Source organism: Microtus oregoni, unplaced genomic scaffold, assembly GCF_018167655.1.
Source record: "Microtus oregoni isolate MIOR12 unplaced genomic scaffold, Mior012 000029F_ref0000214, whole genome shotgun sequence".
Lineage (NCBI taxonomy): Eukaryota > Metazoa > Chordata > Mammalia > Rodentia > Cricetidae > Microtus > Microtus oregoni.
In genome coordinates, this window is record NW_024543088.1 from 24,032,863 (window position 1) to 24,097,821 (window position 64,959).

Here is a 64,959-nt window from a genome sequence, read left to right on the forward strand (position 1 = left end):
TGGTAGATAGTTTTGCAGGGTATGTTAGTCTAGGTTGGTCCTCATGGTTTTTTAGGACTTGGAATGTGTTATTTCAGGCTCCAGTGGCTTGCAAAGTTCCCATTGAGAAATCAGTTGCTACTCTGGTGGGTTTTTCTCTTGAGGCTTTTTTTGTCCTGTATACTTAGTGTTTTATCTGTGCCATGGTAATTTTCTTTTCTGGTCTTGTCTATTTGTGTGTTTCTTGTATCTGTATGGGTGTGTCTTTGTTTAGTGTGTGAAAGTTTTCTTCTGTGTTATTGTTAAAGATCTGCTCTATGCCATTGACTTGGGATTCTTCTCCCTCACCTATGCCTATAATTCAAAGGTTTGGCCTTTTCCTGGAGTCCCACATTTCCTGTGTGTTATTCAACTTTTCATATTTCTTGGTTTTTTTATATCCTCTGCTTTATCTTAGAGTCCTGATATTTTATCTTTTGCTTACTTCATTCTACTTCTAAGACTTTCCTTCAAGTTTTGTAGTTGGGCTGTTGGACGTTTCAATTCCGTCTTCACTGCAGCCCCAGTCTTCTTCAGCATGTCTGTGTCCTTGCTGAACTCAGTTTCCAGTCCGGGCTTATCCTTGTCATTCCCATCAGCCCTATGGTGTGTGTTCTTGAGCACCTCTCGGGCATTTATTTTCTTTGAGTTCTTTTTAAGTTCATGAATCAGTTTTATTGTGTCATCGTTCATCTTCTTGAGGCCTTTGGTGAACTTCATGACTTGTCTTTTGCGTAATTCATTTACGTAATCCTCACTGACAACCATGTCTACAGGATCGGGGTATTGACTTTCTGGATGGTTCATAATGTTTGTACTTTTTTAAGTAAGTTCTGGGCATACGGAGTACTTTTGTTCATCTAAGACGGACAGAAAAGGTTGAGGCAGAAGAGAGGATGTGCGGGCAGGTTGGGTCTAAAGGTTAGCAATGGCTTGGGTGAAGTCAGAGGGGACTACCCTGATGTGCAGCACGTGAGTTCTAGTCCAAGCCTGGAGTGTGGGGGTAGCTGGAGATGTTGAATTTGGTGTGGGAGGGGCCTGTGTGTCAAGGGTGGGTCCTAGTGGAAGACTAGAGGTTGATTGTATTTTGAAGGCAGGAGTGTGGACAAAGCTGGGGCACTGTATGTGGGACCTGGGCTGGATCTGGGAGTTTCAGAGGCGTGGCATGGAGGGTCAGGCAGACTTACTGGGCTAGACCCTGGAGAACAGTGTGCAGGGTCTGGCTGGGTGGAGAGGTTCTTAGATGGCTATTTGAAACCAGATGACTAACTGCAGAAGTATTCTTAGTCCCTGGAGTGCTGAAGCTGCAAATGCTGAAACTTTTGCTAGTGGAGGAGTTAGGATAAGATTCGGTTAGAAAATAATGAGGCATTTGAGGTCAGAGAAAGCTGTAGTTAAATGGAGGTGGCTGGCTATTGCTGGGGGCAACGACTGTACTAGAGCGATATAACACAAGGCGTGTGGGAGATTAATCACTAAGACATGTTGTGAATACCAGAGGATTTACCTAGCGTTATGTAAAGAACCTCCTATAGTCACAGGGCAGAAAAAACAGAGGAATCGAATCTAGGATTTAATTTTAAGAGTCATGGCGTTCTGTAAAATATGAATTCTCACAACAAGTCCATTATATAAAAGATGGGGCTCTGACTGGGAAGACCAAGGATGCGGAAGTACAATTCTGATTTTGGGTGTTGATTTGATTACTTCTGGAATAAGCTAAAACAAAAGGTCAAGGCACATTCGTGAGTGATTTTCTTAATTAAATTGTTTGACATGGGATGACCCACCCTAAATCTGAGCCACACCTTCTGGATCATGCAGAAGAACATAGAAGAAGGAAGCTTTTGCCTGCTTGCTCTTACTTTTGCTACCAAGTTCATCTGTGCTACTGCTGAGGCGTTCTTTCACTAATATTAGAACATGCTTCTTCAGGATCCCAACATAGACTGAATATGAGCAGCTCTCTAGGACTTCCCTGGGACACAGTGCAGACAGGAACTGCTGAGACACTCAGTCTCATGGATGCTTGGTCTTGCCTTCAGGAGACAGCCATTGTTGGACTGCCCAGACCACAGCCAGTAATGCACTTTCATTAATAAAGCCTCATATAACTATGCACATATATAATATATGTATATAAACATATGTATATACATACATGATAGAATGAATACATATTCAGTCTATCTGTTTTGTTCCTCTAGGGCAGTGGTTCTCAGCCCTCCTAATACTTTGATCCTTTAAAGCAGTTCCTCATGTTGTGACAACCTCAAACCATGAAGTTATTTTGTTGCTACTTCCTAACTGTAATTTTGTTACTGCTATGAATGTAATGTATATAATGTAAATATCTGATAGGCAGGATGGCTGATATGCAATATCCAAAGGGTTGTGACCCACTGGTTGAGAACCACTGCTCTAGGGATCCCTGACTAATACAGCTAGGCCACTGCGTTTCTGTAGTCAGATAGTGAGGTGAATAGGCCCCTGAGCCCTACGTGTAGCCCCTGATCTTCGGGTTTCTGAGATACACCTGATAAGGCTGCCTGTGTCTACTGACTCCCAGATTGTCCTGGAACTAGCTCTTGTAGACCAGGCTGGCCTTGAACTCACAGAGATTCACCTACCTCTGCCTCCCGAGTGCTGGGATTAAAGGCGTGCGCCACCACCGCCCGGCTGACTGTTTCTTTAACTAGGCAAGAATGTGTTATATTTGTTTACACTGCATTTGTTTAATGATGTAAAAATGTGTTGCTTTGCCTGCCTAAAGCACTGATTGGGCTAATAAAACTAAATGGCCAGCCGGGCGATGGTGGCGCACGCCTTTAATCCCAGCACGCGGGAGGCAGAGGCAGGTGGATCTCTGTGAGTTCGAGACCAGCCTGTTCTACAGAGCTAGTTCCAGGACAGGCTCCAAAGCCACAGAGAAACCCTGTCTCGAAAAACCAAAAAACAAACAAAAAAGCAAAAAAACGAAATGGCCAATAGCTAGCCAGTAGAAGGATTGGAGGGGCTGGTGGGCAGAGAGAATAAGTAGGAGGAGAAATCTAGGCTCAAGATGAGAGGGAGAGAAGAAAGAGAGAACAAAGGACAAAGAGAAGATGCTCAATGCCAGCCAATCAGGCAACTACCAGACAGACAGACACAGTGCAGGACACACAGAAAGGAAAAAAGACCTGAGACAAACATAGATGAAGGGAAACAGGTTAAATTATAAGAGGTAGTGGGACAAGCATAAACTAAGGCCGAGCATTCATAACTAATAATAAGTCTCCGTGTCATGATTTGGGAGCTGAGTGATGGCCCAAAAGAAAGCCTGCTAGCCAGCAGTAGTTGTAATAGTTACTGCCTGAACTGCTGTGGGTCCTTATTCAGATTCCTCTGGATTGGGCACCGTTTCACAGATCTCCAGTCTAGAAAGAAGGTTGTTAAACCCATTTTTGGCCCTTTAGTGTGTCATGAGAAATGCTGCTTTTCAAGTTATTCCTCTTCTTCATGCTGGCCACCTCCCTGGTGGTGTGCCCTTCCTTGTGCTTTTATATTTAATGACAGAGCAGGAAATTTGAGGTTTGCTTTGGTGTCCACAATGGGTCTCTCTGTCACCTTCTGACAGCAGTTGTATGTACAGTGTTGTTGCAGGGGGCTACTTGTTGGTTCCTGGCCACTTAGCCCCGAAGTAACCACACAGAAACTAAATTAATTAAAACACTGCTTGGCCCATTACTTCTAACTTTTTATTGGCTAACTCTTACATCTTAATTTAACCCATTTCTACTGATCTATGTATTGCCACATGGCAGTGGTTTACTGGCAAAGTTTGGGATGTCTGACTTTGGTGGCTCCATTGCTTCTCTCTTAACCAGCCTTCCTTCTCCCAGATTCAGTCCCATCTTCCCTGCCTACCTAAGTTTTGCCCTGCTATAGGCTCAAAGCAGTTCTTTATTCATTAACCAATAAAAGCAACACATAGACAGAAGGACCTCCCACACCACAGTGTGGCTGAGCAATTTAATATTAAGTTGAAAAGCACATCAGATCTAGCAAAGAAAAAATTGAAAGCAATATATATATGCAATATACATATACATATATATGTATATATACATACACACATATACACTCACACACACTTGAAGCTCCCTGTGCACCAAGAATAGAATGAATGACCCTCCCCCAATTCCTGGAGCCTACATGTATTTGTCTAAATCCAGGTCAGCTGTGACTGAAGACCAGCAGCCATACTAGCTTGCCGGTGGCATCTCAAACATGAATGACTGTAGGAAGGTCATTTGAAGTGACAACCATGCTCTTTGCGATCCCCAGGGACCCAGGCTCCTTGCTAGGCTTCCTTTTTAGGTGATGTCCCTATCTTTCCAGTTCAGTGGGTAGAACTCTAGCCATTACATCTGTGTCCACTGCAGCAAGATGAAGGAAGGGAGAAAAGAAACGGGCAAAGGATGCACATGAGTGGACTGAGAAGGTAGCTTCCTGGGGCCGCCCCGGGTACCCTCATTGACAGCCCACTGCTTAGAATGTCAGTATGCCTGCAGTTCACTATACTGGAAACTAACCAAGATTTTTATATTATGGCAGCTGCATACACAACTAAAAATGGAGTCAATTACTGTCAGAAATTCCAGCTAACTGCCAACAGTCTCTTCCAAATTCTAAAAGCAACCCCAAGACCTCTGCACGCTCTGAAATCCAAGTGTGATTGTAATTTGGAGGCAGTTTTGCCCTAACCTCACCCTAAGGACATCACATTCTGCCCAGAAATAGCAACGGTTTCTGTGTCCTTTGGGAGAGGGTAGAATAGTTGTAGGTACAACGAAAATGTGCACACAGCACAGCTCGTTAGCTGTCTCCTAGAGGAGAATTCAGGTCCTCCTAGAAGAGGCTCTCTCCAGGCACTCGGTCTGCCAAGCTCCTCTAAGTCGGATAAAGGAGAACAAAAGAGCCCCATGGTTGAAATACCTGAAATTCACAGGATAAGAATACAGAGTCCTGTTCAACACTCTTCCCCCCATTTCCTCTCTCTTAGTCTCCACAGGCAAATTCTAAATAAAACAAACAAAATATAATCCCTTCCTTCCTAAATATTTGACTCCACTGAAGAACCAATCAAGAGGTGGACATTGTCCCAACAACAGAAGAAAGAATTTAGGGAATAAACCCGTCAAAGAGCCCAGGTGGGAAAGGCAACTCTTTAGTGTCATAGCTATCTGTTTGACAACCCCCTGGGGTCCAGCATGACATCACCGGGAATGGGGCAATGCTGTTGTTCTGCCTGGAAGTGACATCATGTGAATGTTAAACTCAAAAATCAGCAAAGGCTATCAAGATAAGCAGGTGAGCGATATAGGATGTCCTTCTCTATATGTGCTGTTCCTATTGGTTAATGAGTAAATCTGCTTTGGCCCATGGCAGGGCAGAATGTAGCCAGACTAGAAGTGATATGGAGAGAGAGAAGACAGAGTCACGGAGATGCCATAGGAGAGGATGCTGGAACCTTATCATTAGGCCACAGTCTTCTGGTGAGACACAGATGAATAGAAATGGGTTAGTGTAAGATGTAAGGGCTAGCTAGGAATATGCCTAAGCTATTGGCCAAACAGTGTTGGAATTAATATAGTTTCTGTGTGATTATTCGGGTCTGGGCAGCCGGGAAACAAATGAGCTGTCTCCGTTAACACCGTTTACAGGTGAGGTTGAGCCGACCAAACAGATGATGTAACAGGCTGTTCAATCTTCTTTGAGAAATCAGTCCTCAATTTCAGTTTCCTGAGACAGACCAAGCAATTTCTGAAAGAGCCATGAACAAAGGGCCATTAATCGCTGGTGCCCCTGGCAACAGGGACAAGGTAGATAGGATGCACCAAGCCCAGCCCACTGAGTTAACCCCCACAGTCAGCACATACGAGGCCAGCCAGCCTCCACAAAAGCTCAGGGACAGGGCCTGGGACTTGTCCAGTTCTGCCCCAAAATGGAAAACTGTAGCCCTAACCAATTCCTCACTAACTCTGGAAAATCAGAATGCAATAAAACGGTTGCCACTTGTTTAAGCCAATCATATCTAAGATGACTTAAGTGCCCTAGGAACTCCCTTTCATTGGGGAGCCCCTCTCAGGGCTGTTGCCATCTTGCCTTTGTGTAGGATGGTCAGCCCTAGCATTCTGGAATAATAAATGTTCTTGCTGATGGTATATGTGGATGGTGGTCTTTTGTGGAACTTCTCCAGGACCCTAACAGAGGGCAGTACAAAGGATGCTTGGAAACCATTCTGGTTTTGCAGGAAAGTGTTTCTAAACATAGTCTAGAATGCTTGACTTGGATAAATTATACCAATGGCTACCAAAAGGCTACCAAAAGTGCACACAGCATTCTGGTAGGTTTTAAAATTGAGTCTTTTTCTTCTTCTTCTTTTTTTTTTGAAACAGGATTATTTCTTCTTCTTCTTCTTCTTCTTCTTCTTCTTCTTCTTCTTCTTCTTCTTCATTTTTAAAGTGATGGTAATAGTGTCCTTTTTTTTTTTTTTGCTTTGCTTTGCTTTTCGAGACAGGGTTTCTCTGTGGTTTTGGAGCCTGTCCTGGAACTAACTCTAACTAACTAACTAACTCTAACTAACTAACTAACTAACTAACTAACTCTAACTCTAACTAACTAACTCTAACTAACTAACTAACTAACTCTAACTAGACCAGGCTGATCTCGAACTCACAGAGATCCACCTGTCTCTGCCTCCCAAGTGCTGGGATTAAAGGCGTGTGCCACCACCGCCCGGCGTGTGCTTTTTTTTTTTAATCTTTACACTTTTTTAAAAAAAATTATTGAGCTATACATTTTTCTCTGCTCCCCTCCCTTCCTCTTCTCCTCCCATGGTCCCCATGTTCCCAATTTACTCAGGAGATCTTGTCTTTTGCTACTTCCCATGTAGATTAGATCTAAGTATGTCTCTCTTAGAGTCTTCAGTGTTGTCTAGGTTCTCTGGGATTGTGATTTGTAGGCTGTTTTTTCTTTGCTTTATGTTTAAAAAACACTTCAGAGTGAGTACATGTGATAATTGTCTTTCTAGGTCTGTGTTTCCTCACTCAGTATGATGTCATCTAGATCCATTCATTTGCCTGCAAATTTCAAGATGTCATTATTTTTTATTCTGCTTTGTAGTACTCCATTGTGTAAATGTACCACATTTTTCTTATCCATTCTCCAGTCAAGGGGCATTAAGGTTGTTTCCAGGTTCTGGCTATGACAAACAATGCTGCTATGATCATAGTTGAGCATATGTCCTTGTGGCAGGATTGAGCATCCTTTGGATATATGCCCAAAAGTGATATTTCTGGGTCTTGAGGAAGGTTGTCGAAACAGGATTTCTTTGTGTAGCTCTGACTGTCTAGGGTCTCACTCTCTAGACCAGGCTGGCCTCCAACTCAGAGATCAGAGATCTTCCTGCCTCTGCCTCCAAGTGCTGGGATTAAAGGTGTGTGCCACCACCATCTGGCTTAAAGTTGGGTCTGTTTCCTAGAAATTTTAGTGATGACTAGAAATCAGAGATGGCAGCAGGGGAGCTCCTCCCAGCCCTGTGATGCTAGCAGACAGGGGGTGCTGGGAGTGTGGACGTACTGTGGCTTTGCTGCTAGGGTGGCTTCATCTTCAAAGTTGCAGTCACGGGATAAGCTTCGCAGTTCTTGTCAGTGTGAATGACCATTTCTTTAAAATGTCATTCAAATTTTTTCTCTTTACACAAGAACAGTTTAAAACTTAGCAACAAAATCCACCCCTCAGAATGTGATGTTTGCCAGACACTGGAGGCACACACCTTTAAACCCAGCACTCAGGAGGCAGAGGTGGGTAGATCTCTGAGTCTGAGGCCAACCTGATCTACAGAATGAGACTTTAACTTGACAATCTGAGACTGGGGAAACAACAAAGGTGTTATTTATGACTGACTCCCCAAATGATGATGTTGTGTTTAATAACTATATTGCATGTTTATGCAGAATCCAAATACTTTTTGTCAGGGCAGGGGGCTAAAAATCACACCTGTGATAGGAGACAGTATGATATTGTTTTACCATGCTGAGGATTTTTATAGAAGTTTATGCAGAAGAGGCTGTATTATTACACCCATTTCTCAGTAAATCTTTGCAACCAATCAATGGAATTAAGGGAGCTCTCCCCAAAACTTGTGATGATTAGTAAAAACTACAATCACTACAGCAAACATATTAGCAGAAATTAATCTAGAGATGGGTGAATTGAGAATCACAGTTTTAGACTAGTCGTGGAGGCAATGCATTCTGCCACGGCCTCTATTACGGTCACTATTTCTTATTTTAGAAGCTAGAAGGGAAGAGATGTTGGGAGCACAAAGGTTTTTTTTTTTTTGTCCAAAGATCACTAGAGAAATGAAGAATTTTAGACATGCAGGGCCTCTTCTCAATGGAGGAGATCAAATACTTGTTTTCCTACTCAGAAAACATAGGATATTGTTAATGACCTAGTGACCATTTGCTATTTGTAGATGACAACCTCACTCACCTTGTGCTATAGAGGCAGACTTCACCCTGTTTATCCCAGATTCTTCCCTCCCTAGACTTTTATCCTTAGCTCCCAGTTAATAGAACCCACTGTGGTGATTTGAATAGGAATGGCCCCATAGACTCCTGTGTTTGAATGCTTGACCTACAGGGAGTGGATGTGTGGATACAGCAGGGTGGAGCCCTATTGGAGGAAGTCAGTCACTGTGAGGTTGGTCTTATATACTCAAGCTACACCCAGTGTAGTTCACAGTCTCCTTGGATCAAACTGTAGAACTCTCTGCTCCTTCTCTAACGCCCTTTCTGCTGACATACTGCCATGTTTCCCACCATTGATAATGGACTAAACCTCTGAACTGTAAGACAACCCCAGTTAAATGGTTTCCTTCCTAAGAGTTACCCTGGCCATGGTGTCTCTTCACAGCAATAAGACCCTGACCAGCACAGCATCCTTAGGGGAAGTGTCACATATGTTCTATAGCCTGCTTACCTCTATGCTATCTTGGTTAGAGACCGCATTGGATTCTAGGTCTCATAGATACTGTCTTCATGGTCACATGTACTTTGAAAAGGAGTTTCTATATAGTCACATCCTAAACTTTATTGGACACCTGGACTTGGAATGACTGTTGCCTAGAAACCTTTTCCCAGATTGTACTGTGTTTAAATGTGCTGGCAATGAATCACTTGGCATTGGACTCCCTGAGGTTTTATCCAGGTTTATAAAGTCAGTCTTAGCTGAGTTTTCATTCTCATCTGTAAGGTCCATTTTCCTGCCTGACACCTGCAGGGTCCCCTTTCCTTCTTCTTCTTCTTCTTCTTCTTCTTCTTCTTCTTCTTCTTCTTCTTCCTCTTCCTCTTCCTCTTCCTCTTCCTCTTCTTCTTCTGTTACCTGTGTTCTACTATCCCTATGTTTATTGCTGCTTGGTGGGCTGAGACAAAGTCTCTCTATATAGACCAGTCTGGCCTTGAATTCACAAAGATCTGTCTGTCTTTGACTCCTGCGTGCTTGAATTAAAGGTGCTCACCACTGTACCTGGCCCTTCTTAGTGTTTTTAAGTTGGGTTGTAAGACAGCTTCCACGTGACTTGTCATACCCCTTTCCCTCATACTGGTTCTTCTCTTTGTCATCTAGTTTCCTCTATTCCCATGGTCTTCCCTGCTGAAGTCTGTCTGTCCCCAGTAATCTACCTGGGGACTTTCATTTCACCTGTATCTCCTATCACCCTCCTTTATGTGCCCCCAGGCTCCTTTTGAGTTGCCTAGCTTATACTTATGCTCCAAGTTAAGCACACAAAACAAAAGATTTGAAGCTGGGATCTGCATATAAGAGAAACATGGTGTTTATATTTTAGTGAGGGACTTTACTCTGTGTAATTTTTTATTCTATCCATTTACCTGAAATTTTCCTTCTTTATAGCTGAGCAATATTCCATTGTGTATATATAACATGTTTTTCTTATACAACCATTTATTGATGGACATCTAGGTTTATTCCACTTCATAGGTATGAACAAAGCAGCAAGTATTGTTTGAAGTCAGATATGGTGATTTTGCCCCTAGCATTTTGTTTGTTCAGATTGTTTTGGCTAGTCTTGTCTTTTTGTGCTGCTACATAAAGTGTGAGATTGTTTTATCTTATGTCTATGAAGGACGGTTAGTGTAGGATGAAAATAAGGTTTATTTATTTTTTTATTTTTATGGGGGGGGCATATCCACAGCATCATACATGTGCCAAGGTCAGAGGACAACTTTGCAGAGTTGGTTCTCTCCTTCCACCTTTACTTGGGTTCCAGAAATTGAACTCATGCTGTCAGACTCCTGTGTCTGCTGAGGCATCCACTGAGCTATCTCACAGGTTCCTTCAGTGGTGTACTAATTTGAAAATGTTTTTAGAACTCAACAAAAAATTCACCCATGTGATATGGGATTCCCCTCTGTATGTTGTTAAGATGTTTTATTACTATTCTTTAATAAAACAAACTGCTTCAGCCTATAGCAGGGCAGCATATAGTCAGGCTGGAAAAGATAGATAGAGAGAGTAGGCAGAGTCAGGGAGATGCCATGTAGCTGCTGCAGGAGACAGACGCCAGGCAGAACCTTACCGGTAGGCAAGAACAGCCACGTGGCAATACACAGATTAATAGAAATGGGTTAATTTAAGGTATAAGAGTTAGCTAGAAATACGTCTAAGCTATTGGCCAAGCAGTGTTGCAATTAATATAGTTTCTGTGTCATTGTTTTGGATCTGGGCAGCTGGGAAATGAACAAGTAGCCTCCGACTACACCCATGGCTTGAAGAAAAGCTGATGTGATCCTCTTAAAAAGTTGTTCAAAGTTACAACTCCAAGTAATATTTTAGAATGTCCTGAATTCAAATAAAATTACCCACATGCTAATAATCTATATTAAAAACCCCAAACTGAATTACAGTGCAAGGCCCACTCTTGGTTTCTTGCTTGTGTGAACTAGTCTTGTTTGAAAGGGGGTTCCAGGCTGGAGAGATGACTCAGTGGTTAAGAACATTGCCTGCTCTTCCAAAGGTCCTGAGTTCAATTCCCGGCAACCACGTGGTGGCTCAAACCATCTGTCTGGTGCCCTCTTTTGGCTAGCTGTATACATAATAAATAAATATATATATATAAAAAGAAAGGGGGTTCCATGCTGCCCCTTCCAGCCCTTGAACTCTGACCTCCAGCAGCACCACGCCCTACCATGCAGCTTTACAATGGAAAATTCAGACTTTGTCCGCTTGAGATCTCGCCACCAGAAATTGCAATGTCTTTGCTTACATTAATAGGCGAAAATATTGTGAAAACATTTTTTACACAAAGAAAAGCTTTATTCCCATTAATTTTATTAACTTTATTGAGATATAGAATATATGTACAGCATAGTTCATTTGAACTGTTCAACTCAGTGTGCTTTGGTATATTTGTGGCACTAAAGCTCCACCATTAGAGTAATGCAGAAAAATTGATCATCCCCCAAAGAGATTCCATATCCATCAGCAGTCATCTCCACTTCTGACAAGTAGTCTTGGGCCACTCATCTACTGTTTGTCCACAGGTCTGTACATTCTGGAATTTCATTCATATCCAATGACGTGTGGCCTTTTCTACCTGGCTCCTCTCGCAAGTGCCCTAACTCGGCTTCACGCTACAACATATATCTGTTACTTCACATGCCTGAAAATTGTCAGATGTGTGTATATGCCACTTTTGTTGATTTGTTAAGGCACATCTGGACTGTCAATTGGGGGTTATGATGAATAATTCTACTGTCAACATTTTATACAAGTTTTTGCTATACAAGGCAACAAGTCAAAAGAGAAGCACTCTTTTAGTAGTAAGTACATAGTCAATGGATTTTTCTGATAGAAGGCAATTAGAGGTATAGAAAACATTCCTAAAATCTGACCAATAGAATCATGAGGTAGAAAGCCATAGAAAGGAGCTTTTGCTGGGCAGTTATCATCATTATTATCATCACTTGTACCTCGGAGTAATCCTTTTGGATTTTAGGAACAAATCACACCGAAATTAGATGCCAACATAGGTGGCAAAAATGCATAAGGCTACGTCACAGTTTACTGAGGCGGGGTCCTGCCAAGCTTTGCCATTCTTTCAGAGGAGGGTTTCCCTGGGCAGCCAGCTTCCGCAGGTAGTCGCTGGGCTCCAGCTGGGGGATATCGGGGTTCTGTTTGTAATATTTTTGCAATTTCTCTAGAACTGTGGGCAACCCAACCGAGGCAGCATAGAACATGGGCCCACCCAAGTGCCTTGGCCACCCATACCCATGCAGGTAGATGACATCGATGTGCTCCGGGCTAGCAGCCATCCCCTCCCCCAAGATGCGGAATCCCTCGTTGATAAGGGCGTACAGGCAACGCTCCAGGATCTCCTCCTTGCCAATGGAGCGCTGTTCAATATGGTGGGTGGCTCTGTACTGCGACAGGAGCTTGGAAACCCAGGGATCGGGTTTGTGAATTCGACCCAATGGCTTGTCATACTGATACCAACCCTTCCCCGTCTTCTGACCAAATCGCCCAGCTTCGCAGAGCATATCAGAAAGCGGGGAGTATCTGTTACTGCCCCGCATCCGGGCAGGAGTTCCTGGTGGCAATGAAGGTCCAGTTAGGCCTTGCCCCTTGCGAACTTTCCAGCCCACATCTAGCCCTGCCAGGTCCGAAACTCTAAAGGGTCCCATTTTAAAACCAAACTCTTCCAAGACCCCATCTACATCCTCTGGCTTGCTGCCTTCCTCTAACAGGAAGTATGACTGGTTGTAATAGGGAAGCAGCATTCTATTCCCAACAAATCCATGGCAGTTGCCTACAACGACTCCAATCTTTCCGATCTTTTTTGATAAGTTCATAACAGTGGCGATGGTATTAGGGGAAGAGTATCGGCCCGGAATAACCTCTAACAACTTCATGATATGAGCTGGTGAGAAGAAGTGGGTGCCGATCACCAGCTGAGGGCGGTCCGTGGCAGACGCGATCTCATCCACATCCAGGGCTGAAGTATTGGTGCACAGAAAGGCCCCCGGCTTGCACAGGGCCGACAGTTCTGCAAACACTTGCTTCTTCAGGCTCATATCTTCAAACACGGCTTCAACCACTAAATCCACCCCTGAAAGCTCCTTTGTGGCTGAGGAGAACCGGAGTTTGTGTTCTGCTGAAGCTTGGCCGCTCTGCCGCATTTTGGATGCTTCCTTTTCCAAGATGGCAGTTATCACCTTCTTTGCAACATCTAGCTGCTTCGGGTCAGACTCTACAGCAACCACGGGAATCCCAGCCCTTAAGAAAGAAATGGCAATGCCTCGGCCCATTGTTCCCAAGCCTGTGGATTAAGAGCAAAGGAAAGAAAACATAGTTGGCTGAGCAGGTGGACATCTGCGGCAAAGTGGCATTTTAGAAGATCGACCCGCGTATAGTGCTGCTACTCACTGGCACCCCACGCTGATCATGCATGAGGCCCTGGCTTCTGTCCCTAGCACCAGAGATGACTAAGAACAAAAATGTATTGAGCAGTAGTTCATGTACTGCTAAGTGCTCCAGAGGAAATAAAAATCAGTAGGGGCCATATTCCTAAATACACACAAGCTATTAAAACTAACAAACAAGCCCAGTAAAGCTCCAGGATATATAAATCTGTACATAAAAGCCACCGTGTTCTCTTTAATACTTACTTCTCTGTGTGTAAATGTCACAAATGTCAGAAGAAGGAAACGGGTGCCCTCTCTGTCACCATCTGCCTATTCCTTTTGAAACAGGGTCCTCTGTCTTAAGAGAGTGGGGACTTGTGTCTCTTCAGCTAGTCTAGAAACCAGCAAGACCCAGGGACCCTCCTGTCTTTGTCCGCCTCGAAGCAGAGGTTACACAGATGCTGGGATCTGTGTAATTCTGATGTTCACAGTTTCCAAGAAGGTACTCTTAACTGCTGAGTCACCTCTCCAGCCCCGAATACATTCCCACATATTAGCAATAAACAATCTGCATGAAAATAAGAAAATAATTCTACCTACAATAACATCAAAAAAGAGTCATACACTTAAAGGAAGATATTTAACAAAGGAGGATATCTGCACTAAAATTAATGAAATACTATTGAAAAAAATTAAAGAACAGCTAGGGTGTTTAGTGGTCAGTGTTAAAGGGTTTGCCTAGCATGCACAAGAACCTGAGTTTATACCTAACATTGAAAACAAGAAAAGAAAAAAATAAAGGAAGAAAAAGGGGAGAGAGAATGAAAGGGGAAAAAAGTGTCAAAGAAGACCCAAATAAATCAAAAAGAATTCTGTTGTTCACAGACCAGGAAAAATTTAATATTGTTAAGATGAAATAGCAAATTGATCTGTAGAACCAACGCAAGCTCTCTGCCTTCCCATAAATTAACAGTGGATTCTAAAATTCATATAGAAATGCAAGATGCCTAGAAGAGTCAAACCAGTACTTAAAAAAAAATGGAGAAGTCACTCTTCCCAATTTCAATAATTATGACAAAACTACAGTATTCCAGGCAGATGGAGCAGACTGGGAGTCAGAAATAACCTCCACTCTGGCCTGTGTGTGGACAGGACTGCCATTGTTGAGCGGTCCCCAGGGCTGACCAGCAGGATGGAGAGAGTTCATATACTCAGGAGAGAATTAACAAGCGCTAAGAGGAACAAGGATGAATTTAGCATCCAATAGCCCCAAGCCAGTGGCGTCTGGAATGGGCTGTGCTTTTTGCGCACCTCAGTGCAGCTGCACCCAGAAATTGACAACAGCTGAGAGCACACGCGGGGACCTGCACAAAATCAAGCAGACAGAAACCCCAGCATCAAAGCGGAGGGGAGCAGGAAGTCCAAACCCCAGCTGAGGGGCCACAGGCCATTGATGGTGGAGGGAGAGTCAGTTCTCTTAAAGGATGAGCCTACCCTCCCAGAAACTACGCATGCGCCATGAGATGGGCCCCCACACTCACGCGTGTATTAGCAGCACTGAGAAGCCTCTGCGATTTTAAAAGAGAAACATGAGACTGGGAGAAAATAGTGGGGGGAGGAGGCTAAGGGAGGAATTAAAAGAAGGGATGGGGGAGGGGACTCGAGCTAAACACAATTTACACATGTATGAAATTACCAGTTACTTAACTTACCAAGAACACCAACTGAGGAGACTGGCTGAGCGGACGCTGTTTTCCAAGATGCTCCCGAGGGAGTTGACCACTTATTTGTAGACTTTTCAGCAAAAAAGGCATACTGCAGGGCTTGCGCCTGTCCTGATGCCCGCAGGTACATAAACAGCTTTTCTTCTTCCTTAATGCCTACTTCATAGGGGTGCTTCACGGAGGCCTGGACTGAACGGACACAGGTCTCTGGAGCCAGGCGGCCAGGGAACTGCTTTCGTACCTTGGTGATGGCGTCGGCGAAAATGCCGTCCATATTGGGCAAGCTTGGAACTGGCTTGTTCAAGATTCTGCGAGGTTCTATAGGTTTATCTGAAAGGAATTGCAGAAGTTCAGAGCACTGCAAGTGTAATACAAAGGGAACAGGACCCCGCACCAGCTGAACAAAAGTGCATGGTCCCAATGACCCAACTAGACACTATGCTTTATTATTTAATAAAATACTAATTCCCAAATTTGCTATCTTAGTAACTTCAGACCATAAAGTAAAATTTAGAAGATCTAAATATTAAGCTACTAATTCAGGCCAAAATATTTCAAGGTCAAGACAACTTTATAGTAGATTAAATATTGATCTGTCAGTCCAAATAGGTCAGTTCTTAGTTAATGTCATATATTCAAAAATTATTCACATTCCTTTCCAAATAATGTCAAAGCCTTTAAAATAACATAATAGACAGAAATGATGCACTGATTAGCAGTGGAAGAGAATTGAAAGTTCATTGATTAGTTCTTCCAATACAGTGAAATGGTTTTCAATACAAGAGGGAAGATAATCTGAAAGAGGGGAAGAAAGGTTTTTTTTCCCCCAAAATGGAGATGGGATAACTGGACACACAGGTGGGATAACTGGATGCGCAGGTGGGATAACTGGACACACAGGTGGGATAACTGGATGCGCAGGTGGGATTACTGGACACGCAGGTGGGATAACTGGACACGTAGGTGGGATAACTGGACACGCAGGTGGGATAACTGGACACGCAGGTGGGATAACTGGACACGCAGGTGGGATAACTGGACATGCAGGTGGGATAACTGGACACGCAGGTGGGATAACTGGACACGTAGGTGGGATAACTGGACACGCAGGTGGGATAACTTGATACACAGGTGGGATTACTGGATATGTAGGTGGGATAACTGGACACGCAGGTGGGATAACTGGACACACAGGTGGGATAACTGGACACGCAGGTGGGATAACTGGACACACAGGTGGGATAACTGGACACGCAGGTGGGATTACTGGACACGCAGGTGGGATAACTGGACACACAGGTGGGATAACTGGACACGCAGGTGGGATAACTGGACACGCAGGTGGGATAACTGGACACGCAGGTGGGATAACTGGACACGCAGGTGGGATAACTGGACACGTAGGTGGGATAACTTGATACACAGGTGGGATTACTGGATACGTAGGTGGGATAACTGGACATGCAGGTGGGATAACTGGACACGCAGGTGGGATTAATGGCCTGGATAGCATTATGTGTACTTAGATTTCTGCAGTCTCATCCTGGTTTTAAGTTAAATGCAAGACTATGACTCAAATATGCAAATATTAATTACTCATAGCGGTGAGAAGGGTTTTAAGTGACATCCTATAGGCTGTCAGCATAGGAGTGCAGACAGGGGCTAGCAGTGAGGTTCCCCCTCACCCTGCTCCTTTGAAGAGCCAGGAACTATAGCCACCACTTAGCTATTCAATACTTTGACCCTCTGCGCAAGGGAGGCTGAGGAAGACGATGAGAACTGTGTAGTCTATAACTGGTGTTATTCGTGGGTGGCCAGTGAAGATAGTGTGGATAGAAGAGAGGACGGGGAGAGAACACGTGGAGGGGAGGGAGGAAAGTGGGAGAGAAAGGAGGATGGATGTCAGGGCTGTGGCCTCACCACACAGGACACTGCAGACCGGGAGTGCTATCCTTGGGGTTGCTATCGCTCCCTGCATGACTAGAACTGCCTCCTAACAGCACAGCACACCGATATCTTTGAAAAGTTCAAGACGTTCAAATCGCTGTTCCCTATCACAAAGGCAGTTAAACTGGTTTCCGGACAGAGACCGAATGTGACAATCTGAAAAATAATAGCGTTTGACTTTGATATACAGTCTGGTCCAGGAGCGGATCTTAACCCTAGGTGTTACTCTCTGGAGGACAGCTGCAGTTTCTGGAAAGTCCTTCCAGACACAAGGAGAAAAGGCAGGGATGGGCATCACTTGCTCCAAAATACTGACTACAGTGTGAAGGGCTCTCCTCACTCGTGGGGGAGGGGGAACGAAACCTTGAAACCTTTACATGGCTTCATTCTGACTTGTCAGGCCGACATTTGAGGGGTGGTTGTGGCGATAGACCGCAGGCTGTGTGACAGAAAATCCCGACGTAGTAAAGCCGCGGAACTGTCGCTGTGCACCAAAACCGGCTTCACAGAAGTAAATTCCCACACATGTACAAACACACATGGAATGGCGTGTCGGTGGTTTATGAACGTGACCATCAAGGCAATACACCCGTCTTGTTTTGTCAAATGATTACATATTAACAGCTACATTTAAAAGCAAATGAGAGAGGGAGCAGGGAAGCATAAAAAGAAGTATAAGACCTCAAATAAAATGGAAAGCAGGCATCACTCACTGATGAGTTTAGTAAGATAACAAGTCACAAGCAGCAAGATGCTCTCAGTCAGGCCTGTGCTGCGCCCAGCTGTTCCGCGGTTCCCTATGGCATCTGTCTCCAACAAGGAGGAGACTGGGTCTCATGTAGCCAAGAACGGCCTTCCGTCCTCCTGCCTCTACCCCAGAGAGCTGGGATGACAGGCGTGTCCTAACAGCCACAGTTTTATGACTGCTGAGATTGGACCCAGGGACCCCTACTCTCACCCCCAACTTGAAATAGTAAAAGATTTCAAATAGGTGTGTGCAGGTAAAACAAACAAACAAACAGAAATCCAACAGCAATTTAAAAGGTCTAGCATTTCCCATAGGATCCTATTTGTCGAAGCCCAAAACAGATACAGTGGATGTTCTTGGTTGTAGGAAGGACCAAACCCGGAGGTCCCAGCCTGCGTGGCCTTTATCTTCTCAGAATATGGCCAAAAGTCAGCTAACGTTGTGGAGCCCTTTCTTGCTAAGACAAGAAAATCAAAAGAAGAGGAGCTATCATGGCCTACGTGGCTGAGTGGAGAATAAACCCATGTCCCCTGTTGTCCTGGCAGAGGCCATTTCTGTATCAGACTGCACCCACCAACACACTGGGCAGGCCTCTCTTTTTCCTCTGGGTAAATTCAATGTCTTGGATGGTAGAAAAAGAACAATTTTTAAAATTATTTTAGTATTATTGTGTGTGCACATATAGACATGTGTGTGTGTGTGTGTGTGAGTGTGTGAGTGTATGCGGAATGTGTGTTCTTGAAGATCAGTAAAGATCCAGAGTGCTAACAACCAAATTGTCCATCAGCTGCTAAAGAAACTATGGTTCAGTCATACTGTGGAACACATTTCAGTAACGGAAAATAGTCAATTATTAATACATCGGACAACACAGAAGACTCAAAAACACACTAAGTGAAAGAAACCATGCACAGAGTCCACGCTACAGCGATTTGAAAGTCTAAAAACAGAAAACTACGGTGTCTTGCGGTTGGCCGAACAGAATGGAAGGCATCTGCCAGGAGGAGCCGATACTTTCTGAGGGGAAAAGTGTATTTGCCACTACACTGTGGAGGCAATCACACAACTCTTACCTACACTCACCAAACTCTATGCTTAAATGAGTGAGTTTCACTGTGCAAAAACGAACATCAGGGAAGCTCAGGGTCGTTCTAACTGTTCTTCAACTGGATTACTACTTATATGGAGAATTGTAAAAAAAAAGTCAATTATGATCTATACAATGAAGAAATACATAAAACTGAACAAAAAGCAAACACAGCCAAAAAATTAGAAATAACTGGGAAAACTAGGATACCCCAAGCTAGAAAAACATAAACAAAACGAGGGCTGGTGACATCTCTCTGTCACATGCATGTAAAGCCCAAAGTCCAATTCCCAATGATCACAAAACAACACACACACAAACAAGCAGACAAACAGAAAACCACGCCACAATAAAAACAAAACCTGGACAGTAACTTTTGTGGAAAGCTCTTTTCCATCTGTCATCATCCCCTTACAATTTTTGTAATTCATAGAATTCATATGAATTCTAACTGGCTAGAAGTACAAAATATATGTAAATTTTTATGGATTTTTCTTCTTGGAATTGGAATCAATCCCATGGTTTCACTATGCAGCGCGGTTTCACTGTGCTAGCGCCTACCCCAGGCAGAGCCTCACTGCTGAAACATTTGTACATCAAAGGCACGGTTTGTCATTTCCACCCTCTCTTCAGGACGAAAACGTGAAACAGTCACGTGTAACTGCCTAAAGCCAGAACCATAGGTGACTTAAGTTTTAAAGCAGACAATGCCTCAATGCTGGGATGCCACCAAGTGGACAAACTCCATCATGTTGCTCAGACTGGCCATCATTTTGTTTTACAAACTTTCGAATTTAATGTGTAGAATTAACTTTAAATGCCGAAGGGAATAAACACCCCCAGACCATAGTGTTAGTGCAATAGACCTTGCCCCTTATCCTCAGCTCGCAGTAACTCAACTCTCACAATGGAATCCAGGGAGACCAGGTAAAGACAGACTTCTCACAGAAACCAAGGCCAGTGCAAACTGAAATCAATAGTACGAATTTGATTCCAAGAATGACTTAGGATGCTCTCTGAAAGCTGATTGTGTGTGTGAGTGCTCACAAGCCAAGCAGTCCTCCCTGGAGCAGAGGGATCCAGAGCTGTGGTGGCAGCCCGGGAGGCAGAGCCTAGCAGGGAAGTGCTCCCACTTGGACAGGACTTGCTGAGGCCCACTAGGAGTCAGCTATATTTCCCCATAGCACCTCACCTTTGCAGCGGGAGTGTGGAAACCCCAACTAGCTAGACCATAGAAAAGATTTTAGGGTGGCGGGGAGTTCGCAACCAGGGGCAGCTAAGGAGCTTTCACAGTGATGTCTTGGAATGACCCCCGAGCTTTCTCTTTCACCAAGCAGAGACTAGCACACACTCCATTCTGCCTGAAGTCCAGCAATCCTCCTAAGTATTTTCTTAAGCAATGTTTAGCTTCTCCCTGCTTGGTTAGAGCATGCAGCCTTCCTAAACTTTCCACAGAAGGTATTACATGGTTTTTGCTTCCGTTGTGACATCTTGCAGGAAGGCTACTGAGAACTGAACTCTGACTTTGCATTTATCTCCCAGGGTTACGTCACCAGTCCCACTGTTATTGTTCCCTAGCTTAAAGGCACAGTTCTAAGTCAAAAAACCAAACCAAACCAAATAAATAAAAATAATTTAAAAAGCCAAAACAATGCTATAGGCAAGCACTAAAGGGTCAGAAGGAACACCTCTGGTCTGCAATCCCAGCAGGGAGAGAACTCACTTGTCCAAGACAGAAACTCCAACAGCCATGACCTCTCTGAATGCCTTGCAGGTCCTGTCCTCTGAGGGGCCAGCTAACGTGTGTTCTCCTGTTTGTACTTAATTCTATTTTTCACACGGAAAAACACTCAGGGTATGACATCCCCAAGGTAAAGCAGATCAAACTGTAAAACCATCTCCTTAAACTTCAGCAAGTGTCGGGTTCCGATCTCAGCCGCAATCACTTCGGTCCTGCGGACGCTTCCAGAAGAGCCCAAGCATAGCTCCGCTCTGTCTAGCAGTTACGCCTGCCCTCTCTCTGCGTTTCTACCTTCTCTCCACCACACCCTCCATTTCTGTTATGCTGTTATCAAAACACCACTAAAAAGAATGCTCTTTTCACTCCCTAATTCGACATACCGTGGAGTTTATGCCAGATCGATACAACACTTACAGCTTGGCTACATTCTACCACATGGATCCCGTTAGATATTTAGCGAGTTCCTCATTAGAAAGCACATTTAGCTTATTCCCAATCTTGTGCTATTTTTTTAAAAGATAATTCTTTACCCATAATCTTCTGAGCAAACTTGACGGCTTCTTCAACTGGGTCTGACTTCACAACTGCATCCAGAATGCCGAGCTTGAGTGCTTCGCCTGCTAAAACATGTCTTCCTGAAACCAAAAAATAAATAAATAAATCAACCAATGAACAACGTGAGGATGTCCCGGGGCGTGGCTCTCTCCAGTGGGGAAGGTGGCCATTCCTGGATACAGCAGTTAGTAAGTAAAAATGCCTAAGGCCATCCTGTCTGCTGTAGGTGATGTTTTGTTGTTGGAGACAGGGTCTCACCTATGTAGCTCGGGCTGGCCAGGAATTCGATACATAGACCAGGCTGGTCTCAAACTCAGAGATCCACCCGCCTCTGCCTCCCAGATGCTCCACCATGCCTGGGACTGGCCTGTTGTGGTTCAACATCACTGCCGATGCAGCCAGGAAACTTGAATTCAAACTGTAGCACTAATTCTTACTACTTGGGGAACCATAGGGACCTGGAGTGGGACTCAGATGCCACCCCTTGTAAATGGAAGTATTTATGTTTACCATAGTAGCTCTGTATTGGGTAAAAGAAAAGTGGTCTCTTTAGATTCTTGCGGGGGTATAGAACCCTGCCAACCTCTATAGAGGTATGTGAACTGAGGTTTAGATTCTGATAGAAGTGGTAGCAACAGACAGACAGGGCTCTCGACCTTGTACCTGCCACTTACCAGGAACTAACTGTATTGATCAAGAGACGGTCCCCAAAGAGGCGGTCCCCCAACACAGAACTAGCCGGCCAAACAGAGAAATGTGTCCACTAAGTTGGCACACCACAAAGTACGGTGAAAGTTACACAGGAGAAATTGGACAGAGCTTTGTCTCTTTTTGGCTATCTAGCACCTTGACCCTGTCTTGTATTGTGGACTCTCTACTGAGCAAGCTCTGCAGCCCTGCTTCCTACGGAGGCAGAGGAGCAAGCAGACACCACTGGACAACTGCTATGCCCTGGCAGGGAAGTGGGACCCCTAACCTCAAGCTCGGGGATCCATGCTCTGCTGAGCACTCCTCTGTATCCGCTTCATCAACAGCCTTCCAGACTCCTCATCCTGTGAGGAGTGGGGGGCAGGTGAACGGTGGCCAGTGTTCTCTGTACCAAGGACACTTGGGTGAGAATAAGTGATCCTGCTTTGGCAGGGCAAAGAGGTCAAGGCACAGAAAATGAAATCTGGGAACTACCGAGATCTCTGGGGCAACGTGGTAGAGGAGTGTGAGCTGCCTAAGGGAGGCACTGGCTGTCACCAAGTTCTTGAGTCTCAGAAAAAGTACCAAGGCTGCCTAGTAGGCCGTAACCACAAAGCACGGAAGATGAACTCCAAGGAGACCCCAAAGTGACTGGAGCGGAGAGCGCCTCTCACACGTTCAGCGCTGGCATGTGTCTTTCCAAATTTCTCCCAGATTTTTTCTCCAACCTAACATTTCAATGTCTTCATGAAACTTTTCTGAGATGTCATTTGAAAGCCATCCAGGGCCACCAAATCCCACTATCCACTCAAGAAGGCAGGTGTGTGATTCCCAGGCCAGCTTGCCTGCTGACTCACAGGGGCCTTTGCTATACAAATCAAAATTTGTCAACCCCAGAGTTTCTGCTTCTTTCTCCTGAAGCTAGAACAGCAGAATCTTGTGAATCAGTGCTGAAGACAAAAACCCAAGCGAGCTCCCTTTGCTTCTCTTTCTTAGAGGAGTCGGGTTTTTATTCCTGCTTTTATTCAAGGTACTCTTGTCTTCCTGACGAATTTCTTCAATTTCCTTACAGGCTTAATCCTGCAAACCCTACGGCTTGCAGACTCAGCCCCCACCATGGCTGCGCCCTCCTGTATTTTGTGCTTCTGCTTCTGTTTTTGTCTTTTGCTGGATGCCCTGTGCTTTGCATCTCTGCAGAGTGCCGGGTTCCAGGCGTTCTCTGAAGAAACTGAAATCAGTCTAAAATATACCTGTCAGGAGCAATGTGTAACTTGATTGTTTGAGTGGATTTCAATTCAATACATTTAGTTTTTCTAATTTTCCTTTTACACACCTCCTTTAGAAGAGCAAAGTTATATCTAATTCATATAGGCTTGGTTTCATGTCAGTTTTTTTTTTAAATCAGAGCATATAGATCTCTATTATTGATTCTAAAAGATCTTTATCTCTTTGCATTCTTAGAATTATGAAGGACTACACAAAGCTAGGGACCTAAATGCCACATCATCCTGCCTTGGTCTCCTGCGAGCTAGGATTATCGTCACCAATCACCACACCTGTGTTTACAGTGCCAAGGAACTAACTCAGGTTCACACGTGCGGAACAAACATTCTACCCACCGAGCTACACCCACCGCTCCAGACACTCAAGCTTCTACACCAGCTCTGACTGTTATGGTTCCTATGTGAATATGTAGTCTACAAATAACACAGACTACAATACGACCCTCAAACAGAGGGGTCCTTTGCACGCACTTTTCCTTTAGAAGGCTCTCAAGTGGGCTCTTCATGGAAACAAATTGGGAAGTACTTGGACAAATTATTGTTTCTACTTGACAGATGACAAAATTTGGAGTCAAAGAAATTAAACTAGCCTCGTTGGAACGTGTGTGGGTAGTCAGTGGCCAAGATCAGACTTTCTAGATGCTGGCCTCATTCTCCAAACCACAGCCGAGATTTCCACTGACCTGAGGTGATTAAGTCAAGAGCAACAGGAACTCCGACGAGTCTGGGGAAGAGCTGGGTTCCTCTGGCACCAGGAAGAATTCCCAGTGTGACTTCTGGAAAGCCAACGTGAGCCTACAAGACAGTAAGGGCAGAAAGGCCATCGTCATGAGAGAGTGTAATGAGATCTTAGTCTGCCCAGGACTTCCCACACCATAAGACATAGCTTCACCGAAGTCGGCAACAGTCTGTAGAGGACACACAGGTCTGCTGTCTCCTTATGCACATTCTGAGCAGAGCTGAGCTATTTTCACACATCCTTGCTTGGGCACATTTCCTTCTTTGAATCTATAAGGACCCCTCTCAGATAACGAAATAGTCTTTGTGGTTTTCAGGGTCCCTGTAAGCATCAGACTGTGGACCAAACCCCAAGGATGGAAGGGAACAATACAGAACTTCCCGTATCTCCACTCTACAAAGAACGTCCACAACTGAACAATAAAAGGGCAACCAACTAATAATGGACTGATTGTCTGGATAAACAGTGCCCCAGAGAAAGGATCCAAGCGGTACATGATGCTCATGTCATTTGCCATGGGGAATGTAAACCCAAACGAAATACGTGTGATGCCTGCCCAAGCGAATACAATAAAGAAGGCAGGTGCTCATTTTGGCAGCACAGACGCTCAAACTGGAACAATGCAGAGATTATTGGCATGGGAGCTGCCAAGGGCGGCACACATGTCTGTGCAGCGCTCCATAGTTTTCAATACAGAGGGGAACATTAGGGTACAAGTGATTTGAAGGGGGAGATAGGGAAAACGGGGAGTTTTACTCAGGAAGGGGGAAGAACACAACAAACAGAACAAAGAAGGGGGATAAATGAACAGCAGAGATGTCTGAAAAGGGGGGTCTCAGCAGTTAAGAGCACTGACTGCTCTTCCAAAGGACCTGAGTTCAATTCCCAGCACCCACATGGCAGCTCAGAACTGTCGGTAACTCCAGTTCCTGTGGATCTGACTCCTTCACGTAGTCAGACAAGCAGGCCAAATGCCAACACACACACACGCACACACACACACACACACACACATACACATGCACACACACAATGTCTGAAAATCATAATATAGCAATACTATTATCTCTCTACTGAAAATTACACATAACACATATGAATCTGTATCTATATGTAAATAAATATAGTTTAAATTGTATTTCTCCATCTGGTCTGACAACACCACCTACAATTTAGCAGAAACCCCAACACCAAACATAAGAAGTCTTTGTTCGAGTGGGTCAGGATTGTCCAAGAGACTCCCAAAACACTACAGGATATTGTTATTACCATTGGTTGCCTCCCAGAGGTGGAAGGTAAGTCCCCATTATTGAAAACACTATGCACTTCAGAAACGGGACCCAGAGGCTGTGGAGCTGGAACTGACCCAAAAACCTCCTCCCTGAGGACCAGCTTTCATGGTCCCACAAGCTTCTAAGGGAGGGAAGCAACCAACAATCCAGCTATGATGCCCATGAATCATAGCAAACATCATGGGTGCAGTGGTGGCACCCACATCTTCATATAAACCCACAGCTCTCTGGGTGCAGCGGTGGCACCCACGTCTTCATGTTAACCCATGGCTCTCTGGGTGCAGCAGTGACACCCACGTCTTCATGTTAACCCACAGCTCTCTGGGTGCAGCGGTGGCACCCACGTCTTCATGTTAACCCATGGTTCTCTGGGTGCAGCGGTGGCACCCACGTCTTCATGTGAACCCATGGCTCTCTAGGTGCAATGGTGACACCCCCATCTTTATGTAAACCAACAGCTCTTGAGTTGGACTTAAGACCTGCTCAACAAAAGGGAATCCATATCTGGTACTGGAAACCTAGTCAACTACCCAGGGCTAGTGAAGTCACAGACCTTGGAGGTGAACCTCCAGCTACCACTTAACTAAAGAGCACAATCCCTAACTACATTGTAAATATTTGCCCTTGTGCCCACAGAAGTGTAGTACTCACCCCTCACGGCAAAAACTTCTCTCTGTAATAGATGAAGACCATTATAGAGGATCACAACCAATCAAAATGCGGAGTTGGGGAGCCCACTCCCAGTGGAACATCTACAAAAGAACGCTAGAGCCTAAAGTAATGATCTGTCCTGTCCCTTTAAGAGACAAGCCTCGCCCTAATGTGGGAGGTTCTTCTATGTGTTGCTTCTATTAGTTAATGAATAAAGAACTGCTTTGAGCCAATGGCAGGGAAGAACAGAACTAGGCAGGGAAAGCTAGGCTGTATGCTGGGAGGAAGAGGGGTGGAGTCAGGGAGATGCTATGGAACCTCTGCCGGAGTCAGATGTGCTGGAACTTTACTGGTAAGCCATGACCTCATGGTGATACACAGATTAATAGAAATAGGTTAAATTAAGATGTAAGAGTTAACCAATAAGAAGCTAGAGCTAATGGGCCAAGTAGTGATTTAATTAATACAGTTTCTGTGTGATTATTTCGGGTGTAAGCTAGTGGGGTGGCTGGGAAGAACAAGCAGCTCACCTTCCCTCCTACATGGCCCACTCCCTACCCCATCCGCTGAGGCAGGCAGATCTTCCTTCCTGCTTGCAGCCTGAGTCTCTTCCTTTTCTGTCTCTCCCCCAAAGAGGCAGCTTCTGCCTTGCTCCATTCTCCCCACTTCTCCCCTTCCCCCTGTCTTTCTCTCTGCCTCTCTGCTCTTCTCCCCTTCTTCCCCTTCCCTTCCATAACCCACTAAATAAATATCCAACCTCACTCTGCATGGCCTGCCTATCCCTGTCTCTGTCTCTTGCCTGCTGCATGGCTTGCTGACAGGGACCAGCCACCTTCAGAGACCTGGGGAGTGGTCTCGTGGTACGCCTATCTGTCTGTCTCTCCTCATGACCTGCTGCAGCCACTTGGGGAACTGCACCATCCCTGCCTAGGACTGGCTGCTCTCAGACCTGCTGCCCACTGCCACCACTTGGGGACCTGCAGCGTCTCTGCCGTATTTTATTTAATCCGTTACACCTAAGGCTCAGGCAACTGTGGAAGAAGGGGGCAGGAATCAGTTGAGCACAGGAAAGCCAGCAGCCTAGCCCAGGTCCACCTGGAGAGTTTGCACTGAAGCCCCACCCTAACCCCACCTCTGGGAGCCTCTTACCCGAGCATTGGCGACCCGATAGTGGCAGCCCAAGGCCAGCTCTAGTCCTCCTCCAAGAGCCACACCTTCGATAGCAGCCACCACTGGCTTCGTGTATCTCTGTATTTCGTCCACCACATCTCCCAGTCTGAGGCTAGAGGAGGCTCCGGGGGGATTGCTGAAGCTGTGGATATCAGCACCTAAAGACACATGGACAAAGGGAGGTGGTTTAGAGGGACTGGGCCTTTGTCACTAACACCAGGGCCACAGCCAGTCTTAGAAGGCCCAGATGCCTTGGGGCTGAGAGGCGCTTTATCTTCAGACGTTAGATAGAAGGAAATGAGAGAAATCAAATCTTTATCAGGAACCATATAGTCTCCTACACTCTGTGTTCCCATTTGGTAGCAAGCATCTTCAACTTCGGGGAAATTTGGGAGCTCAGAAAAAGAGCTAGATTCTTTACTAAGTCTATCATTCTGAGAGTCAGTGCTTCTGAACAACCAGTTTTTAAGAATGTCACCCTTTCTTCACCAAGAACAAAAGCCTTGCAGTGTAAAACGCCGTAGTTAAATGCAGACTTCTTACGAGTTACATCAGTAACCAACTTAGTGTGTATACATTTTCTGAAAGCATTTTTAAATGACTTGTTTATTTTTATTTTATGGATATGGAGATATTGCCTGAGTGTTATGTCTGTGTGCCACGTGTCTGCAGTGCCTGTGGAGGCCAGAAGAGGGCGTTAGATTCCCAGGAACTGGACGGAATTACACAGGGCTGTGAGTGGCCATCCTACCCCAACATGAGCAGGAATCAAACCCAGGTCCTCTGGAAGAGCAGTCAGTGTTCTTAGTCACTGAGCCAACTCTCCAGCCCCTGATAGATTTCTTATGAGTAATAAAATTAACATCGCTTGTCTTTCTGGATTATAAAAATGAGACAGGAATTGTGAAAATTTAAAACCTGTACAAAAACAAAGCAACGAAGGACTGCCTAAATATCATCTCCCCGAGATACGGCTTGAGGCTGCTGAATTCTTTGAAATCCCATGCGCATGTAAATGGATTTGTGGCCTCACTATGACGTTTATCCTTTCGGTCTCAGTGGCTGTCTTCAGTGACTTGAAAGTCTTAAGAGATCTCAGTCTGTCTTTCAAACATGGAGAGTGCACTGTAAAACCTTGTTTTTTGACTTCACTTGACAGTGCAGGCAATTCCTAGTGTTCCCACAGGGCGTCGTCTATTCTTTGACATCAGTAGGCTTGGTATGAACTCCACAAGCAATGGTTTCAGGGCTGAGGGTACAGCTCGGTTGCAGAGGACCAGCACTGCATGCACAAGTCCTGTGTTTAGTCCACAGGACTGCAAAACATTTTAAATTGAAAATAATAATTTTGGGTAAACTGTATTACCTACTTCTTCCTTTTGTTAAGTTGGGAGCGTAGCCCAAAGGCCTAGGAGTTGTATTGGTCTGGACTCCAAATCCCAGCATGCCAGGTCCTGACTCCTGGGGGGGAGGTGGGCAGAACCACTTCCACAGGGTCTTTAAGTGAGCTCCCAAAGGAGAAACATGTGGTGTCGTGTCTCCCCCACCCCTTCGCATTCGCAGCCTCTCCCCTCACCCCCGTGTTCCCCCTCGGGGCCACCTGTTAGGAAAAATTCCAAACACCTTTCCCCTCTTTTCTACCTGCTCCTTATCCACACCGTGTGAGGACGCAGGGCCTGAGGCACATGGCCCACCTGCCACCTCCTTTAAGTCTCCTACCAACTCACCTGCACAGTCTAATCCTCTGCATCACCAGTGAGAAATCTACAGTTTCGAAATATTAACTGATTGTGCAAGACACAACAATTAAATTAAATTAAGTTACTCATGAAAGAGGGATCCCACCCCAGGCAGGCAGGCTACAAAGAGGGATCCCACCCCAGGCAGGCAGGCTACAAAGAGAGATCCCACCCCAGGCAGGCAGGCTACAGAGAGGGATCCCACCCCAGGCAGGCAGGCTACAGAGAGGGATCCCACCCCAGGCAGGCAGGCTACAGAGAGGGATCCCACCCCAGGCAGGCAGGCTACAGAGAGGGATCCCACCCCAGGCAGGCAGGCTACAAAGCCTGCGCCTCCCTGAAGTCTTTTAATCACACAGCGCAGTCACAGAACGTCACAGAGACCAAAAGTGATGTCACTTCTTGGAGAAAAAATTAAATTTTGGATACTGGCTTAATGTCTAGAAGTTTTATTAGATTCCTTTCTTAATTCCAATGAATTTCTGATGAATAAATTTGCTATTCCTGCAAACATTACTGTTTTGGGTAATTTTGTTGTTTTGTTGTTTTGTTTTAACCTTCCTTCATAGCCCTTACACCATGGGTTTACTTTTCTAGTTTTGTAGGCTGGCAAGGGTCTCAGTCTAAATGGGTGGGGCTCAGCCTTCCCTTTCTCCTCTAAGGAAAGCTTCCTGCTCAGCACCTACCTGTTGGCCGTAGGCCTTGTAAACATGGCTATCTTCTAGCTCACTAAGAATTTTTATCTTTACGTTAATTGCTATTGAATATAATTTTCCCTGCATCTCTTGAAATAATCATATCATTATCCGTTTTAATCTTCTGCTGGAATAAGTAACACTGAGAGTGTCCCAGCAGTCATACTTCTAAGACAAGGGTGGTTGTCATACCTTTTCTATAACAGGAGGTCCTGTTTAGAAAAATCAAGATTAGGGTTGGTCTATCCTTTTGATTGTTCACAGTGCCCTGGTCAGGTACTGGCTCACACTGCCCTGGTGGGGTACTGGTTTTAAACGCAGGCTAGCACCAACACAAACTGAGACGGATACTTTGCGGCCACACCCACAAAGTACCTGTGACTCTCATCTGACTTAGAAGCGCAGATCCATTCAAGTTCAGAGGAGGTGATATGGGGGCTGGAGAGATGACTCAGTAGTCAATCACCTACTCTTCAAGAGGACCCTGGTTCAGTTCCAGTTCCAGAGGATCTGATGCCCTCCTCTGGCCTCTGCTGGTATTGCATGTACATGGGACAGAGACAAACATGCCGGCAAAACACTCATACACATAAAATGAAAATAATGAATCTTTTTTTAAAAAGGAAAATAAATCATACTAGACAAAGAGGAGCTGCCTATGACCAGGGGACTTCATCGTGGACCTGCTGGGGAGGACTCCTGTGGCGACACAGAGAGAGTAGGGAGTAATACTTCCAAGGCAAGGATTGACAGGACCTGCCACAGGAAGCCAGAAGGGACAGGCGGGGCTTCTCCCTAGACCCCAGAGTGGGAGGGGCTTCTGATGTCACATCACGAGCTTCCAGCCTCCAGAACTGAGGAACAGGATACTTCTAGTATTCTAAAATAGATTATGGACACTCAGGAGGCAGAGACAGGCGGATCTCTGGGTTTGAAGCCAGCCTGGTCTATAGAGTGAGTTCCAGGTGAGCCAGAGTTATGTGGGGAAACCCTTTCTCAAAAAACTGTTTATGGAGGATTTTTACCAGCCAGGGTCATGCTGGGGGAACCCACAGAGACAGCTGACCTGAGATTGCAGGAGTTCATGGACGCTGGGCCAATAGTCAGCCTGATTGGGACTGATCTATGTTTTCTGCAAGTGTGTGACAATCGTGTAGCTTGGTCTCTTAGTAAGGCTTCTAACAGCGACAGCAGGACCTCTCTCTGGTGCTTAGCTGGCTTTTGGTAACCTGTTCCTCATGCTGGATTATCTGACCCCACCTCCAGATGTAAGGGAAAGAATTCAGTCCTGCCTCAACTTGATGCGCCATGCTTTGTGCAAGTTCACGGGAGGCCTGTCTCCTTTCTGAGTGGAGATGAACCAGGAGTGGATAGGGAGGGGGGTGGAGGGGAAAGGGGATGGGATGGGAAGAGAGGAGGGATGGGAAACTGGTTGGTATGTAAAATAAATGAAAAAATGTTATTTAAATAAAAAAATGTGTATGGAAACTGGTTCAGCAGCCTCGGGAGACTCAGCCAAAGGAAGTTCCAAACCCCATTCTCTCTCCATCCTCAAATGTTTGAAGTTGGAGCAGCATTGCTTTTGAATTTGCAGGAGAGTTTGCCAAGGATGCTACCTGGGCCTAGAATTTACTTTGTGAGCCTTTTGATTTTTGATTCAGGGCACCGCTAATGTAGCTCAGGCTGTGGGAAACTCACTGTATAGTTCGGGGGTCTATAGCCCCCCGAGTTGAGATTACAGGCCTGTGCCACCCCACGGCTCTGATCTTTCTTCTGTAGTGGTCACATGCTGTTTGGGCCTTGCTTCTCCTGAGGTCAGTTTTAGTAGATGTATATTTTCCTAATTCATATTTCTAGTATCTTCAAAATGATACCTGCTTTATTTTCAAGCTATCTTTTAATTAGTTAAATGTGTTGTTTGGCAAATTCACACAAGTATAAAACACATTGTGATGACACTCACCCTCATCCTCTCTTGTGTCCCCCGACCCTACCAACATCCATTCTCTAGAGAATCCCATTCCTACGTTTATGTCTTTGTGCTCTGTTGAATGATCCACCGAGTTTAGGCAGTGCCATCTGTGTGAGGCTGGCGGTTAGCAGCGAGTAGACAACCAAACACAACGACTCCTCCCTCTCCCAGCACCTCCTGGAGGTCAACAGTTCATTGAGGAGTGGCAGGGCCCAAGTGCCCCTCCCCAGCCCATAACTAAGGATGGGACCTGTCTTGTGCAGGTCCAGTACAGGTGACTGCAGTCACCGAGAGTCGTGACCACAGTGACGGAGTCATGCCGGATGCTATTGTGTGGCCCTTCTCACCTTCTAGCTCTTTTCTTTTGAGACTGCCTGTCTGTGTAGCCTGAGCTGGCCAGAAGCACATTCTGTAGCTCAGGCTGGCCCCAAGTGCTGAAGCCGGAGGAGCGCAGCACGGCACTCACGTTCAGAGCTCTCAAAGGCACTGGTTTTGCTTTCTCCCTCGTCTCTGATTTTCATTGTGTTTATGTCTAGGGGCATCTTGTCTGCACGCCCGTCTGTGTTCCAGAAGAGGGCGCTGGATCCCTAGAACTGGATGCTGAGAATCAAACCCAGGTCCTATGGAAGAGCAGCCAGTGCTCTTAACTGTTGAGCATCTCTCTCTAGCTCCTCTCTCTCTCTCTCTCTCTCTCTCTCTCTCTGATCAATCTCTTCATAGGCTCCTCAAGCTTTTATTAACTTGTACCAAAAAACAAAAAACAACCCCAAAACCAAAACACCAACATTCTGTTGTTGCTCCCTTTGAGTTACATCTGCTTACCATTTCTCTAATTCTGTCCTCTTTCATCCCTTCTTCACTTGGTCACGTTCAGTCTGTCAGTTGCAGTGTTTGGTGATTAGCTTATTAGGTTTAAGGTGTTTTCTTCCCTGAAACAGCCCCTTACAGCTGCAAACTACCTGCTAACTTTTATTCGTGTGCCATCTTACCCCCACACCAGATGTTTCATTGTCATTTAGGCCACAGTATTTGCTAAACTTCCTGATAATTTATGCTCTGACTCAAGGGTTAAAGAGGAATTCAATTTCCAGACAGATGAGAAGTTCTGCTTGTGTTGTCGCTATTGATTTGGAGCCTGGCTTGAAGAATTCCAAAAGAAGTTTACCAAGACAAGCTCTGTGTACACTGGGAGTGTACCCAGGGCCTTGAAACCACAGAGCACCCCACCACTGAACTACACCCCCAAATTTCATGCTCCAGTTCCAACCTAGTTTTGCGAATATTGCCAATGTGTTTAAGAGGGTACCTTTCCCAGTTTAGAGGTTCATTGTCCTGTATACGTCTGCTGATCAAACTGGGTCCTTTCTGATACTTTGCTAAAAGCAAAAAGTTTCAGCCCAGGAACGGGGCATCACAGTCCAGTTTCTACCTCATCATCACGCAGAAAATCGAGTTCTCGAGGATTCTGCCCCTCTTCCAGGCCTCACATCATCCAAACCACCACAGTGGGTGTTCAAGGTTTGGAGTCTAGCGAGAAAGCCATTTCATAGCTGGCGTAAAGTCGGTGTATTATTTTGATCTGTCTCTTCCTCGACCTTCTTCACCTGGATTTGTTGAGCATTATGATACATATGAGATCATCACCACTTTGTCTTAATTAGTAAATCATCTCTATAGCGTTAGTCAGGCAAAGCAAGCAGTGATTACTATGGTCAAGACTTTTCAATTGTTTCTTCTCATGACTGTAGCACCAGTATATTTTCACTGAAATATACTAATATTATAAACACTTAATACCTGTGGTCTGGTGAATTCCCACGGCCCTCATTTCCACCTGACTTCCATTGAAGTCAATATATTAATTTTCGGGGCAGGGAAAGATAGAGGTACCACAGACTACACCGAATGATTCAACACTTCAGATACTTTGGCCACGCTGCGCCTTGTCATGCAGTGACCCGGCAGAGCAGTGTCCCGGTCCCTGGAGGGCGGGGGTGTCCGATGAAACCTGACCATCACTTCAGGACGCAGCGTGAAAAAAATAATAATACATCCTGAGCTTGTTCTGGGCACAGACTGACGAGAGTGCTCAGCCAAGACATCTCACTTAATCCCACACAGCCTCCTTCAGCTACAAATTCTGGCCCCTATGCTACAGGCTGAGAAAATGAGGTAAGGGTATCAAAAAGACAGGCCCAAGCTCAGGCAGGGCAGAAGGGACAGATGTGCGTAGAGCAGACACCCAGCAAGCTTACAGCAGTGCTGAGCGAGATGTTCCGCGGAGGCCGCAGTCCTGTCCAGGTCGCTCTTGGGAGTCATGCGTCCCTTCTCACTCCCACTCTAGCGCCCCCTTCCCTTACCCTCACTGATTTCTGACGCACGGGGGCAGCCGATGTACGGTTGCTTGTGGACCTGGCAGAGGTCTAGCTAGGGGTAACGGGAGAGATGTAGACAGTAGTTACCTGCGCAGAAGTTGCCGTTTGCTCCACAGATCACGACGGCTTTGATCGTGTAGTCTGACCCGGCTTTCTGGAGTCCGTCTCTTATCCCCCTGAGGACTGCTGGGCTAAAAGAAAAAAGGTCCACGAAGCAGATTAGTCAAAGTTAAACATCTACGATCTTAGAGATTTTCCTTTACTAATGGTGGATACAGAATGCAGAATCTCGCCACAGAACTTCCACTATTTGTTCAACAGAGGAAGTGTCCACTGTCAATTAAGTGCTGAGCCGATACAATAAATCCACTTTAAAAGCAATTATCACTTCGCTTCACTGCGCTCCAACTTCGCTCATGAAAAATCATTAGTAACCAGTTTTAGAAACATTATCCAGGCTACCACAGCTGTATTCTGGACACCACCGTGAGAGAAGTTACTTGTCCTGGTTTAATTCACTGTCGGTGAGACTTTTCTGTCTGTGACAGCCAAATTTAGTTCTAATAAATGTAGGAGGATAAGACAAGGGCAAAGACATATCGGGCAAGGACCACAGTAGCTGCTTTGCCCAGGTTCAGTAGGAGGGAGGCATCCACAGAAAATTCAGCTGAACCCACTATCCCAGAGGGATGGGATTGCGAACCAAGGGTGAATCCTTCGGATGGATCTCTCTCCACTCAAGTAGTAGGGAAGACACAGTGATTCCACTCAAGAGACCTCTGTAATCACAACGGAAGGGAGAATTTGCCAAGGGGATTAGGGTGGAAAGTTGGGGAACCTAAGAGAATCCTAGGGTGACAGCTGCAAGGAAACACGAACTACATTGACTTGGAATGTTCTGGATAGAATTCTTTCTTTTTTTTTTTTTTTTTGAGACAGGGTTTCTCCGTAGCTTTTGGTTCCTGTTCTGGAACTAGCTCTTCTAGACCAGGCTGGCCTCGAACTCCCAGAGATCCGCCTGCCTCTGCCTCCCGAGTGCTGGGATTAAAGGTGTGCGCCACCACCGCTGGGCTTGGGTAGAATTCTTATGTATACTACGTGAAGGTTTCAAACCAAACTGTGGCAAAAGACGTGCTGAGACCAGCAAGACAAATTCACGGAACACACGAGACACCTGCCGTTGCTATGTGAGGGATAGTTACCTTCCACCCAGTTCCCTTTCACCTAGACACAATTAAACAAAGCCTCCTGCTCCTAACTTATTAATAAGAAATCAAATAAACGGAATCCTAGCCATTACAGAGCATGGAGAAGTCCAAAAGAAGCAAGCAGGTGTCCTTCAGTATCTTGGCAGAACTGCTTCAGGATGCACCACCCCCAGCCTGACAAATCCCTCCTGTGGTCAAGTCCAGCAGATAAAACTCTGCGGGACTCTCACAAACCCCTGATGAGCCATCTTTTCCAAACTTACAACAAACAATATACATGCTGCCTAGCTCACAGTGCACTGTTTCTGGAATAGTGACAAGATTTAAAAAATGGTGACATCCTCACTGAGGACTCAACTGTTGTAGGCAGAACACCATTTTCTACCCATGGGTAACCGGCAGGTATTGAACCCACAGCCAAACTGCTTCCTTCTGGACTTCCCCCGCCTGGGAGCCACTGAGGTGAGGGCTGGGGCTCACATTACAATCACACTCTCATCTTTTATTCATTTTCCTGTTGTAATCTTCTGTCCTGTCCCTTTAAGAGACAAGCCCCGCCCACTCCCTCCCCTGTCTATTGAGGCAAGCAGATCTTCCTTCTGCTTCCAGCCTGAGTTCCTTCTTTTCCATCTCTCTGGAAGAGGTACCTTCTGCCTCTCTCCCTTCTTCCTACTTCTCCCCTCAATCCCCCCCTCTGCTCTTCTCCCTTCTCCCCTTCCTTCCTTTCCCTTTCCCCTCCATAACCCAGTAAATAAATACCCACTTTCTCTGCATGGTGTACCTGATAGGTCTCTGTCTCTCACCTGCTGCGTGGCTCCCTGCCTGGGACCAGCTGCCTTTATGGCCCCGTCATGCTCTTGTGCCTGCTGCCTGCTGCACCCACTCGGGGAATGGCGTCATTTTATTTTTACCGTAACACTTGTTCATTTTGAAAACTCATAAACAGGAAAAGAAAGAAAGAAAGAAGAAAGAAAGAAAGAAAGAAAGAAATTAAAGTTACTACAATATAAAGTGGAATCTGAGAAGACATGTGAGCCACGGTCTACTTCATGACAACAAGCCCTTCCCTTCTTTGGAACTATTACAACAATGACAGCATCCAAAACCCAAACAGAAAGTTTATTAAGTCAAATGTGTCCAATTTTCAGAAAGGAAGGACGGAAGAATGAATGAATGAATGAATGAATATGAAACATGCAAAACATGTGGGGTTAGGTTTTAATTTCAAAAAACATTATTTTCAGCTATGCATCTGTGTGCATGTGTTTGCAGTTACTAGGTAAAATGTGGGGTGTCTTCTTATGAGGGTGATAGTTTTAGAGATGTGAACACTGGCGTTCTGGGGGAAGATGCAGGAATACCTTCTCCAGAGACCGTAGACTTTGACTGAAATAGAAAGAAATTTGGCTAAGCTGCAATTAAGGATTTATAATACTTGGGAGGGGAGGAAGAGAAAGAATTATTCAAATAACTCAGTAGGCAATCATGGTGGCTCTCATCTTTAATTTCAGGACTTGGGAGGCAGAAGTTAGCAGATCTCTGTGGACTTGGGAGTAGCCAGGGCTACATATTGAGACCTTATTTAAAAAAAAAAAAGCTGTGTGTGGGAGACTTGGTAAGCTAGAAAGTTAATTACCCACAAAACCTAAGAACAAAAAAGAACAAAAGTATAAAACAAGGAGAAACAAGGAATTCACTTGGTGAACAAGCTAAAATGTGGTAAATCATGTTCCTTAATATAAACAGTAAGAAAACACCTTAAAACAGAATAACAAAGTCCTTAGGGAATAAAGGGAGGCCTTTGCCTTTGTGGGGCAATTATTTTTTACCTACTTAATTTCTACCCTTTAACCTTTTGCCTTTGACTGGTTAATTAGAAACAAAATCTGAAAACGAAAACAGATTCTGAGCAGTCACAAGGCACATGCAACTGGTGTGGGCACCCTTCTAGACTGGCTCTAGATTATGAAAATCCCCACATATGGAAGTCTATTATACAAAAAGAACAGATCAGCTGCATGGAGCCTATGGCCACTGCCATCTCTAGACTCCTCAGAACTGGAGCTATCCTGGGAGTGGTGGCCATGCATAAATGAGGAGAAACCCCTATGTTTATCAGGGCCTCAGGTACGCTGGGTGTAGTTACTGGCTGAATGGCAGATGGGAGACCCAGGGATACAAAAGGCCACCACCGTATTTTCCTTCTGGGTGAAGAATGGCAGCCAGTGGTGGCTAACATCTGTAATCTCAGCTCTTGGATGCTTGGGGCAGGAGAATTGTCTCAAGTTCAAGGCTAGCCTGCATATAGAGTGAAATCTTGCTTCAAAAATCCACAACAAAAACATCAACAACCCCTCAGACAACAATGAATGATTGGCCTCCACCAAATCGCCTCAGCTGGTGCCAAAGGAAGAGACTGGCGTTTCCTGTTCCAATCACACCTCTCTTTTTATGTATGTTTTGAGTAACACTGAACACCTCCCTCCAAACAACAACAACAACAACAACAACAAAGCACTGAAATTAAGAGAAAGGGTAAGCTGCTATAGGGAAAACTAGATATAGGAGCTGGGGTTCCCACAGCCTGAAGGAATCCATGGAGTAGGGGTCGGTGGTAGAGGGGTGGAGGGGGGTAAGGGGAAGATGAAGGAGTCTGCGGAAAAGCCAGCTTTTCCTGAGTGCAGAACAAATGCTGCAGCTTTGGTCATATCAAGTGTTTCCCTATGGACAGCATTTTTAAAAATTGAAATCCAAGTTCGTCAAATCAAGTTTGAGGCTTATGAACCAGTCATTTTCCCCCAAATGGATAAGAAAATCAGACAGTCCAAACTAACCTCTAAAGACGGATTTGTTACACAAAACTGATTTCAGTAGTGCATTGGTAGGTGTGTCTTCAGTTCTAAAGAAAAACGTTCTAGTTTTAACTCTCTGGGTTACAGGGCAGAGCGGGCAGGAGTTGGCTGGGGTACTGAAAGCCTCCATTCCCAGGGCCAGGCCTGGTAAGCAACTAGGTGCTAAGTCTACACAATGCCAACACCCATCTGAACTCAAGCAAAACGAGTCTGGCTAGATTCAATGCTAAACTGTTTCTCTGGGTAAATCCCAAAGTTAGTCCAGTAAGCATGTTTATGAGTTACCCTTCCCCCATTACTTTTAAACCTTGAACCTGGAGGAAATAAAAGAACCCCCCCCCGCCCCATCCCCCTACCCCCGCCTAGTTCTAATTAATTAGTGATGGGATCACGATAGAGCTTGAGAACTGTTACATAATATCCACAAGTCCACAAGCCATAGGCATTTCCCTCTGTGTCTGTGGGAACCAGGCTCACGGTGACACTCTCTCCACGGGACCTAAATCTTCATATAGTGAAGTCCCTCATGGAAAATGAGATAGTATTCATATATACACACATCATCTCTAGACTACTTACAATAGCCCATAACCTGGAAACTCTATGTAAATATTTCTTGAAAGGCATTACTCAAAGAATAATAACAAGGCTAGGTGGTGGTGGCGGTGCACGCCTTTAATTCCAGCACTCTGGAGGCAGAGGCAAGCGGATCTCTGTGGGATCGAGGCCAGCCTGGTCTACAAGAGTTAGTTCCAGGACAGGCTCCAAGGCAACACAGAGAAACCCTGTCTTGAAAAAAAAACTAAACATATAACAACAACAAAATAACAAAGGGAAAAGAATCTTTGTGTTCATTCGGGAGACTTCCATGATGGATGAGACTATGCTTCCCACCCAGGGTTGGCTGAATGGCAGATGTGGAACAGAGGGCTGGGATTTTTTTCCCCTTCTGGGTAAAATGTGAGGCCCCAACTGAGCCAAAACAACTTCAGTGGGTACCACTCTAGAATGAGGCGCCGGGCTTTCCCCTTCACCTCACCTCTCTACTTTTATTTATGTTCTTGGTGATTTGGGGGAAAGTTCATAAATAAGAGAAAGTGGAGAAGGAACATGGCTTTGTTTGGTTTTCCCTAGGTAAAGGGGAGAAAAGTGACTAGGGAAATTATTAGACATAGAGTCAAGCCTCCCCTGTATTCTCCGAGGAATTCTCCAACTTTAAAGATTCAGGGGCTCAGGAGGGGCCACAGCTCCGCAGCACTGGAAAGACCCCAGCAGCTAGGACAAGTTAGGACAAGTGTGTCCTCCCCACACTACATTGTCAGGAGGAGAGGACAGGGCGTGGGAACATTGCCTGAGTGCCCACTGTGTTTCTTTGACTGCAGCCGGCTTTGCATTCTCAACAGTTTAAAAAAAATACAGTAAGGCACGGTGGTGCTTGCCTTTAATCCCAGTGCTCGGGAGGCAGAGTCAGGTGAATCTCTGTGAGTTCAAGGTCAGCCTGGTCTACAAAGCCAGTTTCAGGACAGCCAGGGCTGTTACTCAGAAAAACCCTGTCTCGAAAACCCAAAAGATTAGGAATAAAAAAATGCAGTAGCTTACCAACACAGTAATAAAACATGCCAAAGTAACCTCTAGGGGTAAGTTTGGCTTCAAAAAACTAAGTTTTCTGTTATGAATGTATGTCTTCAGTTCCAATGTAAAACATGAAGTTTCTTACTATGCAAATTAGAGAAAGAATAAAAGAAGCCAAAACTGTTTCAGAGACTGGGCTAGAAATCCTCTCTCCTGTGCACTTAGAAACAGAGCTGACATTTATATGAAGAAAAGAAATATGAATGGCCAATCTAGCAATGAGAGAGTTAAACTACTTTTGAAAAATCAAAGTTGCTCCAATCAGCATACCTCACTTAACAGGAAAGAGGTAACTTTGTACAAAACAAACAAAACCCCAAAACAACAAAAACAAATAGAAAAGGATTAAGGAGGGAGGGAGGAAGGAAAGAAAGAAATTTTGTTTCTGTTTTGTTTTAAGTGATTTATCAGTACACTGTGAATTAGATGCCAAGGGGAAGGTCCTCAATAGCCAACTTCTAGAAAGGACATTTGACCTCAGGGAATACAGAGGATGCTTGCACACATGTGTATGTACCATAGTTACCATTCCCCTAGTGACTTTTCACCCTTTAACCTAGAGAAATCAAACAGACTTTCGACTGGCTAATTGGAAATCCAATCGAATAATGAAATTGATTTAAAAGCATGACATAATATTTACAAGTCCAAAAATTCCATGCAATCGATCCTTGGTATGTCTGGGAAATTAGTTCTTTTTTTTTTTTTTGTTTTGTTTTGTTTTGGTTTTCGAGACAGGGTTTCTCTGTGTTGCCTTGGAGCCTGTCCTGGAACTAGCTCTTGTAGACCAGGCTGGCCTCGAACTCCCAGAGATCGGCCTGCCTCTGCCTCCCGAGTGCTGGGATTAAAGGCATGCGCCACCACCGCCCAGTCCGGGAAATTAGTTCTAAGACTTTCCATCCTTCCCAGAATCCTAAACCTCAAATGTTCAAATTCCTAATGCAAAGTCTTGTTCTGTATATACATTATAATTTTAGACTATTTGTAATACCCCACAACATGGAAATGCTCATTAATAGCTTTTATACAAGGGAAAAAGTGTGTGTGTGCAACAGAGACCTAAGCATCCTGGATAAAACGACACTCTCTATCCATGGTTAGCAGATGCAAACCCCAGGATGCAAAGAGCTGGCTGTTTTTTAAGAGACTCTCAAATCGAGCCAGCATCACCTCAATCAGTGCTGCGAGAAGACAGGGAATTCCCCAATTCCAACCCAACCTTCCTCTTTTATCTGTGTTCTTGAACAAGACTCAGAAATGGGGAAAGGGAAATGGCTGTAACTGGTACAGTTCTATTAAATCAACTGAGAGGTCCCAGCAAAGGAAGGTCCACTGGAGCTGAGAAGGCACTTCCCCTGCCTACAATACTGGGTGTGTGTGTGTGTGTGTGTGTGTGTGTGTGTGTGTGTAGTTGAGATGATGATAACATCCACTGGCTGAGAAAATAGCTCAGTAGTTAAAGTACTTACCACAAGAGCAACACACATGTTTCTGGAGACCAGAACCTATGGAAATGCTGGGTGGGTGTGGTGACCAGGAGACAGGATCCTTGGCCCAAGCTAGCTAACTAGACTAGCCCTGTTGATGAGCTCTGATGAGGTGGGGAGCCATCAAGAAAGACTCGATGTCAACCATCGGTTTCCATACTCATATAGGATCATATAGATATAAGGATGCCCTCACACACACACGTACATTTGAACATGTATGCATGGACACCACACCTATCTATGAGAAAAAAAGTAAGCAAGATAACATTTTGATATCAGCTTCTTTGACCACAGCACAATTTTCCTACCAGAATTTTTTTGCTGTTGCTACTTAATCCAAAGTTTATCAAATCAAATTTGTGATCTCCAACCAGCTTTTTTCCCAAATAAAGAAACAAGTAAAACTAGAATATTCCAAAATCTGTAACATGTGAGGATAAGCTAGGTTTCAGAAAATTCTTCCATGTATGCATCTTCAAATTTTATGCACTTAATTTAAATTTAAGTTTTTTTTAACTAGGTAGGTTATAGTAATAGAAAATGTTGAAGCTGGGCGGTGGTGGTGCACGCCTTTAATCCCAGCACTCAGGAGGCAGAGGCAGGCAGATCTCTGTGAGTTCGAGGCCAGCCTGGTCTACAAGAGCTAGTTCCAGGACAGGCTCCAAAGCTACAGAGCTCTCACCAAACAAACAAAAAAAGAAAATGTTGAAAACCATTGCTCTGGAACACAGGTTAAGTCATCAGCCATGTTCTCCACTTAGGAAGAAACTGTAACTACCAAGAACAGAGGGAGGCATGGCTGCCTACTCCAGCAACAAAGGATTTTAATTGGTTGAGGAAAAAAAAGTATTAGACAAGTTACCATACCTCATTCATGTAAAAAGAGATAGCTTCCTACATAAAATTAGAAAGAAGGAAGGCCAAAAAAAGTTAAGGTAAAAAAAACAAGGAAGCTGTTGGTGAACAATTAGGAGGCTGGAGCAGAGGCTGAGAAAGGGGGCTTCTGTAGGGACTGGCCACAGGCTGCTCAGAGGTACACAGAGGACCTCAATGCAGAGCCATTTACAATCTCCATTTCTTTTAACCCGTACAGTTTTTTGAGTTAGATACTTAACATTTCTCCGGACTGGGGAGGGACTGAGTAGGGTAAATGCTAGAAACACATCACGTAAGTACCAGAAGGACTGTGGGCATGAAACTGGGGCATTCCGCCCTCACCTCTTGATGAACATAGTGCCTTATTGTGAACAGAAAGTTCAGCAGAATCCATCTCTCTAGTAATCCCGTCAGTAGACAAACATCCCAAATGGAGAAGGGATCATATTGCTCATGCTTTCTTTGTGAAAACACGCGGTGCCCACTTCCTGACTGAGATCAAGAGTAAAACTGACATGATCAGTATTTTCTTTCATCCCCCAGATTCAGGAAACTGAAGACACTGACAGGGCGCTGGAAGCCAAACACTTTTCCGATGTTTAAGATGCTCAGGAAGCTCAGAGAGTTGAAGATTCACAATCTCCACCTCATCCCACCCCTTCTCCGGGGCGGGAGCGGGGGTGGGGGCGGGGGCGGGGGTGGGGGGCGGCCTGTACAGTGGAGCTCCGGGGATGGGATGTAGTTTTCAGGTGTCATGTTGGGGTGGGCTTTCCAGTGGTTCAGTTGCTTTGGGAGCACCTTGTTCTTGTAACTAACCTTAGCAAACTCATTAAGGTAACTTGGGTGGAATAATTTATTTGATCTGCCGCAGGCGCCCTCTCTGGGATGAACGGATAGTCTGCTGTCTGTATATGAGTATTCTCAGTTTGTCTGGGCCTGCCACCAAAGATCATCAAAGCAGGGTTTGTGGATGGAAGGAGGGGACCAAAAGGTCACCCGAATATCCAGGCCACCCCTCTCTGCCCTAATTGCACCCTCATAGGTAGGGAAGGATTATGGGAGAGAGATTCCGACATAGCCAAGCAGGACTCATGATCTTTGCTGGGGAGGGTTGCTTCCAGTGTGACTGCTCTAAACTTGCCCTAGCTTCTGCTCCCAGCGCCCTCACCCACTGTTCTGAAAATTAGCCTAACAAACCCACCGGTGCTCCGCCCCCCCGCCCCCCCCCCCTCGCTCCCGCCGAGTGAATTTGGCTGGAACTGCACCTAGGGTCGTCCTTTAGACCGCAGGAGGTCTCCCTTAGGGAAGGGATTTTAGCAACGTCTCAGTGAAATGTTATACCGTAACTGTCACGATCGGGTCCACCACTTCGGCAGTCTGCGCACGGCTGACTCCTTCTGAGACTAATAAAGAATTATATTCTATTCGCCAGTGATATGGAATGAACAAAGTAAACGAACTTGATCATTTTCCAAAAGAACAACAGATCTCACTTTTAAAAGTAATGTGCCTTCCATTGTACAGGAGAGCAGCGCAGGTGAAGAAAACAAAACTTCAGCTTTTCAGAAAATGCTACTCAGTAGGCCTCTTCCGAAGGGGAGCGTTGACAGCCTTGGGGACCAAACTCAGTGCTTTGCCATAGCTTTGGGAGTTGCAGGAAGCCACGCCTCTGTAGGTTCCAGACCAGCCAGCCCGAACCAGCCCAGAGCGCTCTGTGTGAGTTTAACAACGAATAGAAGGAAGGCCCGAGTCAGCAGCTCATTGGCCGGCCTTTCTAAGGAAGGCGAGCCCCCACCCAGATCGGCCACACCCCTGACCCGGAGCTGTTACCTGACCGCGTTGACCGGAGGGTTGCAGAGACGGATCAGCGCCAGGGAGTTAGGCAGCCTCAGAAACTCAGCCATTTTCCCAAGGTATCCCGCACCTCTGATGCCTTGGGCGGCCTGGGTCTCCTTTTCTGGGTCGCCCCGAGAGGAGGGGCACGCGCTGGACCAATGGGAGCAGCCGCGGCCACCGCCTCCTGCCCCTTGCACCGAGTCTCAGCAAGGCTGGCTGCGCTCCAGAGGGAATGGCCAAAGGCAAGCCTAGCTGCTGGATCTCACCACTGTCCTCACCACGTGTTCTCAAAACAATCAGTCACCTGCCCTGGTAGGAAGCCCCGATGCTCCCCCTCCACCCCCCCATTCCCCCCCCCCCTCCCGTCTACTCATCCCTCTCTGGTTCGGCTGGAATTTCTTCTCACAGTTCACCCACGAGCTACGCACCTGTTATAGGATGAATGTAGGCTGGATACTGACAATAAACCGTGCCTTGTCTCTTCCCTCTCAAAGGTCAGCCTGAGCAAGGTCCTTCCAAATGCGTATGCTTCTCGTGGTTGCCAAAGCCCACCAAGTGGCCGGAAAACACTGTGCAGATCGGCAGGAAACACACATATGCACACAGACGCACGCGCGCGCGTTTAAATCTTCACTGATGTCTCCCAAGTTTTAACAATGTCTAAAGATTATTTTCACACATGTTCTTTACTTCCTGAAATTAAGAAAGGGTCTAGCTAGTAGAAAAATGCTGACTGCCCTGGATGTCCCGGGTACAAGCAGCTGTCAGAGTCATCCCAATAATCGGAATCCACATGTCAAGGACAGCCCAGCACCCAAAGCATGCCCTCAGGTGCCAGCGATGACAAGAGCCTCATGGGAGCAAGTGGCTACTGAAAGCGACAGGATTATCTATCTAATGCCTCTAAAACAGTGCCTATTCTGCAGATTCTAACCTGTCCCCAAACTCTGCCAGTGTGTTCTGTTGGTGGAAGTCTGCATGGTCAGCCCAGGTCTCCCCTATAAGGAGCAATAACTTCAGCTTTGCCTCCCTCCAGATACTATCCTAGGAACTCGAACAGCTAGAGGTCAAGGTTTAATAGCACTGAGTGGCCTTAGCACACCTCACCCTGTGGGGCATGGGGAGATATCGAGCACACTTTGGAGCCAGCTTGAGACTCTTTGTCCTCTCCGCCTTGCAGGAGTCAGTCAGTGGCCACTATGTCTCTGCATTTTATTTTAGTTGAACACAGAACTTTCTGCTGTGTCCCCTATCGTGGGGTTGTGGTGCAAGCTTCTGTGTAAATCTAAAACGCTGTCTGGCTGTTTGGGGTTGGCTCCTCATCAGGGACATGACTTGTACGAGGTAAGTGAGGCATTTAGGGGACAAAGTTCAAAGGGCAGTTAATATCAGGATCACCCAGTGCTGACCCTGCTGGCTCCGCAACAAAAACAGGCTCACCCACAGTCCTCTCCATTAGTCCCTCTGGAAATGGTACACATTGTGAGACTACCGGATACAGCTAGGTGGTAGCATGCTGATTTCTCTTTTCCTGGTCCTACAACCTTGTCCTTATGCACGGGTTCCATATGTGTTGAGTCCATGGGTGTGAAATTTGTCAGTTAGGTGGTTTCTCTTACGTTGCCGTCTGTAGAATGCTTGACTATTCGAGAGTCTTTTGATCATTGGTGTGAACTACCATATCCTTCTGTTATTTTACTCAGTTTGCCTTCTGAAGCGCTCAGCTACTTCATAGGATGTCATTCCCTGAGGGTTAACACGATGCACCTTCTGCATGTCACCCCTTTGCTCAAGTCCATTGCTTTCACTGTAGGAACTGCGTTGCCTTGAGTGCCCAGTTCACGGAGGTATCTCGGGTTTGCTAATGCTTCCAAGGAATCATTGTAAGCACTGGAACTGCTACGGTGCCCAGGAAGTCAATGGTGGACCCTATCGAAAATACTGCTGGTCAGTGCAAGTCTCCATCTATGGGAAGAACAGGGGTGGCTCTTTGTCCCCATCTCAAGATCTCTGTCTACTGGAAAGCTCAATCTCTCAGGCAAAGTCTCCAATTCAGTCTCATTGAAAGGAAGGAAAATACCCATGGGTCTAATAATCCTTCTCTTTTTAACTTTGCATTACGTAAGTTTTCAAGTGTGCACCAAAAATCAAAAATGAGAGCACAGTAAAGCAACACTATCAGTCTGTGACCGCTGATCGCTGTTGCCCTCCCGTGTTGTATAGTAATGTCACTCCCAGTACTATGGTGTTTCAGCATTGACTCTGCCCGATGCAGTATGATGGTGCTTGGCATGGTGGTGCAAGCCTGTAATCCCAGTTAGCACTCAGGAAGCTGAGGCAGGAGGATCACCATGAGTTTGAGGCCACCCTGAGCTATATAGAGGTCTCAAAACAAGCAAATGAAGGTGATGTAATGGCCTTTTCTCCATTCTCCTCCCAACTTCTCTCTATTATGTTGCATTTCCATCCCATACCTACCACCATGACTTTTCAAAAAAAAAAAAAAAAACCAGGAATTTTAATAGGTAAAAGGGCAAGGGCCCTAGAGGTGGCTCGGAAAGCCGGAAAGCTCAGAACTATCTCTGCGATTTATTTACTTTTGTACTTATGACCTATCAGCTCCCAAAGTCTCAGGGCATTCAGATGTCATCATTGTAGGCAATAGTTCAGTAGGTCAAAGGAGAGATGGCCGTGGGGGAGGGGGCAGAGAGAACAAAGACTGACTTTACCTCCGGGCATCTAGTCATAACCCTGGTAAGCTTTACTTATTTCTCCCTCATCGTAGAGCATCATAGTGTTTGTTCAGGGAAGACTTTTACAAAGAACTGGGGGCGTAGAGAGCTGACAGGATTATTTAAGACCATATGGCTGTTAACAGAGATTCCTTCTGAGGAACTGGATCACACACCTGTGTGGTCTAACAGCCCTGGGATTTCCAGGGCAGACCAGCAGCTTGGAGTCCCATGAGAGCTGGTTATAGCTCAGGTCCAAAGATGGAAGGATATTTGGAGGCAGAATTCCCACTTCCTTAGGACGCCTCCCTCAACTCTCCTCTAAACACCTCCAGTCACTTGGACAAGACCCACCCATGCTATGGAGCATCATGTACTTACTGTATTCAAAACCAGCTAATTTGGGCTAGAGAGATGGCTCATCAGTTAAGAGCGCTAGCCGCTCCTTCACAGCACCTACATGGTAGCACTCAACCGTCTGTAACTCTAACCTCAAGGAATCCGAAGCCTTCTTCTGGCCTCTGTAGGCATCAAGCTTGCACGTGGTTCATAGATATACATGCAGGCCAAAACACCCACACACATAAAAATAAACTAAAAAACTAAAAAAAAAATCAGCTGATGGAAATGTTATTTCTTTCTAAAGAATTATTTTACAGAAACACCTAAAATGATGTTTCACCAAGAAAACCTGGCTTTTGTGGTCTAATCAAGTTGACATAGAAGATCAGCTGCCATAGAAGACAGAGAACAAGATTTGGCTCTGTGCATATGAAAAGAAAATAATTTGAGTTTATTTAAAATTTTTATTATTATAAAAAAGAAAATAGGTTATTGTTTTTTTTTCCCTTGCTCAAGTGTGACAATCAGACAGGAAAAGACGCTAGAAACCATAACAACTTCAAGACCAAATATCCTTATTAAAATGAACAATGATAAGAAACACTGTTCCCAGGGTTTAGGCCAAAAGGCCTGGTTCACAGTCCCCAACATTAGAACTGGCCACCTATTCCAATAAGCCAAGCAAAGCAATGAATAGCATGGAAGGTCAGAAAATGGAGAGTCATCAGTGTGGGTACTGGGAAGAATAGATAAATGGGTTCTGTGAGCACAAGCTCACCTTCCAGGGGCTAACAAGACCTTTGTACAAAAGAGAAATGAAGGAAGAAGTTGGGTTATGATCTATGATGTGGGATGTCCTTCTGTAAATGTGTTGCTTTTATTGGCTAATGAATAAAGCTGTTTTGGCTAATGACTTAGCAGAGTAAATCCAGGCAAGAAATCTGAACAGAGATATAGGGAGAAAGAAGGGAAAAAAATCATAGAGATGCCATGTAGCTGCCAAAGGAGAAGGATGCCCAGAACCTTGCCAGGAAGACACAGCCTCATGGAGATACACAGATGAAAATGGGTTAATATAAGATATAAGAGCTAGCAAGGGATATACCTAAGCTATTGGCCAAACTGTGTTGTAATTAATATAGTTTCTGTGTGATTATTTGGGTCTGGAAGGCCAGAAATGAACAAGCAGTCTCTGTATACAAATGTCACCAATGTACCTCTTTGATTTAATTGTAGTGGGGCGATCTGCTCTCAGTGTTGCACGCCAGGTCCCTGCTGCCCAGCGTCCGCCTGCGCTGTCCGTCTGCCAAATGTCACCAATGTAGGCCAGCTACATCTACATAAAATCTGAGAGAGCTTGGGAAGAAATTTTAGACACTAAAGAACAGAGTTAAGCATGGCTTTTTGGTAGCAGCATTTTCTTTGGGGGGTGATGTGGGAGTGTCATATATCAATCTGTTGATTTCATTGGTTAAGTAATAAACAAACTGCTTGGGCTCATAGCTTAGAACATAGGTGGGTGGAGTAAACAGAACAGAATGCTGGGAGGAAGAGGAAGTGAGGTAAGATGCCTCAGACAGAGACGCCATGCTCCCGGCTCCTGGGCAGACGCGCGATGAAGCTCCGACCCAGGATGGATGTAGGCTAGAATCTTCCCGGTAAGCACACCTAGCTGTGCTACATAGAATATTAGACATGGGCTAGTCCAGGTGCGAGAGTTAGCCTAGAAGAGGCTGGATAGAAATGGGCCAAGCAGTGTTTAAATGAATACAGTTTGTGTGTTGTTATTTCAAGCATAAGCTAGCATGTGGGCGGCCGGGGTGCTGGGGACGCAGCCCCGCCGCTCCATACTACTACAGGGGGGCTCTGTTTGCTAGAAGCAAGCAAGGCATGATTCCAAGGCATGATTCCTTTAAGAGGAGGCTTCCTGACCCAGCGTTAGCAGCAAAAACTGCACAGCACCTTTAAGAGATGGCTTCCTGGTTTGTGCTGATGGGTCAGTCGTTTGGTTGATCATTGTATCAATTCTTGTCAGGAGCCATTTCCCCAAAAAGTATTGCAGGGACCATTGTCCTGGGGATGTTTGCAGAGAGCCCCACAGCCCAACTGTATTGAGAACTGTTTGTTGGCGGAGCCCACCCCACACCCATATCTTGAGAGCTATCTGTTAGTGGAACTTGCCTCACATTCCAACTCTAGAGAACTGTTTGTGGTTGGAATCACAAAAGGAACGATTCCGCTTGCATAGAGAACACTAGGTGTGTCCACTCGTAACCTCCTGACCAACGACTTGTCACCAACTCGTGACCAAGTATCTACTCGTGACCATTGCTGCAAGATCCCTTCCTGCCCTTACCATGCCCCTGCCCCCACCCCAAGCCAAATTCCTTATCCAGGGGCTATATAAGCCACAACCATTATAAACGGAGACTTTGACAACAGATCTTGCTTGGCCTCGTTCCTCTTTCCTGCCCATGTCTTTTCAGATAGCGCCTCTTCAGGACCCTGGAATAACTGACCTGCCAGGCGGGTTACAACCCTAGACTAACTGACCTGCTGGGCGGTTACAAATTCTGATCCCACTAGGAGGTTGTGGAAAGTTGCTGATGTTGTTATTACTTGTTGGGACAATCTGGTTCCCATAACATGTTAGTTAGGGTTTCTATTACTGTGAGGAGACACCATGAGCATGGCAACTCTTATAAAGGGAAACTTCATGGGGTCTCACTTACAGTTTAGAGGTTTAGTCCATTATTGTCATGTTGGGAAGCAAGGCAGAATGAAGGCAGACATGGTGCTGGAGCTGAGGAGTCCTTACATCTTGATCCAAAGGCAACAGGAAGTGAACTGAGACACTGGGTGTGGCTTGAGCATATATGAGACCTCAAAGCCTGCTTCCACAGTGACACACTTCCTACAAGGCTATACGTACTCCAAATAAAACCACACATCCTAATAGTGCCACCACCACACATAAGATGGGTATTCCTGCTCTGGGATACAGCCTTGTCACCCTGGATAATTGGGCTCATTGTGGACGTGGAGGGTGATTTGTCCTGTGAGCTTCCCTGGTTGTGAAGATTATTGCCAGCCTTGTTCTTTTTGAAAGCTAAGGTAACTACAGAAAAGAGTGGAAGAAAAAGTTGAAAAGGCAAATAAAGAGTCAGAGAGGAACCATATCTCAACACCAAGGCCATGGTTCAGAGTCTTTGAGTCTATTGTAGCTGATTATTAGATCAGTGTAAATCTATCTTGATTGCCTGAAACTTTTTGTTTTGTTGTTTTTCGAGACAGGATTTCTCTGTGTAGCCCTGGCTGTTCTGGAACCCACTCTGTAGACCAGTCTGGTGTTGCGGGAGGTCCTCCCACTCCTCCAGCCTATCACCGCTGAGGTACCAGCCCACTGGGGCGTGGTTTCTCTCCCTTTAAAAAAGCGGCCACTTCCCTCTCCTCTCTCTCTTCACTTCCTGCTCCGCCTGCGACTAGACTCCTTTCCTGGTTGCGAAGAGGGCTGTTGCCTGGGACAGTGATCTGTAAGTTTTTTCCCCTTTAAATAAATACCACCCTAATAATCATAACCCCGAATTGGTGTGGCATTGTTTGTGACTTACGCCTTCATTTTGGCACCCAACGTTTGGTTTTAGAACCTCTCCTTTCCCCACTCGCAGCCGCGAGTTCGGCTTGGCGGCCCCAAGTTCGGCTTGGCGGCTGCGGGCTTGGCGGGCGCAAGTTCGGCTTGGCGGCTGCGGGCTTGGCGGGCGCAAGTTCAGCTTTGCGGCAGCGGGCTTGGCAGGCTCTAGTTCGGCTTGGCGGGAGCCCCTCCTTCCTCAGCCGCCAGAGGCCTTGGACTCCCCACGTGGATTTAAACTCCACAGGCCCGCGTAGTCTCTGGCCGCCTGGTTTGCTCTTTTCTGAGTCATTTTTAAATCTCCCTTGCAAGTACAGCTCTTAAGTGGCACGAACCAGAGCACGTGGTTGCTGAAAGCTGCAACCCCTCAGGGTGACTTGTTCCGTCTCAGGAATTGATTTAATTAGATTTATTTTGTTGAGAAACTTGCATTTTCCAGTTTTTAACATCTACTAAGGTACTGAAACAGGACCATGTTTTCACCGCGACTCTGCAACAGCGCCACCTGCTGGATAATAGGTAATATTGCAGTTTTTGTTTCTAACGCAAATTTTACTGCTTTGTTTTCACTAATACAATGGATTAGTAAATTTATATTTACTAATACAATGAATTACATCATACAAGGTTTATATGATTATGGGGATACCTTAATTTGCTTGTTACTAGCCTTCAGTTTTCTTTTCCATATTCTATCATTAAGGAAGAATATGGCACTCCTAAGAACGATTGAATCTTTACGTACTAATAATGAACAGAAGAATATGGCACTCCTAAGAATGATAGAATCTTTACGAACTAATAATGAACAACTAATTGACAGGATTAAAATTATTGAAAATCAGAGGTTATCTGAACAAGTGGATACTATGACAGACAAAATTGATTTTATCCAAGGGTATTAGAAAGTTACCTGAAAGGGTTCAGGCTGTTGAATTTGACGTTCAGACTTTATCACAAAGTTTTGATAAGGTAACAGACAGAATGTACCTCCAAGATGGGAATCTACATGATATACAAGAAAAGTTTAAGGAGGACATGTTATCTTTGAAGGAAAAAATTAAAGCTTTGGAATCACAGGTGCAGAATGGGGACCAAAAAATTGATACCTCAGTGAAATCACTGGAAATATATACAGGTCAGGAGATTCAGGATTTAAGAGAGACAATGATAAAAAGATTTGAAAAGATTGGGGAAATTATTACAGCTGGTGAACAGAGTAAGGAGACACAAGGACAGGATATAAGGCCTCCACCAGCTATTAGAACTAGCTTACCCAGGGTTCTAGCGACATACCCTATACTTAATTCTGAAAAAGCATCAACTTCTAAAGGCTCAAAGGGAGTCAGAGAAGCTAGATGGACGCCAATAGCAATGAATGATCTGAAAGAAATTAAGCAAGCTGTTGTTAATTTTGGCTTGCACAATGCATATGTAAAGGAAATGATAAGGACTTGGGCTTCTAATGCTAGAGCTACTCCCCATGATTTCCATCAGTTAGTGTCTGCAGTTTTAGATAATGGACCTTCCTTGATGTTCGGAATTTATTTCAGAGAAGAATCCAAACATATGGAACAGCAAGGAAGAGCAAAAGGTATTGAGGTTTCCCAAGATCAAATTCTTGGTGCAGGAGAATATGCTGATCCACAGGTCCAAGCTCTTTATGACGATGAAGTACTGTGTCTATGTCACCAAGCAGCTTTAAATGCTTGGAATAGGATACAAGATCCAGCAAAAAGGGTTGAATCATATACCAGAATTAGGCAGGGACAGAGAGAACCCTTTATTGACTTTTTGCAAAGATTAATTAAGGCTCTGGACATAGGGGTAACAGACCCAGAAGCTAGACGAATACTTCTTGAATCTCTAGCTTTTGAGAATGCAAACATAGAATGCAAAAAGATAATTGGGCCTTTAAAGTCTAGATCAGCACCTGTGGATGAATGGATTCAGCATACGATGAATGTTGAGACATTTAGCTATAATGATGAATCTTGGGTAGGAGAAGCGATTTCCAAAGCAATGAGGAGACATCAAACTGCCAGGTGTTTTAATTGTGGTAAATTAGGACATTTGCAAAGGAATTGCAGGCAAAGAATTTCTAGGAATAATATCTCTTCTGGGAATGACAAAAATAGGAGACCTCGGCCTTCAGGTATTTGTAGGAGATGCGGTAAAGGCAGGCATTGGTCCAACGAATGTAGGTCAACAACAGACAGACGGGGCAATCCGATATCATCGGGAAACTCCATGGGGGGCCTCTCGCAGGCCCCCAAGCCAACAGTGGCCCAGTCATTCCCAGTCACAGTGGAGCACGTGCCTCACCAAGAAAATTAAAAGCTCCAATTTCTGCTGTAAAAAGTAATACTGGTCTAAATGAAGAATTACGTGTGGAGGATGAGTCAAAAAACCCAATAGGACAGAATAAACGTATATTTTGGCAGACTTCTATTAATGATCAAAGACCAAAGCTAAGAGTCTGTATAAATGGCACTTTTATTGAAGGCTTATTAGACACAGGTGCGGATGTAAGTATCATTACCCCAGAATCTTGGCATCCGGATTGGCCTCTTCAAGAGGTAGATGTTCAATTCCTGGGAATTGGAACCCTATCTCGTGTAAAACAAAGCACAAGATGGGTTGAATGCATAGGGCCCGAAGGGCAAATAGGAAGACTAAGGCCATATATAGCCAATATTGCCATAAATTTATGGGGCCGTGACCTGCTACAGCAATGGAATACCCAGATTAACATTCCTGTATTTCCAGGAACTCATAATTCTGGGAAGGATATGATGAGGTATTATGGAAAAAGGTCACCAGCCATTCAGGCTGTACAAGAACATACAGCAAATACCAAACCTTTAAAGGTACCAACGGCCCTACCTTTAAAATGGCTAACTGAGAAGCCAATATGGACCAAACAATGGCCTCTAGCTAAAGATAAACTACAGGCATTGGAAGAGCTGGTGCAAGAGCAACTAGATGCTCACCATATTGAAGAATCAACCAGCCCTTGGAATTCTCCTGTGTTTGTTGTAAAAAAGAAATCTGGTAAATGGAGAATGGTGACAGATCTAAGAGCTGTCAACAAAGTAATTCAACCTATGGGCCCACTACAATCTGGAATTCCTTTGCCTTCTCTGTTACCAAAAGGATGGCCTCTTATAGTTATTGATTTGAAAGATTGTTTTTTCACTATACCGTTACAAGAAAAGGATAGAGAAAAATTTGCCTTCACAGTGCCTACTTACAATAATTCTCAGCCTAATAGGAGATATCAATAGACTGTCCTCCCACAGGGTATGCTCAATAGTCCTACACTGTGCCAATATTTTGTAAGTAAGCCATTGGAAATAATTCGTAAACAATTCCCCAAGTCCATCATTTATCATTACATGGATGACATCTTATTATCTGATTCAAATAAAGATACTTTAGAAAGGATGTTTGAAGAAGTAAAGAAAGTCTTGCCTAGGTGGGGATTACAAATTGCCCCTGAAAAGATTCAAAGAGGAAATTCTATTAATTACCTAGGTTACAGAATAGGGTTAGAGAAAATTAAAACGCAAAAGGCACAAATTAGGAGAGACCTGTTAAAGACTCTTAATGACTTCCAAAGATTGTTAGGAGACATTTCCAGTCTACGACCAGCTGTTGGGATAACACCTGATCTAATAGTTCATTTAAACAAAACCTTAGATGGTGATAAAGATTTGAATAGTCCAAGAGAACTGACAGCTGAAGCAGAAAAGGAACTGACAATGATTGAGGAAAAATTACAGGAGGCACATGTGGATAGGGTGAACCCAAATCTTAGCTGCATCCTAGTCATATTGCCTTCCAGAATTTCTCCTACAGGGATTCTAATGCAGAGGGAAGATATTATTTTAGAGTGGATATTTATACCTAATAAACCAAGTAAAAAATTAAAAACTTATGTGGAAAAGGTCTCTGAATTAATTATAAAAGGTAAGCTGAGACTTCGTCAACTAGCAGGTATAGACCCAGCAGAAATTATAGTGCCTTTTACTACTGAAGAAATAAAAAAGTTATGGGAAGACAATGAACCGTGGCAAAGAGCTTGTGCTAACTTTTTGGGAGAAATTAATAGCAACTATCCCAAAAGTGATAGACTTAATCTCATAAAAAGAACTTCTTGGATTCTTCCTAGAATTGTACGTGATGCTCCAATAACTGGAGCCCGTACGTTCTATACTGATGCAAATAAATCAGGGAAAGCAGGTTACAAGTCAGATGAATTGAGTAAGGTGGAACAAAGCCCTTATAATTCTGTCCAGAAGGCAGAATTATATGCCATTCTTATGGTGCTAAGGGATTTTAAAGAACCTCTTAATATAGTTACAGATTCACAATATGCAGAAAGAGTTATCTTGCATATTGAAACCGCTGAATTTATACCAGATGACACAGAGTTGACTTCATTGTTTATCCAGGTACAAGACATAATCAGGAACAGGCTTTGTCCGATGTACATAACACACATCCGGTCCCATACAGGTCTGCCTGGTCCTCTAGCCCAAGGCAATGCTGAGATTGATCAATTATTGATTGGAAGTGTGTTGCAGGCCTCGGAATTTCATAAGAAGCATCATGTCAATAGTAAAGGCCTAAAGAAAGAATTTTCCATTACTTGGCAACAAGCTAAGGACATTATAAAGAGATGCCCTACTTGTTCTTTCTATAATCAAACACCGTTGCCTGCAGGGAGTAACCCAAAGGGTACTAAGAGAAATGAAATCTGGCAGATGGATGTGTTCCACTTTATGGAATTTGGTAAATTAAAATATGTACACCACACCATAGACACGTATTCAGGTTTTCAATGGGCTACTGCTCTGAGTTTAGAAAAGGCTGATTCAGTAATCACACATTTATTGGAAGTTATGGCCATCATGGGTATACCTGCGCAAATAAAGACAGATAATGGTCCAGCATATGTATCTAAGAAAATGAAACGCTTTTTTGATTATTATAATATAAAACACATTACAGGTATACCAAATAATCCTACAGGTCAGGCAGTTATAGAAAGATCAAATCGTACTATAAAGGATATGCTGAACAAACAGAAAGGGACTGAAAATACCCCCAGAAATAGATTACATAATGCTTTATTAACCTTGAATTTTCTTAACGCTAATGAGAAAGGAATGACAGCAGCAGAAAGACATTGGATAATGGAAAAGTCTGCTGAACTAAATCAACCGATTTATTTCAAAGATGTGCTGACCTCTCAGTGGAAGCCAGGAGATGTGCTACGTTGGGGAAGGGGTTTTGCTCTTGTTTCCACAGGAGAAGAAAAATTGTGGATACCATCAAAATTAATAAAGTTTCGATTTGAAGAGGAGAAACCTCTTGGAAAGGAGAAATGACAACTCATCCACAACGATGATATTCATACAGGTGGTAAGAAAAACATATAGAATGGGGGCAGGGTTCTGTTCTTATCTCCACAGGAAAACACTCATCTTTGAGAAATTCAAGGGACCCTGGATGTTTGGATACTGACAGATGGAAAAATACCTGCCCAGTAGGAAATATCAAGACAACTGAATGGGTTGTGTAAGTAATATTAAACCATATTTCTAAATTTATAAAGCTGGTTTTGAAGTTGGACTCTGGCTCAGTCCCTCTCCAATTCCAAGCCTGTTAGTAAGAGAAAAACCCAGAGTTTCTGGAGTTTCTGTCTCATGTCAAGAGCCATGATATGGGACAGAAAGAAATATGAGTTTAGAAAACATCTTTGCTTTTCTTCATATCTATCATACTTTTCATTGAATATATCTATCATGTCTTTCATTGAATATATATATATATATGTCTATATGATTAATGTTTAAGTTTTTCATAATGAACAATGAGTTTTTCCTGAAGTGACATTTGAAGTTTCCAGGAAGAAGATGGGGCCCCATAACAACAACTCCACCTGGTTGATATGACGTCATGATACTGATAGCGCTACTACAAGACCTGCTTTTGGTACCAGCTGCACAAGACAGTTCCAACTTGGTTAGCTGAAATGGTGCACATCTTATACAACATTTTGGCCAGACCTGCACAAAATACTCAGAGACTATTGGCAATTTTAAAAGACATTGATCTTGAAATTTAACCATCATTTCACTTTCACAGGATCCCCCAGAAAGAACGTCGCCCCCATGACAGCTGGAAGTAATTCTAGAGGACGACGTCCCCTCTCCCAGTAAAGTTTGCCCTTGGGTTTAGGGACATCATCTAGGGGTTGATTATAATTAGTATACGATTGAGGGTTGGGGGAGGAATTTTATACGCTCAGGGATCATTTTGAAAAAAAAAAAAAGAGGGATGATGGGATAATAGATTTGTAATTGTGAGTTACTGTTTTTAGACAAATACATTGGTATAGATTCTTGTATATTGATACAAAGTTAAATTATATTGACTATTGTATGCATGCATGTTTCTACCTCTGTTTAAACATTTTTATGTATTGACATATATTGTATTGATATATATTGTATATATTTACCATATTGCAGTGTACATTTCTACCTCTGATTAAGATACTTATATAATGATTGTGTATTGATATATATTTACCTACTGCAATGTATATTTGTACATTGTTTATATATGGAGGTCATTGTCCTCATTTGTTTCACAGTTGTTTATTGTCTTAGTCTTTAAGTTAGATAGATATTGAGAATTATATAGACTAATAGTCATCTAAGTTTGTCATTTATAATAGACTAATCAGGTTCTTTAGATATATAGAGATTATACTCAGTATAGATAGATAATTTTCAACTTCTTCAAAGAGCTGTAGAAAATGGCCTTTAATCTAACTCAGAGTTTTGAGGTAGTGAGACACAATTGCTCCTGGCAACACCACTCTATTCCCGAGAGAATGTTGAACACCAAAGACACTCCACCTGGAGCCTTTCTTTTTGGCAGAACTGGCGTTTGGGCAAAGAAATGCCCATACCTCAACAACTGACAAAGATACAGAGCATGCATCAATGGATAAAACAGGATTGTCATATCCTGCCAAGACAGGGTAAGATAGTTTTGAAAAGTTGCTTGCCTTAGAAAATGGTATGTCAGTTATGTTAGGCCTTAGCCAAAGTTGGTTGCTTCAACGCTGCTAATGTGACTTTGGGTGATTGCCCAGGTAGCCGGTTGTCTCTGTGATTTGTTGCATGTTTTGGAAGTTGTTTTACTGAACTTCCTAATTACCCAGGTAACATTATTTCCCTTCTCAGATCTTCGATGGGGTTGAAGACTATATAAATGTAGTTACTTTCTCTCGTGACTTGGCCAAGTTATTTATTATACAAGACCTAAGCTAGTTAGAATAGGATATTTGTACTTATTGTATATAATTTCATAGTAGGTTTAGAACTCTCTTATTTAAACAAAAGGGGGAGGTGTTGCGGGAGGTCCTCCCACTCCTCCAGCCTATCACCGCTGAGGTACCAGCCCACTGGGGCGTGGTTTCTCTCCCTTTAAAAAAGCGGCCACTTCCCTCTCCTCTCTCTCTTCACTTCCTGCTCCGCCTGCGACTAGACTCCTTTCCTGGTTGCGAAGAGGGCTGTTGCCTGGGACAGTGATCTGTAAGTTTTTTCCCCTTTAAATAAATACCACCCTAATAATCATAACCCCGAATTGGTGTGGCATTGTTTGTGACTTACGCCTTCAGTGTGGAAGAAAAAGTTGAAAAGGCAAATAAAGAGTCAGAGAGGAACCATATCTCAACACCAAGGCCATGGTTCAGAGTCTTTGAGTCTATTGTAGCTGATTATTAGATCAGTGTAAATCTATCTTGATTGCCTGAAACTTTTTGTTTTGTTGTTTTTCGAGACAGGATTTCTCTGTGTAGCCCTGGCTGTTCTGGAACCCACTCTGTAGACCAGTCTGGCCTCAAACTCACATAGGTCTGCCTGCCTCTGTCTCTCTGAGTGATGGGATTAAAGACGTGCACTACCACCACCAAGCTTGCTTGAAACTTTTGAAAGTCTGGTTTTAATGATTTTAAATTTGATGGAAATGTCATCAGCTTATATTTCTAAAAATCTGGTTATGGTTTGTTGGAACCAAAGGGAAGAAGCGTTCTTAGTTGAATGGTGGAACTAGATGTGCCTATAATGCTAACACAGAACCACCTTTCCATTAAGAGGGCCTTCTCCCGCAACTGACAGGAAACTTCCCTAAGGCAAGTGTTCATTGTATTCATTCTTGTATCTCTAACATCAGTGCCTCCTGTTTGTGTAAATGAAAATAAATGGAATTAAAGAGGCTAACATTCTAGAACTATCACTGGCTAACTTTGTGCCTTCTGGCAAATTACACAATCCTTATAGTCAAACATGTATTACAAATATCCTTTGGTCTAAAGTGTGCATGGCTGTATATGCCTGTAGGCCAAAGCTAGGGAGGTTCAGGTAGGAGGCCAGTCTGAGTTAAAGAGGGAGATTTTATCTCAGAAAACAAAAAAAGTCATTGTTCTAACACTGGGAACACTTTGTATTATTCTACAGGTCTGTGGGGGGTTCTTGGTTGTCTAACCCATCACCCTCATTTCAACACTACTAGTCGTGTTGTGAAAGATGACTAGCTTTGTAGTCTTTCTAAAGTACAAGTTGAGATGTTTCTTTGAAATACAAAAGGGTAAATGAAACCAAGCCCTGTCAGTGGCTGTACCATAGAGTCTGCTTGCCTTCTAGAACTGCATCGGTCAGTAATTTGTTCCTATTCAGCCAGTTAAAAATGAAAACAGAGTTCCCTTCATTTCTGGGTCAATATGAGGTTTTACGCCTTGTTATTGATGAGTGTGTCCACTCTAGGATTCAAGTTGGTTCATACACACACACACACACACACACACACACACACACACACACACGTTATATCCAGTTCCAAAGGGGAAGGTAGCCTGTATCATCAGCTCACCACTAAAAATAGTTCCAGGCTTTCATCCAAGCGTGTTTCAAGAACAAGAGAGTGTATCATTAGGAAAAAAAAGTTACAGTTAATGTTCATTGTAGTATGCTGGTGAAAGACCTGGATAAATCCAGACCCCTCCCCCCCCAGCAGGAAGAGAAGAATCAAAAATCTAGGATTAGCAGGTTCAGTGACTGTGTTTCAGGAACTAGCTGAAGATAAAGTTAGATTGTAATCTTGAGAATAATCTTGAGAAACAGGGAGTCTCTCCTTTGTGATTATCATTGTCCTGTGTTTTAGGAACTAGCTGATTATGACCTTGGGAGTGGTCCTGAGAGGCAGGGAGTTGCCCCCTTGTGACCATCACTGGATTTTTGGAATTTTCTATGACCCCTTTGAATTACTGGGCTGTGGTTTTTTTTCCCTTAAAAACTCCTTCTCCTGGTCACTCGGGTCGAACTCTTCCCCTGCGTGGGTTATGAGTCTCGGCCCCGGCCCCAGTGCACTGGTTCCCGTCTCATCTCATCATTAAAGCCTCGTGTGATTGCAGCAAGGACGGTCCCTTGTGAGTTACGGGGGGGGGGGGGGGGGGGGGGGGGGGGGGGGGGTGTCGGGGTGTGTGTGTGTGGGGGGGTCGTGTTATCCCGAGACTTGAGTGAGAGTCTCCCCAGCACGGGGGGTCTTTCACTGGAAATTTCTATGCACTATCGCAAGTAACAACAGCCCCAGGTTGTGTGGGTACGAGTGGTTTTTACAGTTGGGTCAGGTTCACAGAGGTTAAGTAAGTAACTTAGCAATGTAACACCAACACCCTCAGAGGTGAAGCGGGCAGCATCGCAGCCGGCGAACGCAGTCTCAGAGGCCGACACCCAGTAGGGACATCCGAAAGCCTCAAGGGATCTTGCGATTTCGTTCAGTTGCCCGCAAACGTGGACTGGAGCGGTGAGTTTCGGCTCGCAAGACCGTCTATAGAAAAAACACCTGGGAGCCCAAGACCCGCAGCTAGGCTGAAGGTGCAGGAAGTGACTTCACACGCGGAAGTGCCAGAGGCGGCGCCTGCGCCCTGGGGCGGGTGTCCTGCATAAGTCTTCTTCAGCGGGTGCTGGTGACGTGGCGTCTGGGGCAGCTGAGGCGCGCTCAGCCAGACTCGCTGCCCACGACTCAGCCTGCGACGTTGGCAGACGCCGGCCGGGAAGGTTTGGTACCCGAGTCAAAGCGCCACTTGCTCGGCCGCCCGAGCGCATCCCTGGTGTCCGCATCCAGCCTCTGAATGCACGCGCGACTCCCTCCCTGCCCTACGATGCGGGTGCAAAGGAAAACCAGGGCGTGCTTGTTTTTTAAAGTTAGCGAAATCTACAGAAGGGTCCCAGTCTCTTGGTGGAGAGGATAAGGCGTTTATCTGGCTTCCTGCGGCCACCTTTAGATGGTTCTTCCTTTTCTGGAAAGAACATCCAGGGGTGCGATCCCAGGGAGGTTATCGAATAATAAATAAGCCGCTGTTGTCGCACCATGCTGGTAGTTGATGTTATAAATGCTTTCTTTTTCTTCATGACTTCTTACGTTAGCAACCAACATTTGGAAGGCAAATGAGGGTTACATCGAATATGAAGCTAGTTGGGCTTTACGTGCTGCCATTACAGACACAAGGAGAGCTTGTGGCAGCTCTCCCCCTGCCCCCCTCCCCGCCAAAAGAGAAACCCTTCAAGATTAAAGTGTTTCCTTTGTTAAAAGCGCCCTTAAATGTAATGAGTTAGCATGCATCCCACAAAAACAAGTTCTGTAACCACTTTGGGCTATCAAATGGAATACAGTGCAGGTGACACATTGTGCTGTGTAATCAGATTGCGAAAGAGTCGCCGGCCACCTACATGCAGTCCCAGTGAAGTAGCTGTGCATTGGCTATCCAGTGGAAAGCAGATCTTGAGAGGTCCCCAGATGTCTCATTAGATTGGATAGGATGGGGTAGGAGACCATGGATTTATGTTGCATGGTTATGTTTTACATAAGAAACTAGTTAGCATCTTTAGATTTTAAACCTAAGCTTTACTTCCAGGCCGTTGAAAACTAAAAGTAAACATGTAAATGCCTTTTTGCAGTAAACTTTATGCTTGTCCACATTTGGATCTTTTCCCAGTCCCTGGACGGTACTGGGAAATTCCACTCACCCCATTGTATATGTTGTTACTCTGCCACCATGACAGAATACATATAATTATGTTAGAAAGGCATCTAAAGTTTGAGCTCTTCTGGGTCAATATTACTGTTTTTGTATAGTCTCGGCCACTTCAACTGAGGAGGCGAGCCGGCCTGCTTTTCATCACGCATGGCTCCTGCACGGTTAGCTTTACACCCAAAATAACAACACACAAATTGTATTCTTTTAAACACTGCCTGGCCCATTATATCTAGCCTCTTCTTGGCTAACTCTCATATTTTGATTAACCCATTTCTATTAATGTGTGTATCACCACGAGGTGGTGGCTTACCGAAAAAGATTCTAGGCTACATCCGTCTCGAGTCGAAGAATCATGGCGTCGGCCTCACTGCCTTCTACCCAACATCCTGTTCTGTTTATTCCGCCTATCTAAATTCTGCCCTGTCAGGCCAAGCAGTTTTCTTTATTAATTAACCAATGACAGCAACAGATAGATAGAAGACACTCCCACACCACTTCAGCCATGTTCAGAGTCATGTCTACCACTTTGCATAGCTAAGTGTTTGGAGGGTGTAGCTGCTGTCCATAGTGAATTAGACCCAAGTGGTAACCTAGATATGTGCATTGACATGTTTGAGGCTTTCAGTTTTGCAGAACCCTGCTACCTATGGACTCTGGAATGGGCTTCATGTAAAGAAACCCCCGACGTGTTCACGGACAAAACATGAGTCGGTTTGTGTTGTGGCAGTCACATCCTAACACTTCAGGAGAGGTGAGTTCTTGGCTGTGTTTTACATTAGGTGACATATTAGTATAGCTCTGGTTGAGCTGAAGAAATTCCAAGAAGGCAGGAAGACTTAGGGCCTACATCTCTGTTTTTAAAATTAGCATCTCCCAAGGAGGGACATGCTTTGTTTGTATGACACAGTGTGACCGTTTCTCTGTCGAGGTCAGGAACGAAAGAGAAGAAGCCAGGTATACTGTGGAATCTTCCTTTTGGGGGATTCTCTTCCCCTGCTCCCATAGTCTGGTAGAATTGGCCTGTGGTTACTATGTTAAAATAAGGGCCCAAATACTCATCTAAATCGTATGGTATTCAGGCTTGTCTATGAAATAGTGCATGTCTCAAATCTCTTGAGTGCTAGGGTTATGCAAGAGAAACAATGTCTTTTTTCTCTTACCTCATCTTTTTAAACTTTATTTGTGTAGTTTCTTTTTCTTTTTCTCATCCCATTTTTTATTCTCTCAGTCTTTCTCTTTCTGTCCTGGGGCCATGTAAGGTTTCCTTTTCTTCCTTCTCTCTTCGCTCGTCTTTGTTCCCTCCTCCTTTTTTCCTGTCTCCATTTTCCTCATTTGTTACTCTGCTCCTAACTCTGTAACATGTTTGGTGTCTTCTCATCACTGAGCATTTACTTTATGGGTATTTTCTTGTCTCCTTTGCAGATGTGCTGGTTTCTTTTTTGCATTTGCTTCATTCTACTAACAGGCGTTACTTGTAATAGTTGACCTCACACACAGAATTGTGTTTGCACACACATCTCTGCATATGCTGATGTGTCACGAGTTGTTTGAGATGAAAAATAGTGACACCTAGAAATATGCATTGCTACAGTGGAGGTTTGGTTAAATAAGTACCTTCATGCACGTAACATTCGCAGCTGACATAGTGATGACTGGATCCAGGGATGCATGTGTGGAAGAATCTGCCAAGGTCCACTGTTAATGAGAAAAGCACTGGAGAACTGTGTGTGCAGCTTGTTTTCACTTGAGGTTTTAAGTGGCACACGTCTACACACACACACACACACACACACACACACACACACACACACATGTATAAGGTTTCTTCAAACCTAAGCAAAGAACTTGGACTAGATGTGTAAAGTGGGAAGAATGGTTAGGTGTTCCCTTTGTACTTGGATTTTTTTCCCCCGACAGACATGTATTTTCATAGCGCTATGAAGCAGGCAGCAAAGCTGTGGTCAGTTTGCTGAACACAGGAGCCTGTCCTTGCCCCCTATGACTAACTTTCCCACAGCGCTGTTAGGACTGGGGTTATAGAGTGCTCTATTTCTTTTTCAGAGCTGCAGGGAGGGTTTGGTGACATTATGTAGTTTCAACTTTCTCATCGGATTGTTGCTATTATGAATACATGCTGCAGAATTCAGTCCTCGTGAACAGTGCCTAGCACGTTTGACCTCTGAAATGATTGCTCTCACCTTTGCTCTCCGGGTCGGTTCCTTTCCTTTGCTAGGGTTCTTTGGGTGACTCAGTGTCACTGAATACCCAGGATGGGGTTTGTTTCATGTGGGTGCCCTGCACCCCGGTAGTACTAAGGATCAAACCTATGCCCCTACACTGTTCTGGGCTTGGACTCTAACTTTCTCTGGGTCTCTGTGCTCTTTAAACAAATCTTATAGTTCTGTCTCATTTTGCTCTTCCTTAAATTGAAAAAAATCATTTTATGTATATAAATGTTTTATCTGCAGCTACATCTATGTACCACACAGGTGCCTGGTGCCTGTGGAGGCCAGAAGAGGTGCCTGATCCCCTGAGACTAGAGTTACAGACATTACAAGCCACCATGTGGCTTCTCTAGAAGAGCAGCCAGTGCTCCCAACTGCTACTCCACTTTCTCCATGACGTTGAGAACTGTTGTAAGTCATTGAAGAGAATGACTTGTTCTCTCTCGGTAAAATCAGTAAGCCAGTAAGAAAATTCAGAGGACCATGTATAGGTGGTCTTGTTCTGTGTATTAGAACTGACTTGAATTCAACAGATATGTCTGGTGATTTTTATTTCTCCAGATTCTTTGTTTTTCAGATTTTTATTGTAGGACATTTAGAATATTAGCTTTAGTGCATTACAATAGGACTGGGGGATTTTTTTTTAAGAATGTAAAAATATATTCTTTATTATATTAATAAAACTTAGTTTGAGAGTGGGTTATACAAACCACATAGGTATGACTCCACAGGTTGTGGATTTTGTTAGAAATCTAGTGAAATAAAAAAAAAGAAATAAAAAAAAAACAGCTGATGGAAGTTCAGAGAAACCTTAACCTTAGCACCTTCCTGGTGCGCATGCGTGTAAATGAAGTGAAATCATTCGGTCTAGTAGGGTCTAAGTTCCAATTGATGGAATAGAACAGGTTTTAATTTGCTAGGCATTTAAGGTTCCTGTTTATTTGTGGTGCAGGGGATCAAACTGTGGGATTGTAGATGCTGTGCGTGTGCTTATATTATTGGGACGCACACCCAGCTATGGCTGGGATTTTGTTTATCTAAAATAAAGTCGGGTTATCCTCTGTTCTCAGACTCCTGAAGAGTTGGGCCGACAGACCTGTTTGTCTGGTTTTTGCTTTGTATTGCTT

The 64,959-nt window shown here is 44.5% G+C and overlaps 1 protein-coding gene and 1 non-coding gene across 2 annotated transcripts; one reads left to right on the top strand and one right to left on the bottom strand.

The window, feature by feature from the left end:
• Positions 1–11,398: 11,398 nt before the first annotated feature.
• Ehhadh (enoyl-CoA hydratase and 3-hydroxyacyl CoA dehydrogenase) lies at positions 11,399–43,929 on the bottom strand. Its single transcript, XM_041678280.1, has 7 exons — positions 43,781–43,929; positions 33,980–34,083; positions 27,091–27,269; positions 23,943–24,054; positions 21,265–21,369; positions 15,200–15,541; positions 11,399–13,402 (listed from the first exon to the last, which is right to left on the bottom strand). Exons 1-7 carry the CDS (start codon positions 43,852–43,854, stop codon positions 12,141–12,143), a joined length of 2,178 nt encoding a protein of 725 aa, XP_041534214.1. The 5' UTR covers positions 43,855–43,929; the 3' UTR covers positions 11,399–12,140.
• Positions 24,581–24,686, top strand: LOC121465210. The gene has a single exon (XR_005976636.1). It is a non-coding gene; the product is annotated as a U6 spliceosomal RNA (small nuclear RNA).
• Positions 43,930–64,959: the final 21,030 nt, after the last annotated feature.

Coding starts and splice junctions, on each gene's coding strand:
- Ehhadh (XM_041678280.1), bottom strand. CDS start 43,854: ATGGCTGAGTTTCTGAGGCTGCCTAACTCCCTGGCGCTGATCCGTCTC. Junction 27,270..33,979: donor AAACGGCAACTTCTGCGCAG/GTAACTACTGTC, acceptor ATGTGTCTTTAG/GTGCTGATATCCACAGCTTC. Junction 24,055..27,090: donor ATCGGGTCGCCAATGCTCGG/GTAAGAGGCTCC, acceptor ACTGTCTTGTAG/GCTCACGTTGGCTTTCCAGA.